The sequence below is a fragment of the Lissotriton vulgaris genome, chromosome 3_2 (assembly GCF_964263255.1).
Source record: "Lissotriton vulgaris chromosome 3_2, aLisVul1.2, whole genome shotgun sequence".
Lineage (NCBI taxonomy): Eukaryota > Metazoa > Chordata > Amphibia > Caudata > Salamandridae > Lissotriton > Lissotriton vulgaris.
In genome coordinates, this window is record NC_141690.1 from 128,665,262 (window position 1) to 128,737,350 (window position 72,089).

Sequence of the window (72,089 nt, forward strand, 5' to 3'; positions counted from 1 at the left end):
ACCAGAATCATCGAGCCCCCTCCATTTAGTGCCATCCGGATCGTATCGGTCACTGAGAGGAGGGCAGATTCGGTGCTGTGATTGGGTCTGAACCCCGATTGAGAGGAGTCCAGACTGCCTCGATGTATTTTGACAAACAGGTGTTCACATGTTTCTCGGCCATCTTGCTGAAGTATGGCAAGAGGAAGATGGGTCGGAGGTTGGAGAGATCTGTCCATGGGTGTGCCGTGTTCTTACGAATGGGGTTCACCACCGCTCTCTTCCACTCCATAGGTACCCGCCCTTCCTTGAGAGAGAGATTTAATACAAATTTTATCTCAGGTCCAATCAAAGTACTCAAGGGAGCAATCATTTTGGCGGGTAAAAAGTCATCCGGATACCCAGATTTTATATGACTGATAAGATTGGAAAAATCAGCATCATTAATTGCTGAAAAGGTGCCTCTAACCTAAGACTTTCCTAGCTATATATTTTTACAACTCCTCATCCAATCACTTCTATCCACTTTTCCTCATCCAACTACACTTCGGTTTTTGTCACTTATCCTACTCCTCTGCTTTTATTTTATTTTATTTTGAAAGTTTTATATAGCGCGAACAAGATCTTTGCAGATATCAGAGCGCTTTACAAAGCAGGGAATACCAACAAGAGAGTGAAAAGCAGGTTATTAGGGAGTAAAGTAAAACAGGTACATCAATAATGCAAGTATTACAGATAGATGTCTGCATAGATAGTCAGGTAAGTCATTAAACAGGTAAAACACATAGTCATAGGGATCGGTGCAGAGTCTTTACGGATCACGTTGATAGGTCAAGTGTATTTGGCCATGAGAATAGCTTTTACTTCTTTCTTAAAAAGTGTGATGGAGGAGATGAGCCTGGTTTCAGGAGAGAGTGAGTTCCAGATCCTGGGTGCCATTCCTGAGAAAGAGCGTTCATAAGTTTTTTCCTTCCGGAATCTTCTAGGTTTTAGCAGAAGATTGTTTGTGCCTCTAGTGTTTCTAGAGCCGCCAGAGATTGACAGCTTCTGTGTGAGGTATCCGGGAGAGCTCAGGTGTACAGCCTTGTGTGTCATGCAGGCGATTTTCAGATGTATTCTGGCTTCCAAAGGCAGCCAGTTCAAGGATTTCAAGTCAGAGGAGATATGCAAGTGTTTTTTTGACCCAGTGATGAGTCTCGCTGCAGCGTTTAGAGAAGCTCTTAGGGGTGCAGTAGTGGTTAACGGAAGACCGCAGAGGGCGATGCTGCCGTTTTCAATTCGCGGGATTACTAGTGCTTGTACTGCAGTTTGGAAGTCTTTGGCTGGCAGGAAGGGTTTAAGTTTCCTCAGAGTATTGATTTGGAAGTTCGCTCCCTTAGTAGCCTTGCTGATATGATGCTGCATGTTGAGGTTGGAGTCCAGAGTTATGCCTAGAGATTTTGCTGAATCTACTATGGTGGGTTGGACATTGAGTGCAGTTAGCTGTTTAAGCCAGGTTTGAGTGGTAGAGATCTTCGCGGGAGGTGAGATCAGAAGGAATTCTGTTTTCAGAGCATTGAGTTTGAGATGATTATCGGCAAGCCAGGATTGGGTGCTTCTGATCATTGAGTTCAGGAGTAAAATGTCATTGGGGAATTGTAATTTGAGATATAGTTGGGTGTCATCTGCGTACATGTGAAAAAGTACATTGGATGCTTGTAACAAGGTGGTGAGAGGTTCCATAACTAGGTTGAACAAAATTGGTGATAGGGAGGATCCTTGGGGGACGCCTAACGAAACAGGTATTGGCGAGGACATCAGGTTGTTACTCTTGAATTTCTGCGACCTGTTGTGTAAAAAGGAGGTGCACCCCTTGAGAACAGTCCCAGATATACCCATTCTTGTATTCAAAAGTTCGAGTAAATTCTCATGTTTAACAGTGTCGAATGCCGAAGAGAGATCAAGAAGGATGAGGAGGCAGGTATCATTTTGATCTAGGATTTGAAGGGCGTCGTCAATTATGTGAGTCATAGCAGTTTCAGTACTGTGTCCTGCTCGGAAGCCTGATTGATGAGGGTTGAGGAGATCAAACTGATCAATGTGTTTAGTCAGTTGTAGTTGCGCGCATTTTTCCAATAGTTTGGCGAGAGTGGGAATATTGGTAATGGGACGGTAGTTGTTTAGGTCGGATGGGTCGACCATAGGTTTCTATAGTAAAGGTGTGACTTGTCCAACTTTGAGGGAGTCAGGGATGGTTCCTTGTTGGAGCGAGCTGTTGATAATTTTAGTCCAGAGTGGAAGGAGCAATGGGGTGAAATCTTTGGCAGCGTTAACGGGGAGGGGATCCGTGAGGTGATTGTAGGGTTTCAAGGTGCTGAGCAGTTTGCCTATTTCTTCTTCAGAGTAGGTGTCAAAGGAAGACCATGTAGCATTGTTTTTTGGTTTGGTAGGTGTTATGCAGTTGGGTGTGGCGAAGAGGCTTGCGTCAGTGCGGAGATCACTCCTTATGTTGTCAGTTTTTTGGGTAAAGGAAGCGGTGAAGTCTTCACAGGAGGGTGCTTCGCACAAAGTACTGAGAGGTTGGGGTTGTTCCTTGGCTTGTGTTCTGATTAGCTCAAACAGTTTTCTTGGACGGTTTTTTGCTTGGTCGAGCTGGAGGCTGAAGAAGTTTGCTTTTGAGCGCTTTATTTTCCTGAAGTAGGCATTTCTCTTTTTCTTCAGGGTTTTCAGGTGCAGTGCAGAGGGAGCTGCTCTCTAGGTGCGCTCTGCCATTCGCATGGCTCGTCTAGCTTCATTGAGCTTCTGGCCTCAACTGTCCTACTGTTTTTTAAAATGATATTTCGTTCTGAGTTTCCTCACCTTTACCTGAAACTCGTCTGCAACGTACCCCAAGACCTCTCAAAAATCAGACTCTGGCATTAGGAGTATGATTGTACCCACATTTCTTGAACAAATTACAAGTGTTGCAGAATGCAGCAACTAGACTACTCAGTGGTACATCAAGAATCTCCTCGATTTCTAAGGAAATAAATAAATTGTATTGGCTCCCGGTAAGGAGTCGAGTACGTTTCAAGGCTCTGTGCATGGTTTTTAAAGCACTCCAAGGCACAGGCTAGACTACCTAAAATGGTGATTGCAATGGTATATACCAGATAGAACCCTGCGATCAATGGGGGCCAAGTTGGTCATAGTGCCACGTACAAAAAAAGCTAGATGGGGTGGCAGAAGCTTTGTTCTTTGCACTGTAAAAGCTTTCAATGAGTTGCCGTTTCGCTTGAGAAATGCCACACAACTTTTGTCCTGCAAGAAGGGCTTAGAAAAGTAGCTTTATTCTCAATAATCTGGTCCCCATAAATCTGTTCTTCCGCTATTGACCACTAGGAGATCTAGCTAGTGCCAGGACACCTCTGGGTAATTGATGCGCTTTAAAGATGTCATTAACATAAAATAACATATTATAACATTTCCAAGTGAAGCTTCTTTTAACAGTTCAGACAGCACTTCTCTTGCTGATCCGAGGGGTAAAGAGCTGTGAAATTTCTGATTATCTACAATTTCTTCAGTCACACACTATTATTTATGATTATACCATTCACAAATCCCCAGAGTTAAAATACTGCTTGCACTTCCAGCTTTGCCAAGCTTATTATGCATAGTCATGTCAGACACCACTTGAACGCTACCCCACCCAGGAAATGTTTGAACACAATTCTCCACAAGTTAATTTCACATTTAATATGATTAACCAATTCTCCTCTTTATCTAATCTTCATGCTCTTTATCTCTCTCTCATTCCTTCACCCTGACACAAACCTTTATGATGTGTGCACTGTTGTGAGGCAGCTGATGCCATACAAACCATTCAGAAAAGTAACAGATACTAGTCTCCACAGAATGAGCAGTCATCTTTCCAACAAGCTTAACGGGATCTGCAATGTCATTGATAACTATGACATCTTAAAACCTGCCTCTGTTCTGAACTCCCCTGCCTTGACCTAACCTCGCACATGGCAAGGGGCGACCAATCGGTCCCCCGAACGTATGGCAGAGTACCACGATCCCCCCGGGAAGCCATCTTGGGCGGGAGGCGAGTCTCGGCTGGTATGCCCGAAGCGGCGTAGCCGGGGCGCGCCTTTTCCGCCCTAGAGTGGGTTGGCCTAGACACTGACGCGGCTGGCCACGCCCTTGGGGCAGGCAGGGGCGGGTTTACGCCCGCCCTGAAGACGGATAAAAGGAGGAGCAAGACCAGAAAGCATCCTCTTGTTCCTGTGCTCTGAAGCTGCACCTCCTCGCTGCACGTGAGCTCGAGACGGAACGAAGAGCCATTTTTGAGCGTTGTAATCTTTCTCGTTTGTTTTACAGATACTCTGTCGGAGAATGCCGAAGAAGGCGGGAAAGCGAATGACTACCGAACAGATGCTGCGTGTTCTCATGAAGGAGATGACCGACCTAAAAAGGCGGATGGATAAAAATGAGGAAGGGGGCCCGAAACGTCCTTTGGAGGGAACGGCCCCGGGAGGAAAAGGCAAGAGGCCCAGGAGAGGAGCAGCTGGGGGAGATACCCCGGGTCCCGGTGCCCCGCTCGAAGCACCCACTCCTGTGCCGGAGGAAGGGAATCCGATTCCCGTGGTGGTCACCCCCGTGTCCGGGGAAGACATGCCGCCCGAGCTGGCAGCACAAGTAGCAGCGTGGTTGGGTAAAAGTAGCAAGGGCGCCACGGCTGTCGACGCGCAGGTGTTAATGAAGCAACTGCGGGAAACTCGTGAAGCAGCGAAGGTATCCACGCCGGCTGCGGCCGTAGAGAAGCCACAGGGGACGGTTTTGGTCGCAGAGACAGCGTCCAGTTCAGGTAAGCGGCCATTGCCGATTGCGAGGGAAGAGTCGGCTCCCTCTCGAAGGGAGAGGTTGGGTCAGCATGTTCCTTTAGCTATTAAAGAAAAGATATGGGCAGGGGAATATGTGAACATCTTCTCGTTGCTTACTGATCATTATGAGATGGAGCATGTTAAAAGTCAGAAGGATCTCATGCATCCGAGTGTTTGGCGCGCAAAGATGGCCGCCTTTAAGGTTAATGAAAACGTTGGCAATTGGGGCAAGGCATTTTCACATCGATCTTGGGAGAACGGAGGCCCGAATTGCTACCCGAGTTGCCGAGTTATCAGTCACGGATCATGGGGTACTCGGTATCACACGAGGGTAATCATTGGTTTTGCTATGATAATCTTTTCAGAAAAGCAAAAGAACATGATAAAAACTTAACTTGGGATTGTTATGATTCTGTGTCCTGGTCCAAAATGAAGGAGACTGGTATGTTGAAAGTGCCATTAGTAGGGAGTAATGTGGGCGAATCCTCCCGTCAGTATGCGGGGACGCCTTTTCGATCAGGTACGGGTACCGACAATCACTCGAGGCCTACCGGTAATACAGGTAAAAAGGGGGTTTGTTGGAATTTTAACAGGAGTAAATGTACTAGGCCCCAGGGATCGTGCAAATTTAAACACGAATGTAGTGGGTTTTGGGCAATCATCCCATCCTGAGTCCACGTGCAGAGCCAAAACGGGTGATAACGGGGGTAGAGGAGGTGCCAAACAGGTCTAACATAGTCCGAGGGGCGCCTTTACCTACCCCGATTGATACCTTGGCAATGATTCCCTGGCTCAGTGAATACCCGGATCGTGCTTCCGCTGGGGTGTTGCGGAACGGGTTTTCATATGGTTTCCGCATCCCAGTGGGGGACTTTCAGGGTGTGGAAAAATGCAAAAATCAGATATCGGTCTTGCAGCATACGACCGTGGTACAGGAAAAGATCCGGAAGGAGGTTACTCGAGGTCGAGTCGCCGGTCCGTTTAGTGTACCCCCGGTGGCTAACTTTGTCTGTTCGCCTTTAGGAGTGGTCGCCAAGAAGGACCCGGGTGAGTTTCGGCTGATACATAATTTGTCAGCCCCTCGTGGTCTTTCCGTAAACGAAGCGATAGACCCGGAAATGTGTTCGGTACGGTACGCATCTTTCGATGAGGCCGTGGCCATTTTGAATCGCCTGGGGCCCGGGGCGCTGATGGCAAAATCTGATATCGAGTCAGCGTTCCGGTTGCTCCCGGTACATCCAGACGATCAGCGTCTACTGGGTTTCATGTTTCAGGGTCAGTATTATATGGATAGATGTATGCCGATGGGATGCTCAATTTCTTGTGCCTATTTCGAGAAATTCAGTAGTTTTCTACAATGGGTCTTCACAAAGAAGACGGGTTTTCAACATGTGATGCATTATCTCGATGATTTTTTGTTCCTGGGGGCAGCCGGGGATCCGGAATGTGGGCAAGCTTTGGCTGCATTTTGTGTTTTAATGAATCAGTTTGGCGTGCCATTGGCACCAGGTAAGACGGTGGGTCCTTCGACTTGCCTCGAGTTTCTGGGGATCGAGTTAGACTCCGGAGAAGGTTGTTTCCGTTTACCAAGTGATAAAGTGTTTAAGTTCAGGGCATCCCTGCAAATGTGTCTGAGTGAAGCTAAGGTTAAGCTGCATCAGTTACAGCAGTTAGTGGGCCAGTTGAATTTTGCCCTGAGAGTTATACCTATGGCCCGCCCCTTTTCCCGTTCGATCGCTCAAGCCATGGTCGGATTGAAGGAGGGCCATCATCGCACGAGGCTCTCGGCCGAGGTCCGCCAGGACATGCGCATTTGGTTGGCATTTCTGGCAGATTTCAATGGTCGAGTCGTCTGGAATAAACCAGCCGTGTCCTCTGAGGAGCTGGGGCTGTGGACAGATTCGGCAGGGAGTGTAGGTTTTGGTGCCATTTTCGGTGCTCGATGGTCTGCACAGAAATGGCCGGCATGGTGGCATAACAGTGGACTGACAAGTAACATTGCTTTCCTGGAACTTTTCCCCATTTTCGTGGCCCTGAGAACGTGGCCCGAAGGGTTCAGAGATCACTCTGTGGTATTTTGGTCTGACAATATGACCGTGGTTGAGTGTATCAATAGTCAGGCAGCACGATGCAAATGGGTTTTGAGGCTGCTCAAGGAGATCGTATTACTGTGTATGCAACTGAATGTGTTATTCAAAGCAAGACATGTCCCTGGGGTAAAGAACCAGGCGGCTGATGCCCTTTCTCGTTTTCGTATGCAGGCCTTCTGGGGTTTCCTGCCCACAGCGGACCCGGAGCCGGCACCCTTTCCCGAAGCTCTTTGGTCTCTCGGTGCCCCGAACTTCGTAACCTCGTGGGAGAGAGTTTAGCACCCAGGACGAGGAAGGCATATGAAGGGGCGTTCCGGTCCTATTTAGCCTTTTTGGGGACTGCTAGTGAGGAGCTTTGGGGCCAGGAGGAAGGGGTTATGAACTTCCTGATGTCATTACATCTGGCAGGAAAGACAGTGGCCACGGCCCAGAGGCATCGGGCTGCCATTTCCTTTGTTGCTAGGGCTCATGGGATCCAGGACCCGACAGCGTCTTTCGTTGTGCAAAAAGCGCTACGTGGGTGGCAACGCCTTGAGGGTCGCAGAATAGATGAGAGGCGCCCGATAGGTTTGGATAGGTTGGCCCAGTTATTATCCAGACTCCCTACAACATGTTCGTCTCAGTTTGAGACAGTGTTATTCCGAGCCGCTTTTACGCTGGCATTTCATGGGGCTATGCGGGTAAGCGAATTAGTGGCAAGGAACAAGCAGGATGTGACGGGAGGACTGTGCGCAGAGCACGTTCAGATCAGAGGGGAGACGATGACTGTCTCGTTTGTGAAGTCCAAAACCGACCAGAGTGGGATGGGTGAATGCATAATTATACGCAGGATTCCCGGGTCGTCCATGTGCCCAGTGAAGTGTTTAGAGGACTATTTAACACGAAGGGTGGCATCATGGGGGGGGACCTTGTTGAGACACGCGGACGCCACCCCACTGACAAGGTTTCAGTTTCAGCGGGTCGATTACAGCTGCGGGCTTGAACCCGGGCGAATTTGGGACCCATTCCTTTCGGATAGGGGCTGCTACAGAGGCTACAGCCAGGGGTCTGAATGTGGAACAAGTTAAACGTGTGGGGCGTTGGTCCTCCAATTGTTATAAAAGGTATGTGCGTTTGCACATGTTGTGAAACCGTAATGATGTACTCACGCTTCTTGTTTTTGTTTGGTTTTCAGTTACGCAAGCCTACGAGGCGGGGCGGACTATGCAGTCGACCCAACACCGGGCCAGCGGTCAGACATCACCGGCTGTTAAAAAGGAGGTGTGGGTCGTGGGCCACTCATACGTGAGGCGTGCCGCGGACGTATTCAAGGCAGGTGACATGGTGCACGTGGCTGGGGAATACGGGTACAGTGTGTCCTTCTACGGAAAGGGCGGTCTCTGTATTGACCAGTTCCAATCATTTTTCGAGGGTTTGCTAGGGCGGACGAGGTCACCGCCGTCTGTAGTCATAGTACATCTTGGGGGCAATGATTTGGTCACCACTGGTAGACGACTTCTCCTGGAAGCGATGCTTTCCACTGTAAGTTGGTTAGCGAGGAGAGTTCCAGGGTGCACGATTGCATGGTCCCATATGATCCCACGAAAAGTGTGGCGGGGGGCTTTTTCGGTTTCTGCTCTTAATCACTCTGTGAGAAAAATTAATAACAAAGTAAGTAGGTTGTTCCGTTCCAATGCACTGCATTCTATCGCGCATGGATGTATTAATGATGACAGTATGTACTTGGGGGATGGTGTTCATTTGTCTCGGATGGGGAATGAGTTACTCATAGGAGACTTCATAGCTTGGCTGAAGACGTTAAACATGACCTTTAGGTAGGAGTGTGGTGGGGGGTCCGGATAGCCGGTCAACTATCCGGACCTGTGGCGGTAAGGTCATGATCGGTGAGCACTAATTGGAAGATCCCTATGAGTGGGCGTCACCCATTACGGATGGGGGCGCTCGGGGGAGGTGGCCATTGGCCCCTCAACGGGGAGGCGGTCCCTTCTAAGGATGGGTCGCCGAAAGGAAAGGGAAGGCGGTCAAGGCCCCTTCATGGGTAGGAGGGGTTACAGCCCCCTCCTGGGGAATTTCCCGGGGCCAGTACGTCTGCGACGGCAGATGTGGTAAGTTGTGTGGGTTTTGGGGGGGGTCTATGCTACCTTCTAGATACCTCACACGAGTCCTCGTACGACCTTTAAGTGGCGTCGAGTTTTATTGGGGCCCCCGTCAAGTCAAGGGAAATTGGTAGTTGCACTTGAGGTAAGCCTCCGTGCCGCCCCTCTCAAGTGAGGGGGATATGTCTGGGTTAGGGATCTTGACACCGGTTACGACCTTGCCGTTGGCCCTTAAACGTTAGGATGTACAATTTCAAAAGTTAAGTAAATGTTTGGTAGGATGTTAGTTCGGCTAGGAGAACCTTTGTACTAGAGGATATGTTAAGGTTAGCCAAACATCGCAATGTGGTAATGAAATTGTACATAATATGAAACTGTTTATTTTAATGTTTTAATTTTGTTTCATATTTTAATAAATACGGCCCGGGAGGGTCACTCCCTCCCGTCTCCAAAAACTTCAGAACTGTTTCCGGTTTCCCATCCTTGGGGATTGTGTTGAGAGGGGGTGGCGGGTATCTCAGCCATATGGCAAGGGGCGACATATCGGTCCCCCCGAACGTATGGCAGAGTACCACGATCCCCCCGGGAAGCCATCTTGGGCGGGAGGCGAGTCTCGGCTGGTATGCCCGAAGCGGCGTAGCCGGGGCGCGCCTTTTCCCGCCCTAGAGTGGGTTGGCCTAGACACTGACGCGGCTGGCCACGCCCTTGGGGCAGGCAGGGGAGGGTTTACGCCCGCCCTGAAGACGGATAAAAGGAGGAGCAAGACCAGAAAGCATCCTCTTGTTCCTGTGCTCTGAAGCTGCACCTCCTCGCTGCACGTGAGCTCGAGACGGAACGAAGAGCCATTTTTGACCCACCCACCAGCCCCTGAAGACAGCGTGTGGTTTTTAATAAAGTTTGATTGATAATTCTGATTTTCGTTTACAGGTTGCGGTATTATCGTGAAGATTTTGAGTATGCAATAAAGAATGATCGTTTTGTGTTATGTTTTGCAAATAAAGTAATTCTGCTTTAGTGTTCATCAGTGGGCATGCTTTGAATAAAGTTGTTGTTGCTACTGTCTGTTATATTTAGTCTTTAGTTATTTAGTTATCTTTGTCGTATTTATTTTGGTCGGGCGGTAAGGTCATGATCGGTGAGCACTAATTAGAAGATCCCTATGAGTGGGCGTCACCCATTACGGATGGGGGCGCTCGGGGGAGGTGGCCATTGGCCCCTCAACGGGGAGGCGGTCCCTTCTAAGGATGGGTCGCCGAAAGGAAAGGGAAGGCGGTCAAGGCCCCTTCATGGGTAGGAGGGGTTACAGCCCCCTCCTGGGGAATTTCCCGGGGCCAGTACGTCTGCGACGGCAGATGTGGTAAGTTGTGTGGGGTTTGGGGGGGGGTCTACGCTACCTTCTAGATACCTCACACGAGTCCTCGTACGACCTTTAAGTGGCGTCGAGTTTTATTGGGGCCCCCGTCAAGTCAAGGGAAATTGGTAGTTGCACTTGAGGTAAGCCTCCGTGCCGCCCCTCTCAAGTGAGGGGGATATGTCTGGGTTAGGGATCTTGACACCGGTTACGACCTTGCCGTTGGCCCTTAAACGTTAGGATGTACAATTTCAAAAGTTAAGTAAATGTTTGGTAGGATGTTAGTTCGGCTAGGAGAACCTTTGTACTAGAGGATATGTTAAGGTTAGCCAAACATCGCAATGTGGTAATGAAATTGTACATAATATGAAACTGTTTATTTTAATGTTTTAATTTTGTTTCATATTTTAATAAATACGGCCCGGGAGGGTCACTCCCTCCCGTCTCCAAAAACTTCAGAACTGTTTCCGGTTTCCCATCCTTGGGGATTGTGTTGAGAGGGGGTGGCGGGTATCTCAGCCATATTTGTATTCATCTATGGTCATGGACCTCTTTGTGCGACTCACCTATTAAAACACGCTGTACACAAAACTTGAATTATGATTCTGTGTGTAGGTCAAATGGAGAGCTTTCAGATTTGCACTTGAATTTTCACAACTCACATGCTCCTCCATCAGATTAAATGTGATCTGCAGCCCTTCCTGTGACAATGCAGCTTTTATAAGACAATGCATGAACCAGTTTGCAAATCAAAGAGTAGGCTAAAATTCGAGTATCTGCAAAGGTATCTTCAATCTTCCTTGGGGTAATACTAGTGACACCCCTGTGAATCTTTGTTCTTCCATCTTATAAGATCAAGAACTTTTTCAACAGTGCTCTAACCCTTACCTCATCAAAATCTAAACTCTTGATTTAATCATCTCCAAAAAACATGCTCTCACTATTAAAGACCCCGGACCTGGTAATAGGTCAGGCCATTTCCAGGTACGTTTCTTCATGGAATTCATTCATAGTAAAACGATCGGTAAGTCGAAGACAGGGATATTTTGTTTTGTGATGCCATAAATATTGATTTTAACACTTTAGCATTAAGGGACATAAACAATCTTCCTCGTATCTTCTCCACTCAGGATGGCAGCGTGACAATTATAATGCACATTGTGATGTTCTGGCGTCAGCAAAAGCAAAGGAAAGAGATGTAAACCTTTTGCTGCTTGGTTCTCTAGAAAGTTACATCATGAAAGAAAATCTTTACGAGTGATAAAGAAAGTGATGAGCTATTCACCCTCACCTGATAACCTCCAAATTGTAGAGTGTATTTATCTTAGAGATGATAAAAAGTACATTTCAAGCACATAGGCATCACACATCAAGACTATAATCAATGCTGTGAACAAAGACCTAGACAACCTTAATAAGTCATACAATTGGCCAATTATCTTCCAGCAGCATTTACATTTAAAGATGCTGAAGCCAAATGTGAAGAATTCTCTCAGTTGGGGAGATAGTTAAAGCCATTGAACTCTCTCTGCCTTAAGCTCCCAACTCACTGCAAGATCCTATTGCCATGTGCAAATGACGGATACAGAACTGCAATTTAAAGAAACCTTGAAGAGTTATTTGGTGAAAAGTAAAACCGTAACTAAGGTGATATCTAAGGTGAAACTTTCAAGCCAAAATTCAGATGTAGCCACATATAGTGCTTGTTTTGCATCAGTACTGTGTGCTCCCTGCAGCAGGTTTGTAATTGTTTCTTCTAATACTGTTGGTCTCTATATTTCTCCTACCTGTAATATTTCTACTGCCTACTTCTCACGAGTTTGGTATAGTCTCTACAATATGCATGCAATTATTACTTCTATCAGTGTCTGTTTTTTTTTCTTTTACTTGTAACATATTTCGATAGCTGCCTTCGCACAAGTTCTTCTTCACCGACATGTAACGCATCGGTTGGATCATTATTCTGCGTATTTTTCGCAAGTCCCCACCCCCTCACCGCCATTCCATCGCATGATGACTCTTTCGAAAAAAAAATTAGCCTACGTTTGTTTATTATGATTTGGCACTAGCATCGTTCTCTGTTGTCTTAGTATTGATGGGCCTCATTTATGAAAAGTGACGCATCGCTGTGTGAAAACAGCGATGCGTCACTTTTCACTGCGCACTCCTTGCGACACCAATGATGCATCATATTTAATGTATGACGCATCATGTCGCAAGGATTTACAGATACGTCAGTATTTCTGACGCATCTCTAAGCGCAAAAGTGACGCATTGCTGGAGTGTGTCACAAAAGTGACGCAACTCCAGCAATGCGTCCTTTCACATGGGGAAAGCCCCATGTGAAAGGGCTTGCGCCAGTCTTACGCCTGCTGTGAGGCAGGCGCAAGATTTTGACGCAACAGCATCCTAAAAGTGACTCAGTGAAATCTCATAGATTTCACTGCATCACTATTACGAGGCTTTTTGCGGGGGAACGCCCCCTCTGCATACATTATACCTGACGCAGGTTTAATGTGGCGCAGGGGTTTAAAAAGTGACGCGCATCTACCTAGATGCGTCACTTTTTAAATATGGAGCAACAAGGCGCATTTTGTACGCCGCTGGTGCGTCACAAAAAGTGACGCACCGGCGGCGCAAAACTGACGCAAGGCCTCATAAATAAGGGCCCATGTCTTTTGCTGTTCTTGAGTAGATTTGCTCACGCATGTGCCTTCGAAAATTGCAAGGCTAAATAACACAACTAAACAATAAATATAAAGATCAAATGGGGTATGTCTTTCTTAATCCCTGGTAGTAGAGCATAGCAAAGTATATATAAAAAAAAGGCCTTACCTACATTTCATAAATTGACCTTTTTTTTTTACAGACAATTACAATGTTGTCACATGCACAGTTAAAGGAATGTCTCAATGGAATAGTCTGTGCCCTTGTTTCAAAATTCAGATGAAATTTCTACCCTCACGTGTAGCACCCCCAGCCTTTTATGTTCTTCGTCCCTGGGAGATCTCAGCCATTAGGCCATCAAAGCAGGGGCGGCTCTAGGTCCATGGCGGCCCTGGGCAGGGAGCGCATGTAGGGGGCACTGGAAGAGGGGGTCTGGGTGGGGCAGAGCACGGAGGCCAGTGAAGAGGGGGGGGTCAGGGTGTTTGGAAGTGAAACAGAGCCGGAGTCCACCAAATCCCTGCCAGGGGCCGCCACGCAAATATGTATCCCTCCTCAGAGGATTATTATATTAAGGATATATATTGGTGTGGTGGCCCCTGGGGTTTGGTGGCCCTGTGCAGGTGCACAGCTTGCACATGCCTAAGGCCGGCCCTGATCAAAGGCAGCTGTACCGCTAACAAAGATAAGTATTGTTTGTGTTATGCATTTATGAGAAGCGTTTCATATAAGCGCCAAGTGGGATCGTGTCATTTACCGCCTATGCAGTCTATAATGCACTTCCAATCAAGAGCCATTCGCATATTTAAATATTGTACATTATGTATGCATTTCTCCCGAAGCAGTGATGTCATGATAGCAATGTGTTACAGTGATTCCTGATTCCTCTTTCTCGCAAGTGTTTTATATTGAAAGTGCCTTCCTCTAATCAGCCATACCTTAATTCAGCGAACTAGAGGCAAATGCGGGGGATGCACATGTTGGCAATGTGAAACTCTTGCATGGTGTTGGTGTTTTATTTCTTTCATGGTTTGAATGTATTTATTAAGTTTTACAATATACACAACATATGCAACAAGGTTTGCCTTTCAGAGTTACATTGTTGATATTCATACCAAGTAAAAGAAAACATTGAAGCATCATAATTAAACAGTGGCACATACAGAAGGCCTTATTTAGGAGAGCCCTGAGTCACTTTTGCCCTACGAAATGTATTACATGCATGACGCAGGGCTCTCAATCATATTTAAGAAGCCAAGCAAAGGCACCCTGCCTGGCTTTTAGTGGCCTCATCAATCTTGAGCAAGGCAACACAGTGCAAATAGCCTTACTCTGCTCCTGGGAGGCGCTCTTTGTGGATTGCGATGAGTTTTCCCACGCAACACCCATGGATTTTGATACTGTCCCAGATTTACAAAGTCTTGTAAACCTGGGGAACAGCCAAATGTGTACACCTCCAGAGGTGAGGCATAATGAGGAAAATATGTTTATTTTTTCTCGTTTTTTCCTCTTTCTATTTGTGCTGCATTTTGTAGCACACACAGTAGCGTAATGAAACTTGAGGGGACCCCTCGCAAAGTCCATGGAGGGGTCCCCCTCTGGAATCACTCAGGAGCTCCCAGGCCAGGGTACTAAGGTGAGGACCACCCCTCCCCCACACTGTGGGGGCCTTTATTACACCACTGAGCACACATAGAAATATAAAAACACCTCCTAGGATTGTTTTTGGGCAGGTAGGTGTCCTTTCCTGGACAAAAACAATCCTGCATGCAATTGTGGCCTATGTTTATTTTTTTATTTGGAGTGAGGGTGACAGAGCACTTTACAGAAACTGTACAAAGGAACATGATAGAGGATAGGAAGCAATGTCAATTCATTAGATAAGAGTACAAAATATACAGAATACAAATTCTATATTCATGTGATAATGGTAGGGCAGGAGAGAGGGGTACAATAGTACAACATAGGTCTGGGCCAAAATTATATTCTGGAGCAAATAACAAATAGGCAAATGGAAACTAACAGATGAGTCGGAACCAGGTCCAGGACCTCAGAGTGAGAGGACTATGTTGGAAAGAAAATGTTTTACTTCTTTCCTGAAGATGGATGTGGAAGGGTTGCATCTGATCTCAGTAGGGAGAGAGCTCCCAATTTTCAGGACGATTGCCGTTTTTTCATTTTTTTCTTGTTTTGGCCAAAGAAGTAAGGAACTTGTGCTTCTGGAGGAACTGTTTCCATCAGATAAGGTCAGTTTCTGGGTCAAATAGGAGGGAGTATTGGAATTCAGCAGTTTGTGGGTCATGCAAGCAATTTTGAAGTGGATCCTGACAACGAGAGGTAGTCATTTCAGTGCAAGGAGGTCTGGGGTGATATGATTACTCTTTTATGATCCGGTGATGAGCCTAGCTGCTGCATTCAGTGTAATCATCAGTGGTGCAAGTGAGGTTTTCGTGAGATCCATATCGGTAGTGCTAATATAGTCTTGAACATAAACCTCAGTTGTGTAGTTTGCTGCGGGAAGGAAAGGTTTTAGTTTCCTAAGAATGTGCAACTGATGGTTAGCTCTAAGCATGGGCGGAAAATCCGTTTCGCTCGCGGATTTTGCGGATTTTCGGTAAATTCGCAATCCGCGAGATTCGCGAATCTCCCGCAAAATCCGCAAATCCGCGAGCAGCGGATTTTGCTCGCACTGTTCGCGTAAGTTCGCGGCTTCCCAGTACAACTTCGCGCCCCGCGAATAAGTGCAAAATTGCAGAAATATGATCTTAGCAAAACTGAAACTACTTACCAGGTTCAAAAGTTCAGGCTCATCATTAGTAGCCATTTCCTGTAGTGCTTCCTGAGGGGCCCCTCCAGAGTTCAGTTGCCAGTTGCAACTATTATGTGACCCTGCTCTGAACCTCAGAATAGTTACACATATGCCACAAAGGTCCTGAATTACAGCTAAGGGAGACAAGCAGGAGCCAGGCTGGAAGTTCAAATCCATTAATCAGCCCCTAATTCATTATTGTCAGTTGGGGCAGGGCAGGTGTTGTAACTAATTTTGCAACAATGAAAGCACTTAGAAAGTGCAAAAGATCACTAATCAGGAAGCACTAAGGAAGCAGGTGCCAGCTAAAAAAATATTCTGTGACACATTAATCAGCCCCAAATTAATTCAGGTCACTTGAGGCAGGGAAGGTGTCTTTGCGTTGCCACAATAATGTACACTGACTGGACAACCAGAGGGTGCTGTGATGAAACAGAGGGTGGCATGGGTGGGCCAGAGGGTGGCATGAGTAGTCAGAGAGTGGCAGTGGTGACAGAGAGTGGCAGTGATGAAGAAGAGTGTCCCAAACAGGCTGGACACGTAGAAACAACAAGTTCGCGAAACTTGCGACCCGACAGGTAAGTTCGCAATTTGCGACATTGTACAAAACCCTCGCGAACTGGCAGAAACCCGCGCAAACACAAAAAAAAAAAATCCGCAAATTCGCGAGAATTCGCGGATTTTGCGGATTGCGAGTTCGCAAATCCGCAAAATTCGCGAACGCGAGATTCGCAAAATTCGCCCATGCTTAGTTAGCTCCTCTGGTTATGGAACTGATGTATTTTTGCATTGAAAGTTCTTTGTCCAAAGTTATTTCTAGGCATTTTTCGGAGTCAACTTTGTGTGGGGTGCAATTTAGGTCAGTGAGATGAGGGAGCCAGTCTTTGAAAATGGGATGGAGGAGAGTGAAATAATCAGTAAGAATTTAGTTAGCCATAGGCCACTGAAATGGCCCCAGCGCAAGGAGAAAGGACAGGATTTCACTGGCTGCACTGCCCTATGCCCAAATCCCATAAACGAGGGCCATAGTATACAAATCCTAACAAAAATGATGAAGTAATTATCACATCAGCAACTTCACTGCACATTAGCGTACATTACCTCCTCAGCCCCACCTAGTTGCCGCTTTATATCTAAATAGAGAGGGCGCCCCACCTTTATAGTGCACAGTTGGAGCGTGACTCCCCTTAATGAGTTAGCACTTCCCTAGACAACCGCACATTTGCACGCGCATGTTGGCAATTTAGACTTTCAATTGCACTATGAAAATAAATAGAGAGAGCGCTACATACACTTGCAAGCGAGTCTTTTTTCTATTTCCTCTACTACAGGCATCTCCTCGAGACAACAGGAAGCTGAACATGCCCCGTGACACGTGGCCAGAACACCTGACATAGCTAACAAGCAACACCTAGCGCTTTCCACAGGTATTTTAAGCGCTCTCCACACTGAAGCTCACTTCCCACGGAGCCTCTGCCCGGACAACAGGTTCATTGTGGACCCAGCGCCATCGCGCAGTAAGTACCTGAACTCGACTTTGCTAACGGTACAGACACCATTCATGCTGCCCCCGGCCGTGCTTGTGTGTGCATCCTTTTACATTTACCTTGTTGGGTGCTGACTACCCCCCTCCCCCAACAGCCTTTTTCCTTTTTTCCCCCAATTTAGAGTGCATGTGGTCCTGGCCCCCGGAAGAGCTCCATGCTGAGTTGTTCGCTATAATCAGGTGTAAGCAACTCCATTTTAATGTTTTTTATTCCTTCACCACTGTTTACGCCAACTGTGGTTACAGTACATAGGCCTAATTTCACATATAATAACGCATATTGTGAGACCAGCCACACTTTCACTACCCGCCACTGACGCCAACTCTGCCACCTTGTCTGTGGTCACTTCTAGGCAACTGGCGCGGCCTCACTAATTGCTTTTAGCCCGCTGCAAGGAGCCTTTACTTAAATGTTATGTCTGTCCTTTTTTTACCCTGACGAAAGTCAGTAGAAGAAAATGGCCTGGCTGAAACTGGTTGACCGCAAGGGACGCCGGAGGCCATAAGCCTACCGTGCACGTCCGATAGCCTTTGTTTTTATTGACTGCCGGGGCCCACCATTAAAACAGTCTTTGGGACACCCAGGACAGTACTTTAAACCTCACTCAGAGCACCCTCACGAACCTACAAAACCCCGCTCTGCAGTAATCTGGCGTCGAAGCACACCTGAGGGACACTCGGTACCTCGGGTGAGGCCCGATGATGAAGCATGCCACCAACTGGGTTGGTGGGTGAGGGCCTTCATAAAACCTAATGGTTTTCCTCCACCCACAGACATACAAACAATTTAAACCAGAGCTAGTTCTCATTGATTACTAACGTAATTATCAAATCCCCTGTCTCCTGTCAGTCAAAAGCAGATGGGGAATACACATCCAGGCAGGGCTCAAGGACACATAAGCACACAGAAATGCCCAATTCTAAAAGTGGCATTTCTGAAATAGTAATGACTAATATGCTTTCACCAATAAGCAGGACTTATTACTACTATTCCAAGCATACCAAACATGGTCACACTACCCCTCTCATCTCAGAAATTACCACTGAAGCACATATCCGAGAATCCCCAATGCAAAACTATGAAAGGCAGCCCCTAGCAGTGAGAAACCAAATAGGCTATTTGTCACAACCAGGGCGTGCCCTACCTTTTACCTACACAGCACCCTCCTCATAGGGCTAGCTAGGGCCTAACTTAGGGGTGTCTTATACGTTGTAAAAGGGGAGTTGCAGACATGGCAACCACTTTACATGCCACATTACTGAGGCAGTAAACTGCGCGCGCAGGCCCTAGACTGGCAGAGGCCCGAGACAGGTTTGAAAAGGCTACTTCAGTGAGGGGCACAAGCAATGCTGCAAGCCCACTAGTAGCATTTACGTTACAGGCGCTGGGTATATGGGATACCACTATAAATGGGATTTACAGGTAAATTAAATATGCCAAACAGATGTAGACCAATCTTACCAAGTTTACAAGAGAGATGCACTTTAGCACTGATCTGCAGTGGTAAAGTGTCCAGGGTCATAAAACCAACAACAACAGGTCAGAAGAAAGTAGAGGAGGAAGACAAAAAGTTCTGAGATGACCCTGCAAAAAGGGCCAAGTACAAAAGTAGCCCTCATTATCCAATCTCTCGATCCTTTGGACTGAACACTTAAAATACAAAAAAACACATCTTCATAGAAAAAGCCTCTTTTTTCTGAGACCAACTTGACAGCAAACCTCCTTTTCCCCCAGCACTCCATTAATGACTCTGCCTAGTGCCTCAAAGACTTCATAACAGTTTTCTCTGAAAAAGCATCTAATATCGAACTCTCTCTTAAGCCACCCACCTCACCATCCTGCACCAAGGATGCTCCCCCTTGGGAAAAGGGTCCAACTAAAGCCCTACCTTCAAATGATAGATGTATACCCTTCTCAGCAATACATGTCACCAACCTCAACCCCTTGCAATTGAAAAATTAGGCAACTTGGACTAAATTAAAACCCATCCTTGAAGAAGACATCCTCAGATTACTTCCTTTCATGAATTCAACATCGCACATCTCCGACCCCCACCCTCTGGCGCTTGTTAAAAATCTCAGTCACATCATCTCTCCTATATGGACCAAAACCATTAACTCCTCCCTATTGAGTGGGTCCATGCCAGCCCCCCTTCAACTCAGCCAATTCACCCCTCATCAAAAAAACAGACGTCAAACCTGAACGCCCCTAATAACTATAGACTTATAACCAACCTCCCTCTACTTGCCAAAAACATCGAGAAATGTGTGCTTGCACAACTCAGCAATAACATTGAAAAATATAACTTGCACAACACATTGCAATCAGGGTTCAGGAAAGACTGCAGTACAGATACTGCAATACTGAACATCATAGGCAACATACAGAGATCTCTGGATGATGTGCAGGTCTGCCTTCCGGGCCTCCTGGACCTCTTGTCTGCATTTGATACTGTCAACCATGACATCCTCCTAAACACTCTCTCACAGCATGCAGGCATCAACGTGATGGTCCTTCAATGGTTCACTTCTTTCCTGAACCAACGCTAGCTAATCAAACTAAACATTGACCTCAAAAGTAATGTCAGTCTCTCAAGTAGCCCCCCAAGGGTCAATCTAGTCTCCTGCCCAATCCAACCTCTATATAGAACCCCTTACAATGATCCTGAAACAATACAGAATTGCCTATCATGACACCCAACTCTACATGGAAATCTCATCAGTGAAAGACATCCAGCCCATAAGTAGCACTCTCTCCATGGTTCAATTCTGGATGGCCAGCAACCATCTTAAGCGCACCCCCAACAAAACTGAACTCTTTTTCATCCATTCCAAAGAGTAATAGTTTCCAGCAGATTCTGGCTCGACAATCTCAATTTATTAAACTGTAAACTATACATCTCCAACTCTGTTTAATCCCTGGGGATTACACTTGATAGACACCTGAGCATAAAAGAACATATTAATGCCTCTGCTAAAATTGCCTTCTACATGCTAAAACACCTTAAAGTGAAACACTTCATCCCCATAGAAAACAAAATACTGTGGAGCAATCCATAGCCCTCCTCAAGATAAGCTATGGCTACGTAATGATTACAGGAGCCCCAAAAACATGCCTAGTCCCTTTGAAATCCACACTCCGTACAATTGCTATACTTGTCGGGGAAGAGTCACTTCAATCACATCACTCCAACTCTCAAGAAACTCAACTGGTCACCAATCAAAGCAAGGTCTATACTCAAAACTGCTTGCATAACCCACAAAGTTCTCTACTCAGAAAATATAGTCTACATCACAAATAAATGATCAAAAACTGGTCAAAAGAGACCTCTTTGAAGCTCTAACAGTCTACTCTTGATTCCTCTAAAATGTAAGCAAGAGAAACCCTGCACCCCCTCTTTCTCTGGGAACGCTCCCAGAAACTGGAACTCACTGCCTCAGGACTTATGAACAAACAATCATTACCTCACTTCAAGAAAAAACTGAAACTTCTTTTCAACAAATATTAGAACATTCCCTCTTAAACCATCTGACTGGTCTGTTTGCTCCCATTCTGCACCCTCTAAATAAATCTGAGCATCACTACCTCATGGAAAATCGTGCCTCTACTCTCATCAAAACACACAAGACAATGGACGGAATGTTGCACAATGGCAAAACACTCACCGTCAGTCACAGATCTGGCTTTAATCCATTGTTATTTTGCTCACCAAGCCACCCCAGTTCAGACATGGCCATATGCAAATAAGTCTTGACCCTGTGCCTCATAAGAACAGTCCAGGCCAAACTGCCAAGCTATGTCTTCCCTGGACCGGAATCAAGCATCCTAGGCCCGGTTTCTGGCTATCAGCCGTCTTCAGCCAGGATAGCTTGACTGCAGTGGCTTAGTGAGCACGGGATCCACGTCTGGGCATACCCTTCCCACATAGGGTGAACAGCAAAACACACAAGATGATGGACGGAATGTTGCACAATGGAAAAACATTCATCCCCAGTCACAGATATGGGTTTAATCCATCGTTATTTTGCTCACCAAGCCACCCCAGTTCAGACATGGCCACATGCAAATCAGTCTTGACCCAGCCCGAACTGCCAAGCCATGTCTTCCCTGGACCGGAATCAAGCAACCTAGGACCGGTTTCTGGCTATCAGCCATCTTCAGCCAGGATAGCTGGACTCCAGTGGCTTAGTGAGCACAGGACTCTTACCAGCCTCACAACACCCTACCTTAGCTATCTCAGAATCTATCTCATCCATTTATATTACAGTCCAAAGGCCCCCCAAGCCCCAGGGACCATCACCCCGGGGCTTGTTTATATTGTGGGAGGGGGGCCATGTGGCCCCTCCTGGAGCAGTCGAGGGCCCTCGGGACGACGACCCCCCCAGGGCCGGCTCTTGCAGTGTCTCAGGGTGCCCACCCCGGGACACTGCTGTTTGCTATGGCGGGAGCCGAGGCTCCCGCCCTGTCAGGGCAAACTTGGTTTGGATTTTGAAAGAGAGAGCAGGGAAGCCTGCTCTCTCTTTCAAAATGCAAACCATATTGCTTTTCCACATGGGGAGCTGCATGGACCCCCACAGACCCCAGCCTTGTATATAGGCCCCCGGGGATGGGGTCCCCGGGGAGAATAGAAATTAGTGATATGTGCAATTTTTTTTTAATGGTCAAATTAGGAGTCGCGCACCCAGTGCGGCGCTCAGCGCGGCCCCCTTGTGTGCACCCGCTGGGTACGTGACTCCTATGGGCTGGGTACACGACTCCTAACGCGTTGGTTGCGCGACTCTAAGCAAAAAAAAGTAATATTTTTCAGATTATACATCAAGCTTATGTGTTTAAATATTTGGTGGCTCTAAAAAGAGCTGTTGTGTTTATTGAGAGATTTTGGCACCTATAAGTCAGTACCTATGCAGAGTCTAAAGTTGATGAGGAAGACTCTGTTACCCTCATCTGTAAAATGTACACCATCTCTCCTATAGATGCCATCCATATTAAAACGCAGATTGTTGTGTTAAATGGACCCCATCCTATAATCTCGCAGATAAGCAGAAAGAGCTTTATTGACGTTTCCTAGCTTTCTCAATCTGTGGACAAAATTGATTGGACCAATTCCATTTCTGTCTTTGGCATATGTTAGAATAGACCAAGGCAGTTTGGGGAAAAGTGACATCAATTCTCCAAAGGTGTCCTTCATAAGCATTTCCAGACCTACCCCAGTCAAAGTGCCTAGGTCATTGCCACCACAGTGCACAATTATGAGGTCAGGATGTTGGAGATGCAAACATAATTTAACCAATGGCATCAATTTTTGCCACTTTAATCCTCTCTGTCCAATCCATTTAATGTCTACATTTGGCAAAGCTGAATCTTTGTCAATATCTTTGCTTTCAGCATACCTTTTGCTCCAGAAAATATAGCTGTGTCCCACAAACCACACTCTAAGCATCTTGAAGGGACGTCTGGATACACTCAGAAGATGTCTGCATGTGACCTAGGCAGTTTGTATAATAAAATCTTTCTAAAATGGTGTAAGACCTGGATTACTGCATGATTAATTGGGTACTGACTCAATGATTAGAGTACTGAAACAAGAGTGCCTGAGTGAATTTATAAATAGTTCACTTTTGGCATAATGAATGGATTAGTAGATGGTATTGAATAAGTCACTATAGGATTACTGCATGAGTACTTGGGTCATGACTGAATGATGAAGTACTGCAAGGAGAGTACCTGGGTGAATTTATAAGTGGTTGGGGTTTGGCGCAGTGAATGAATTAGTACATGGTGCTGAATGGGTCAGTAGAAAAATATATATATCAGTAAATGGGGGTCCCGAAACGTGTTTTCCCCATTCAATTTCCCATAGGAACCCTTAGTCGCAGCTACAGCCCGAACTGCTGAACGGAATTACACCAAATTTGGCAAAAAGGTAGCCGTTGGTTCAGGGTCGTTGCTTCAGAGTCGTGCTTTCTGGTTAAATTGTGTAAATCCGTTAAGTAGTTCCTGAGAAAATCAAAAGTAAAATCACATATATATCTATGGCCGCGGAGGATACGCGCACCCTAAGCGCACCCTGCCAAGCATGAGATGTATGCTAATTGGCTGTCAACACTCCAAACCAGGAAGTGTTGGCAGCCATCTTGTGCCTCGATAGAACCAAGGCACAAGAAACCTAAAAACAAATACCAGCACAACGCAAAATGGGGGCAGGGTAGAAAAACCCTGACCCCCTAGGCCTGCTCAGGGGGTCGTACAAGGACTCCCAAGACCAAAAAAAACTTAATGCAGTGCACCTTCAGGTGGCAGAATTGTGGACATATTTCCGGATGTTGTGCGGATGGAGATGTCCCAGAAGTACTTGGTACTGCAGCTGGTGGGTTCTCATGGAGTCTTCTGCACTACTCATGCACCAGGTTTACAGTATGCAGAGTCTTTAGGTGCTTGAGCATGCTTGCTGTTTATGTGGCTCAATAATATGCCTCTGTGATGTCAACTATTTATTTTGTGACCACACTGTACCTTTGAAACTATCCACCCAACTCTAATCCTCACAAAACCACTTACCTACCCTACTATTTTCCCCTTTCCTTCGGGCACATTGTTTATACCCAATGAAGAGTTTGTGGATATATGTGCTTTGATGGGGATGTGAATAAAAAACATCTCTCACTAACTGTGTAGTTATTTTCGCCTGGAATAATACAAATCATTATTTTTGTTCTCTGTAATGTTCATACTGGAACCGTAATGTACATAGGGGCAGATTTACAAGTCCCTTGCGCCACTATTGCATCACTTTTAACATTGGAAAAGTGACGCGAAAGTGGCCCAAGGGGCTTGTAAATCTGCTACACAGTGTTCCGTCTTAGTTGGCTTTCCTCTCTGTCATGTAGAGGATCCTGGGTAAATATAACAGTTTCTGTACAGCCAGTATCTTTCATCCCTACCCCCAAACTGCTTACTGCCTGTTACCATAGTAACAGTTCATGGAACACTTAAGTGAGCACACAAGTTACAAGTTCACCACACAATGTTGCTAATCCAAACAGTTAATATGCTGGAGTTTTTATTATTTTCCATAGGAACTGTTAATCGCAGCTACAGACTCTGGTAAAGAGCTGGTAAAAAGTTAGCCTCAGTATTATACTTCTAGGTATAAAAATCATTTCTATTTTTAATTGTTTAATGTTTTCTAAGCATATGATTGTCACACTGAATAATAGTGAAATGTTGGTAGAAAAAGAAGACGTATATATTTTTTATTAACTTTTATTAAAACAACAATAAATAACTAGAAACATAACTTTAATATAACAATATAATAAATATCTAGAAACATAACTTTAAGATAACAATATAATAAACAAAATGTGAGATGGACTCCAATGTAAGGAGGGTTGGTAACCTGCAAAACAAAAATTAAAATAAGTGTTTAAAATTAGATCGATGTGACTGAATGAGGTCAAAGATCCCAAATTAAGGTAACACTTGCCAATATTTGCTTATTTGCATGTCTGCAGTGTGCCTGATACATTCGACCTCTCTTATAGGTCTGCGTTGAAGAGGTGTCTGTAGGGAAGTGCCTACTGCATCAGATTTACAGCATGGACCAACAGGTCTTTAAAATGATTCAGAGATGAGACAGAATTAGGTGAGAGATCATGTCATTATGCAGGACAATATGGTTTATTTTGAACGCATTTAATTGTAGCAATTGTGTATCTAGGCCGCTCTGCTTACCTTGTGTCAACACTGTGGTGAAGAGAGTTCGCAACTTGAATTTTGCTTTGGTTCTACACTGCAGATTGTATTAAATTCAGCCTTGATTTTTTTATCGGCAGAGTGGACAAGAGCGTCCATAACTTTAAAAGAGAAAGAGAAACAGTGTGAGAGAGAGTGAGAGAGAGAAAGAGAGAAAACAACATTAAAAGTGTGAGAGAGAGAAAGTAAGAGATGGAGCAGGAGAGGTAGACTGTTGCACTCCATTGACACCCAGGGTCCGGAGGTGAGTGCCTTTTCTTGCGCACTCAGGGTCAGATTTAAAAGCCCCTTGCGCCACTTTTGCATCACTTTTCCCATGTTAAACGTGACACAAAAGTGGAGCAAGGGCTTGTAAATCTGCCCCTCATACTGTTGCAACCTATCCATTATCACTGCCCAGAAGTAATTGTACATTGCTACGCAGTAAAGCTGCTGCACAGTACCCACTCTCTCCACACACAGATGACTTCTGGTTGCTTTGGAAACAAGCTTCTTTGCTCACTTTGTGCCGTTGGCATGATTCAAAGAGGGTACACCAAGTGTCAAGGCAGCCTTCTCAGACGTTACGATGGCCACGCATCATCTCAGTTACCCCGAATGTTGAGCTTTGGAGGTGTTGGGGGGACGCCAATTTGTGAAACACACCGTGTTGGATAAAAAGGAAGATAACATTGTGCGCCATTTCTTTATCAAAGGAGAGAGGAAGTGAGAGAGTGACTGAAAAGAATATTCACAGTTCACCTTTCTGTCACAGGTGTGTCTTTCACCACATGCCAGGACATAATCCACCCTGAAGCTCTACATCTAAAAGATAGTAAAAGAAAGATTTTGTGCTTGGTAATTGTTACTATCTTAATGTAGAGTAGAATTACATTGCCCTTTCACACACCTCCCTCCTGCATTAAAAATACAACAATTTGTACAGTTCAAACTTGTTTACTAGGATTCGATATATGAGCAATTAGTATGGTGTAATGGCAGAGTTTTTGGCTTTATTTAGAAGTGATATAGATCATTAATCTTGCTCGCATCTAGTATAGGTATTCTTAGCCTGTGTTGGCCCTTTTAAGCCCTTTTTCCAGATCTAGAAGAGGATAGCTGCTTAATATGCCTTTATTCTTGACTTTAACCTGTCTATTGCCTATTGGCTTTGACATATTAGACACATTGGTGTGGTTTATGTAGGTATTCTGACAGAGCTAAGGAGCATTTCACCCCTTTCAGGCCTACAGGCCTAGAGCTAGAGGGACTCCATCTTGATGAAGCTGAGAGGCTTTTCAGGGCAAAGGCAAAGTTTATAGTTAAGGCTGTTTTTCACTTGGAGAGAACCGGTCTGGGCCAGCCCTTATCGGTAGGCTGTATTATTCTCTGTGTAGAAGACACAACAAAAGGCCGGCCGGCTGGGTGTGTGTCCTTGATGCGAGGTGATGCAGAGACCTGGTGGGCGGCAGGCTGATGGCTGGAACTTTCCATGAGGAAACAGCATTCTATATCAGTGAAGTGCAGAGGCGGAGCCAGTCAGTCAAACAGAGGGAGTCAAGCAGAGGGAGTCAAGCAGAGGGAGTCAAGCAGAGAGGGAGTCGAGTGAAGGTGGCGGTGCCAGAGAGTCGTGTTAAGGTGGAGGAGTGGAGAGCAGTGGAGTGGAGTTGGCAGAGAGAGAGAGAGGGTTCAAGCTGGAGAAGAGCTGAGTTGAATAGTGAGCTGGAACTGAAGGAAGCAGTCAGAAGCAGTTGCTTATCAGGAGGAGGTGTGAATAGCTGGAGTCTGAAGTAATGCCTTTTAGAAGAGACCGAGGAGAGATCGTGGATTAACCTATGGGAGCAGATGGAGTTAATTGGACATTGGCGCAGAGACAGAGTGAATAAGCTAGTGGAATGAACGGTGATCAGAGCGGCAGGAACCATTAAGACTGAATCTGGAAGGTGGAGACAGTTCGTGTGGGGGAGAGGAGTCCAGAGACAGAGCGATCAGCGCAGAGGTGTACCCAAGAGTGCAGGAGAGAGAGAGAGTCTGAGATGAGCCAAGGCACAGACGAGAGAGGAACCCAGATGACAGCTAGAACAAGACTACACACTAATAAGGTGAAGGCGTTCCTGTTATATTAATTTACTTTACACTTGCATCTTAATCTTATCTTTATTCTCTGGGCTTTTGCATTGCTAATCTTTTCTCTTTCAGCGGAGTGTTCTACCTATAGTCTTTGTCAGATCTGTGTATGTATCTATATTATTGTGATTAAAGAGACCCCCAGTTTATTAATGAACTGCCATGCGCTTCATATTTTTGGTCAATATAGGTAAATGTAGCTCCTAGGTGATTACTAGGCACGTGAATGGATGAGTAATCCCAATCAGGTAAGTGGTGATCACATAAATAGGGAGTGAGTGGACCTATGATGCCAAGAATAGGGGACGCATGATATTAATTGGCTAACTCCTAATATTGTAGTAGCAGACCCTTAGTGAAGAGACTTCCCAATATATATATATATATATGTATAGGTGTTCATAGGAATGTGGTCGTCGTTGATATGCGGCGTTAGTGAGAACACTGGGTGGGAGACCAGTGTAGATACCCACTAGATTGTGGCTTGAATAAGTGAGGGCGTTAGGGGGTCGAACTAGCGTGTAGATCGACAGGATTGTTGGTCGTTTGGAAACGGGAGCATTGGGTTCTGCAGGCCCATGTGTAGTCGCACCGGATTGTGCGCAATATCTGCCCTAGGGTAGACCGGTCTGGGTCTGAGTGGCCGCGAGACCAACTGATGTGAATAAGTGTGGTGTAGGGTATGGATATCCCTAGTAATCCGTGAGTATTCTTAGTATCCCTATAGATTTAGTGGTGTTCTTAATAATATGAGCTTGTATATTGCGAGTTCCCCATCCTCAGGTAGGTACCAGGTGCCTGGATAGGTGGTCCTGAGGAGGGAAGGTGAGTACGTTCTGGCTGGGTTGGAGGGGCCCCTGGGGGCTGATCCCACCTACTCAGAAAATCCAGCCATTACATATGGTAACAATGTTTTTTATCCGGTTGTGAAAGTAAGTGGTGCGCAGTGATATACGTGGTTTAAATCATCACGAGCGATGGACATTTGACTGATTATAAAAACGTTCCTGCTATTGGAAATAAAAATACAAATGCAATAAGATACGGTATATAGGACTGCGTGCGCCTAAATCGGTGCGTCGCCTTTTGGTATGCAGTCTGCTGCACCCCATCTACTCCCTTCGCTGTGCACCTAGGCCCCACTGCTCACCTTTTCGTGGACAGGGCACCTTCTACATCATGCAGTCCCACTCTGCCACCAAGAAGTTTCACATATGGTGCTGAGTCTTGATATCGCTATGGCTAAGGACATATTGGTCCTCCCATCATCATCGCAGGTTGCTCACATGCTGAGTCCTTGTGGTACCACTAACTCAGTGACCAAAGAGGCCATGCACATAGGAGTGGGCCCCCCTGCACGGTGGTTCGGGCCTACATGAGGCGTCCGAACCACTAGGACGGGCCATCACAGCGCTTGCGATGGGATCAACTCTAAAATGGCGTGGAGCACATGCGCCCCGTCTTTTTTATTGGTATGGTCACCTGTGTAGTGACGCATATGCTAGATGGGTGTGGTGTGGGTGTATACCAGCCATGAAGGAGTGTGTGTGTGCCTTTCTTACAACTAGACCTGGAAGTAAGAAGTCACTACAATGGAAATCTGGGCCATGTACCATTCTTGTGTTTTCCTGGAAGCGTAAGTGGAGTGGGCCGGACTGACGTATGCCAGTGCTGTGCGAGGCTGTGAACAATGACTCCGGAGCAATGGGCATGGTTCCGTCACGAGCTATATGAAAAATCAACTGATTCGGGTATCCGTGTTATAGTGCTGTTATCACCCGGGTCTTACATGCAAATGTGTCATTATGTCTGTAAAGTCCCACAATATGGCTAACATGGTAGGTACGGGGTATCATTGACCTTATATTCATCCATAGTTGCACACATAAAAGATGGTGGACATGAGGCATTTCTGCGAATATGAATGTTTGTTGTACATTCAGTGGAGTGTTGTAGCTGTAGTAATACAGGGCTGTGAAAGGTTTAGGTTGCAGTTTTTGGCACATGAAGCGTAGATAATATATATAAGTATGTGGTCATTCAGTATACTGTTGAACTTGGTGCTGGAAATCAGTGTTCGAGGCTCGGAGTCGCGTCCACATGCTGTTATTGCAGAGTAATTACATAATCTACGCATGCCTGAAAATGTACTGTAAATACGGCGCTCATGTAAATTGTTGAAATAGTTTTGGGTCGACTTTGTGCTATAAGAATATGCTAAAAAAAAAAAGAAAAAAACAAGAAATAGCACACACTTATAAATTGACTATAGAGTTTCTTTACAGTATTGTAATGATCCACTTTGTACGTTCGTATTTGTAGAATGAGCGAGAGAAAGTTATATAATCAAAGTTTTTGTTACTGGCAGAGGTAAGATGGTTGCATACGCTGTTTACAGAACAATGTAATGTGGTAGGGCGCACAAGCAGCATTTTACAAACATAATAACTACACAGACAAATATAGATAGTTGAAGTGGGTACAGGCATGTGTGCTCGACTCCATTTTATTACGTTGCTGTGGTAACAAGTAGAAAAGTAATCATGATATCACACACAGATATTCAATCATAAATGGCTCATGACTTCTGCTGTACAAAGGTAGGAGCACTGCATGTGAAATAATACACAGAAGATTCTATCGTAAAGGGTTCATGAGTTGTGGTGAACTAAGGTAGGATCGGTTTGTGTGGAGCCTGCAATGATGCGTGGTTCAGGCAGACCGCACTGGTACAAATGTCTTTTGGCAACTGAATTTTGCCTTAATAAGGCAACATGGCAATTATTTATGATGCAACATGAGTTAGCAGTACATATGGTGCTCAGCGTGTTGCCTACTGGACTGCATCATTTGTAATCATGATTGAAATAAAAGATGAAACATGTATGGAATACATTGTCGAAATATGTATGTTTCATGGACATTATAGTTCATTTTGTGACCTGTGGTGTCTGCAGTGTAGACTACCATTGAGTGTGTCTTGCACTTGCAGCCTGAATTTTGTTTTTCAACTAAACCTAGGACTGATATAAAAGAAGTTTTTGAAGGAAGGTTACTAAAAGGATATTGTGTAGGTTTGAGGGACGTTCTACTTTGTTTGGTACTGCACTCTATAAATAATGAATGAAGAGTCAGTTGAATTCTGCTTGAATGTCATGTGGCGATGAATTATGGTGCACTGAGTTACTAGTACCTTTGGGACTGAGTGTGTACATAACCTGTGATGATGCGTTGTCCGGGCAGGCCGCACTGGGGGTAATGTTTTTTGTTTACTGAATTTTGCCTTAATAAAGCCTTGTGGGTACCATCAATGGTTATCAATTCTTCAGCAACTAAATGATCAGAATCAGATGATTCTTCCAGTGGTGTTTTTGTCTCCAAAAAAGAAATTCCGTTTTCCAATGAAGAAAAAGTGATGTTCAAATTGTGGCCTGTGCTGTCAGCAGTGTAGATTGCCATTGAGTGTGCCTTTGTTATGTTATGTTATGTTATGTTATTTATTCTTTTGTATAGCGCTCGGCTACTCAAAAAGAGTGTCCCGGTGCTTTATTGGAAAAGGAAAACTGCGACAGAATAACATAACACAGATAAAAGAAAGAACAGAGTGCCAAACAAAAACTCACAAACAAAACAGGCTACTGAGTAAACAACCAAGTTTTAAGGCCTTTTCTAAAAGCCAACAGGCTAGTAGCTCCCCGCAGAGCAAGCGGCAAAGAGTTCCACAACTGTGGTGCCAGCAATCCAAAAGAGCGGCCTCCGAGGCGCGCTCTCTTTACACGCGGAACAACTGCCAAGTACAGGGATTCCGACCTCAGAGACCTGGTCGGTTGATAAAAGACCAGTCTCTTTTGAAGGTACTTTGCTCCCCCCTTGTGGAGAGCTTTATAGGCCAGAGTCAGAGCCTTAAAGGCGATCCGTTTCCGGATGGGAAGCCAGTGCAAGGTTTTCAACAGGCCCGAAGCACTGGAGCGTCTATTTAGATTGCCCTTGCAGCGGCGTTCTGCACCACTTGAAGCCGCTGCAGCAAGTACTCTGGGAGGCCCAGGTAGAGAATGTTGGAATAATCCAACCTGGACCCAATCAGAGCCTGCACTGTCAGTTTCCTGTGCTCCTCGGACAGCAGGGGAAGAAACCTCCGCAGCATCCTAAGGATGCCGAAGCAGGTGCCCGACACCCCCAGGATCTGGGATTTCAAAGTTAGCCTATTATCCATCTTGACCCCCAGATTCTTGGCAACCTGGGAAGAGCAAGACGGAGGGAACATATTAATCGGCCACCAGGCCTGCCAGTCTGGCTCTGTGTCACACCCAAAGAAAAGTACCTCGGACTTATCGGAATTGCACTTGAGGCTGTTCAGATGGAACCATTGAAAAACAGCCCCAAGGCAATCCCGGATACTCTCCCCATCAAAGTCACCTCCTCTCTTACATGAGAAGAGGAGCTGGGTGTAGTCAGCGTAGGATACGATCTGGGCGCCATGCGACTCCACCAACGCCGCCAACGGGGTCATAATGATGTTAAATAGGGTCGGGCTCAAGATAGAGCCCTGTGGGACCCCGACCCCCAGAGGCGGCATCACGGCGGAATCAGGCGGAGCCCAGATCGTTTGCCGGCGGCCGGCTAGAAAGGAGGAAAACCAGTCGAACACCGTCCCCCGTAGACCTATCTCAAAGAGTCTTGCGAGAAGACCATCATGGGGAACGGTGTCGAACGCCGCCGACAAGTCTAACATCATCAGCATGGCTTTGCCCCCAGAGTCCAGAACCCCTTTAATGGTTTCTGCGACCTCAAGGAGCGCAGTCTCTGTGCTTAGATGGGGACGAAAACCTGATTGGGTGGCATGCAGGATCTCGTTGGTTTCAAGAAAATTGGAAAGCACACCCTGAACGTGTTTTTCCTCAATCTTCGTGAGAGCCGGCAGCAGAGAGATGGGCCTATAATTAACCGGGGCCTTCGGATCTAGGCCTGGTTTTTTGAGCAAAGGAATCACCATCGCCTGTTTCCAGGCTTGTGGGACCACTCCCTGACTCAGCGAGAGATTTAACAGCGGGTTAGCCAGTGGATTGATCACCTCCGCAACTTTCGCTAGAAATTTAGCAGGGCATGGGTCGAGGGGTGAACCCGATTTTAAATTGCCCATTAGAGCTAAGGAGTCAGGAGCAGAGATCGGTGGAAACACGCTCAGCGTCACACCTGGCCAGGTCTGCGGCGATATGGTGGTCTCAGGTTCAGTCTGGACCATGGGCCCTGGTGAAGGGAATGAATCCTGAATGCGTTGGATCTTGCTCGTAAAGAAATCAGCAAGGTCCGTAGCCCAGGTACCTGATGGCTTTTCGTCCGAGGTGTTAGACCATGGGGAAGTGAATTCTCTCACAATGGAGAAAATCTCCTTGCAGCAGTTAGAAGCAGCTTCTATTCTCCTGGCTAGATATGCTTTTTTTTCCAGGCGAATGTCCCGGTGATAGGCCTTAACCACCGTCTTGTAGGTCAGCTTGGCAACAGTATCATATTGTGCCCGCCAGGCTCTTTCGGCTACCTTGCACTGCTGCCGCGTAGCCGACAGTGCAGCGGTGAACCAAGGCGCAGAGACCCGTTTCGGTGTCAGGCGAGATGTCAATTCCGGGGCAAGATCATTTAGCCTGTCAAAAAGCCAGTCCTGCAGGGTCTGCAGATCCCTGTCCAGATCGCCAGAGAGGGGGCAAGGGTGGGCCACTGCTGCCTGGGCCAGCATCTCTGGGGTTACTCGATGATATGCCCTATGGACACGGCCCTGTTGCTGTTCCAGGATAGGCACCGGTTTAGCTATGCCTTTGATCACAAATTTGGCAAGAAAGTGGTCTGACCGTAGGACAGGAGTAATCTCTATCTCCTCAAGAGGGGAGGACGAGAATACCTCGTCAAGAGTGTGCCCCTTCTCGTGCGTAGGCTCCTGTAAATAAGGGATCAGTCCCAGCGGGGTCAAAGCCTCGGAAAGTTTGATGGCAGCAGGGTCGGACGGATCATCCATCCGAAAGTTGAAGTCCCCTGCCACGATACAATGTTCAGCTTTCAGGGCCAGCCCCAACAGCACAGAATCCAGATCTTCAAAGAAAGTGCCGGGTGCGCCAGGTGGCCTATACACGAGTAGTCCCTTAAAGGATTGATGTGGCGACAGAGTAATAGAAAAGGCTAGGGTCTCCGAGCCTCGGATGTCCATTGCTGGCAGGATCGCACACGGGGTACCTTTCTTGACCACCAATGCCACTCCACCGCCCCTTCCCTTAGCTCTATCCTTCCTGAAGATGTTGTAGTCAGGCGGGATTGCCGTAACAACATCAGGGTTGGAGAAATCACCCCACCACGTCTCAGTGGGCATAAGACATAGTGGCTTCACTGTATCTAGGAGCTCAAAAATGTCTTGCGCATGTTTACATGCTGACCTGGTGTTTAATAGCATGCAACAGAAGCCCACACTAAGGGTGTTATTGCTCAGCCGAGGAAAGAGCGAGCGGTTAGGGCGCCAGCCACAACCCGGGCAACAGGATTTCCCATGATGACGTCCGGGAAAGACAGTGCGACAGCCTGAGACCCGAGGGTTGAGAGAACGAAGTTCCAAAGGGGAATAATGCTGGACAGGAGTCCCAGGGGGACACTTGCAGCGTGAATTGTATTATTCAACTAAATCTATAACTGATATAAAAGAAGTTTTTGAAGGAAGCATACTAAGGGGATATTGTATCGATTTGAAAGGTTTTATATTTAGATTTGTATTGTACTCTGCAGAAAAATGAATCAATATTCTATTTAATTATGAGTTCTGATGACCGAAGTGTAGGCAGAAGGCAGCAGTTAGCAAGAGGCCATGTCGCATTGTGTAGAGCTGCACAGTATTGGTAATTTAGCATGTGTCCAACCAGCAATGATAAGTGGTACACAGAGTTAGTGGCACCTGAAGCAACTATGTTAATAAAACCAAGTTTTCTTATAAATAATTTTGTCCTTTTACGGGACTAATTTGCAGTAGATCTCCAAAAACTATGATATGTTTTTCTTTAAATAAGACATCTGAGTCAATATGGCTATAGTATAAATTCAAAGCTGAATTCAAGTTGTGAACCCTGCTGTCCGCACTGTAGATCGAAGGCAGTAGTTGACTCAGACATCGAGGAATGCTTTTTGTCACATCCTTTAACAGAATCTGAAGACATATATCGTACAATTGTCTCTGCATTAAACAAAGAAAGGCTTAATTCAATGCTGTCCGTAGTGTAGATGCAAAGCTGAATTCAAGTTGTGATCCCTGCTTACCGCAGTGTAGATTGAAGGCAGTAGTCAGCACAGTTACAGACGAATGATTTTTGTCACATTCTTTTACAAAATTGGAAGATATAGAGTACAATTGTCTCTACCTTCTCCATAGTGTAGATCCAAAGCTGAATTCAAGTTGTGAACCCTGCTGTCCGCAGTGTGGATCGAAGGCGGTAGTTGACACAGACATCGAGGAATGCTTTTTTGTGACATACTTTAACAAAATCTGAGGACATAATACAATTGTCTCTGCCTTAAATAAATCGAGACTGAATTTAATGTTGTCTGTAGGGCTGATGCGCCACTGGTATCAAGTTGTAAACTCTACTGACAGCACTGTAGAATTTTTATCACTTATTTTAACAAAGTCTGGGGATATAAAGTAGAATTGTCTCTGCCTTACATAAATCAAGAATAACTTCAATGCTTTGCGTAGTTTAGATCCAAAGCTGAATTTAATTTGTGAACCCTGCTGTCCGCAGTGTAGATCAAAGGAAATAGTTAATACAGACATAAGTCTGCAGTGCTGTGGTGCTGAGTTTGCAATGGGCCTGTATCGAGGAGGCACGTGGTCTTGGCGGCAGTCACGTGGCAGGGTGAGGACCTACGCTGTGGCGGAGTCTCTTTTCTTTGCAGAAGTGAACCACGCCCAAAGCATAGGCTAATTATTTATAGCCTTACGGTGACGTTGCGTTTGTTGAACCAGCCTACTCCACTTCTGCTTCAAGGGGGGAGAGACAACACAGCTACATGACCAAAATATTCCCCAGTGTCTGAGATAATATGGTTGCGTCCACATGCAGTACACTACATGTATCAATAGCATAGCTACACACTGAAAAGATTTTGGTTTGTGTAGGGAGTTGTGTATAGCATAACACCGGTAGTGTTAGCATTATCTACATTATTGTTGATGTGCAAGTTCCTTTCCTTATACATAGTTGGTTGCCACATTTCTGAACATTGAGCTAGTGTGCTGTTGAGGGGACATATTATTTTGGGAAGGTCCGTTGTCCTGTTTTGCGCTGCCTCTTAGGTAGTAGATCGCGGCACTCCTGAGGCACAGCCGGGAGTTAGTGTGTGTGTTTACTTTTAATCTGTTTGTTTAAAAAGCGTGTCACTCGATACTTTTAAAATTTCTTGTTGCCTACCTGACTAGTGCTCACCTGAGCTGATCCTTTCTCCCTTGGACCCCCGCGCAGCCGAGTAAAACGATGCCGCGGGCAAACGGTAATTGCAGCTGGGGCCACCACCCAGCCTGCTTGAAGGCAACGCCCACTCGCACTAGGCCACGCCCCCCTGACTACATAAAGCGACTGTTCAAGAGCCCGCCTGTAGATCGCGGCACTCCAGAGGCACAGCTGGGAGTTAGTGTGTGGGTTTACTTTTAATCTGTTTGTTTAAAAAGCGTGTCACACAATACTTTTAAAATTTCTTGTTTGCCTACCTGACTAGTGCTCACCTGAGCTGATCCTTTCTCCCTTGGACCCCCACCCAGCCGAGTAAAACACTGCCGCGGGCAAAAGGTAATTGCAGCTGGCGCCACCACCCAGCCTGATTGAAGGCAACGCCCACTTGCACTAGGCCACGCCCCCCTGACTACATAAAGCGACTGATCAAGAGCCCGCCTGTAGATCGCGGCACTCCAAAGGCACAGCCGGGAGTTAGTGTGTGGGTTTACTTTTAATCTGTTTGTTTAAAAAGCTTGTCACTCGATACTTTTAAAATTTCTTGTTTGCCTACCTGACTAGTGCTCACCTGAGCTGATCCTTTCTCCCTTGGACCCCCGCGCAGCCGAGTAAAACGCTGTCGCGGGGGAACGGTAATTGCAGCTGGCGCCACCACCCAGCCTGATTGAAGGCAACGCCCACTCGCACTAGGCCACGCCCCCCTGACTACATAAAGCGGACTGATCAAGAGCCCGCCTGTAGATCACGGCACTCCTGAGGCACAGCCGGGAATTAGTGTTTGTGTTTACTTTTAATCTGTTTGTTTAAAAAGCGTGTCACTCGATACTTTTAAAATTTCTTGTTTGCCTACCTGACTAGTGCTCACCTGAGCTGATCCTTTATCCCTTGGACCCCCGCGTAGCCGAGTAAAACGCTGCCGCGGGCGAACGGTAATTGCTGCTGGCGCCACCACCCAGCCTGATTGAAGGCAACGCCCACTCGCACTAGGCCACGCCCCGTGACTACATAAAGTGGACTGATCAAGAGCCCACCTGTAGACCGCGGCACTCCTGAGGCACAGCCGGGAGTTAGTGTGTGTGTTTACTTTTAATCTATTTGTTTAAAAAGCGTGTCACTCGATACTTTTAAAATTTCTTGTTTGCCTACCTGACTAGTGCTCACCTGAGCTGATCATTTCTCCCTTGAACCCCCGCGCAGCCGAGTAAAACGCTGCCGCGGGCGAACGATAATTGCAGCTGGCGCCACCACCCAGCCTGATTGAAGGCAACGCCCACTCGCAGTAGGCCACGCCCCCCTGACTACATAAAGCGGAATGATCAAGAGCCCGCCTGTAGATCGCGGCACTCCTGAGGCACAGCTGGGAGTTAGTGTGTGTGTTTACTTTTAATCTGTTTGTTTAAAAAGCGTGTCACACAATACTTTTAAAATTTCTTGTTTGCCTACCTGACTAGTGCTCACCTGAGCTGATCCTTTCTCCGTTGGACCCCCGCGCAGCCGAGTAAAACACTGCCGCGGGCGAACGGTAATTGCAGCTGGCGCCACCACCCAGCCTGATTGAAGGCAACGCCCACTCGCTCTAGGCCACGCCCCCCTGACTACATAAAGCGACTGATCAAGAGCCCGCCTGTAGATCGCGGCACTCCAGAGGCACAGCCGGGAGTTAGTGTGTGTGTTTACTTTTAATCTTTTTGTTTAAAAAACGTGTCACTCGATACTTTTAAAATTTCTTGTTTGCCTACCTGACTAGGGCTCACCTGAGCTGATCCTTTCTCCCTTGGACCCCCGCGCAGCCGAGTAAAACGCTGCCGCGGGCGAACGGTAATTGCTGCTGGCGCCACCACTCAGCCTGATTGAAGGCAATGCCCACTCGCACTAGGCCACGCCCCCCTGACTACATAAAGCGACTGATCAAGAGCCCGCCTGTAGATCGCGGCACTCCAGAGGCACAGCCGGGAGTTAGTGTGTGGGTTTACTTTTAATCTGTTTGTTTAAAAAGCTTGTCACTCGATACTTTTAAAATTTCTTGTTTGCCTACCTGACTAGTGCTCACCTGAGCTGATCCTTTCTCCCTTGGACCCCCGCGCAGCCGAGTAAAACGCTGCCGCGGGGGAACGGTAATTGCAGCTGGCGCCACCACCCAGCCTGATTGAAGGCAATGCCCACTCGCACTAGGTCACGCCCCCCTGACTACATAAAGCGGACTGATCAAGAGCCCGCCTGTAGATCACGGCACTCCTGAGGCACAGCCGGGAATTAGTGTTTGTGTTTACTTTTAATCTGTTTGTTTAAAAAGCGTGTCACTCGATACTTTTAAAATTTCTTGTTTGCCTACCTGACTAGTGCTCACCTGAGCTGATCCTTTATCCCTTGGACCCCCGCGCAGCCGAGTAAAACGCTGCCGCGGGCGAACGGTAATTGCTGCTGGCGCCACCACCCAGCCGGATTGAAGGCAACGCCCACTCGCACTAGGCCACGCCCCGTGACTACATAAAGTGGACTGATCAAGAGCCCACCTGTAGACCGCGGCACTCCTGAGGCACAGCCGGGAGTTAGTGTGTGTGTTTACTTTTAATCTGTTTGTTTAAAAAGCGTGTCACTCGATACTTTTAAAATTTCTTGTTTGCCTACCTGACTAGTGCTCAACTGAGCTGATCCTTTATCCCTTGGACCCCCGCGCAGCCGAGTAAAACGCTGCCGCGGGCGAACGGTAATTGCTGCTGGCGCCACCACCCAGCCTGATTGAAGGCAACGCCCACTCGCACTAGGCCACGCCCCGTGACTACATAAAGTGGACTGATCAAGAGCCCACCTGTAGATCGCGGCACTCCTGAGGCACAGCTGGGAGTTAGTGTGTGTGTTTACTTTTAATCTGTTTGTTTAAAAAGCGTGTCACACAAAACTTTTAAAATTTCTTGTTTGCCTACCTGACTAGTGCTCACCTGAGCTGATCCTTTCTCCCTTGGACCCCCGCGCAGCCGAGTAAAACACTGCCGCGGGCAAACGGTAATTGCAGCTGGCGCCACCACCCAGCCTGATTGAAGGCAACGCCCACTCGCACTAGGCCACGCCCCCCTGACTACATAAAGCGACTGATCAAGAGCCCGCCTGTAGATCGCGGCACTCCAGAGGCACAGCCGGGAGTTAGTGTGTGGGTTTACTTTTAATCTGTTTGTTTAAAAAGCTTGTCACTCGATACTTTTAAAATTTCTTGTTTGCCTACCTGACTAGTGCTCACCTGAGCTGATCCTTTCTCCCTTGGACCCCCGCGCAGCCGAGTAAAACGCTGCCGCGGGGGAACGGTAATTGCAGCTGGCGCCACCACCCAGCCTGATTGAAGGCAACGCCCACTCGCACTAGGCCACGCCCCCCTGACTACATAAAGCGGACTGATCAAGAGCCCGCCTGTAGATCACGGCACTCCTGAGGCACAGCCGGGAATTAGTGTTTGTGTTTACTTTTAATCTGTTTGTTTAAAAAGCGTGTCACTCGATACTTTTAAAATTTCTTGTTTGCCTACCTGACTAGTGCTCACCTGAGCTGATCCTTTATCCCTTGGACCCCCGCGCAGCCGAGTAAAACGCTGCCGCGGGCGAACGGTAATTGCTGCTGGCGCCACCACCCAGCCTGATTGAAGGCAACGCCCACTCGCACTAGGCCACGCCCCGTGACTACATAAAGTGGACTGATCAAGAGCCCACCTGTAGACCGCGGCACTCCTGAGGCACAACCGGGAGTTAGTGTGTGTGTTTACTTTTAATCTGTTTGTTTAAAAAGCGTGTCACTCGATACTTTTAAAATTTCTTGTTTGCCTACCTGACTAGTGCTCACCTGAGCTGATCATTTCTCCCTTGAACCCCCGCGCAGCCGAGTAAAACGCTGCCGCGGGCGAACGATAATTGCAGCTGGCGCCACCACCCAGCCTGATTGAAGGCAACGCCCACTCGCAGTAGGCCACGCCCTCCTGACTACATAAAGCGGAATGATCAAGAGCCCGCCTGTAGATCGCGGCACTCCTGAGGCACAGCTGGGAGTTAGTGTGTGTGTTTACTTTTAATCTGTTTGTTTAAAAAGCGTGTCACACAATACTTTTAAAATTTCTTGTTTGCCTACCTGACTAGTGCTCACCTGAGCTGATCCTTTCTCCGTTGGACCCCAGCGCAGCCGAGTAAAACACTGCCGCGGGCGAACGGTAATTGCAGCTGGCGCCACCACCCAGCCTGATTGAAGGCAACGCCCACTCGCTCTAGGCCACGCCCCCCTGACTACATAAAGCGACTGATCAAGAGCCCGCCTGTAGATCGCGGCACTCCAGAGGCACAGCCGGGAGTTAGTGTGTGTGTTTACTTTTAATCTTTTTGTTTAAAAAGCGTGTCACTCGATACTTTTAAAATTTCTTGTTTGCCTACCTGACTAGTGCTCACCTGAGCTGATCCTTTCTCCGTTGGACCCCCACGCAGCCGAGTAAAACGCTGCCGCGGGCGAACGGTAATTGCAGCTGGCCCCACCACCCAGCCTGATTGAAGGCAACGCCCACTCGCACTAGGCCACGCCCCCCTGACTACATAAAGCGACTGATCAAGAGCCCGCCTGTAGATCGCGGCACTCCAGAGGCACAGCCAGGAGTTAGTGTGTGGGTTTACTTTTAATCTTTTTGTTTAAAAAGCGTGTCACTCGATACTTTTAAAATTTCTTGTTTGCCTACCTGACTAGTGCTCACCTGAGCTGATCCTTTCTCCCTTGGATCCCAGCGCAGCCGAGTAAAACGCTGCCGCGGGCGAACGGTAATTGCAGCTGGCGCCACCACCCAGCCTGATTGAAGGCAACGCCCACTCGCACTAGGCCACGCGCCCCTGACTACATAAAACGGACTGATCAAGAGCCCGCCTGTAGATCGCGGCATTCCTGAGGCACAGCCGGGAGTTAGTGTGTGTGTTTACTTTTAATCTGTTTGTTTAAAAAGCGTGTCACTCGATACTTTTAAAAATTTCTTGTTTGCCTACCTGACTAGTGCTCACCTGAGCTGATCCTTTCTCCCTTGGAACCCCGCGCGGCCAAGTAAAATGCTACCGCGGGCGAACGGTAATTGCAGCTGGTGCCACCACCCAGCCTGATTGAAGGCAACGCCCACTCGCACTAGGCCACGCCCCCTGACTACATAAAGCGGACTGATCAAGAGCCCGCCTGTAGATGGCGGCACTCCTGAGGCACACCCGGGAGTTAGTGTGTGTGTTTACTTTTAATCTGTTTGTTTAAAAAGCGTGTCACTCGATACTTTTAAAATTTCTTGTTTGCGGACCTGACTAGTGCTCACCTGAGCTGATCCTTTTCTCCCTTGGACCTCCGCGCAGCCGAGTAAAACGCTGCCGCGGGCGAACGGTAATTGCAGCTTGCGCCACCACCCAGCCTGATTGAAGGCAACGCCCACTCGCACTAGGCCACGCCCCCGACTACATAAAGCGGACTGATCAAGAGCCCGCCTGTAGATCGCGGCACTCCTGAGGCACAGCCGGGAGTTAGTGTGTGTGTTTACTTTTAATCTGTTTGTTTAAAAAACGTGTCACTCGATACTTTTAAAATTTCTTGTTTGCCTACCTGACTAGTGCTCACCTGAGCTGATCCTTTCTCCCTTGGACCCCCGCGCAGCCGAATAAAACGCTGCCGTGGGCGAACGATAATTGCAGCTGGCGCCACCACCCAGCCTGATTGAAGGCAACGCCCACGCGCACTAGGCCACGCCCCCCTGACTACATAAAGCGGACTGATCAAGAGCCCGCCTGTAGATCGCGGCACTCCTGAGGCACAGCCGGGAGTTAGTGTGTGTGTTTACTTTTAATCTGTTTGTTTAAAATGCGTGTCACTAGATACTTTTAAAATTTCTTGTTTGCCTACCTGACTAGTGCTCACCTGAGCTGATCCTTTCTCCCTTGGACCTCCGCGCAGCCGAGTGAAACGCTGCCGCGGGAGAACGGTAATTGCTGCCGGCGCCACCACCCAGCCTGATTGAAGGCAACGCCCACTCGCACTAGGCCACGCCCCCCTGACTACATAAAGTGGACTGATCAAGAGCCCGCCTGTAGACCGCGGCACTCCTGAGGCACAGCCAGGAGTTAGTGTGTGTGTTTACTTTTAATCTGTTTGTTTAAAAAGCGTGTCACTCGATACTTTTAAAATTTCTTGTTTGCCTACCTGACTAGTGCTCACCTGAGCTGATCCTTTCTCCCTTGGACCCCCGCGCAGCCGAGTAAAACGCTGCCGCGGGCGAACGGTAATTGCAGCTGGTGCCACCACCCAGCCTGATTGAAGGCAACGCCCACTCGCACTAGGCCACGCCCCCCTGACTACATAAAGCGGACTCATCAAGAGCCCGCCTGTAGATCGCGGCACTCCTGAGGCACAGCCGGGAGTTAGTGTGTGTTTACTTTTAATCTGTTTGTTTAAAAAGCGTGTCACTCGATACTTTTAAAATTTCTTGTTTGCCTACCTGACTAGTGCTCACCTGAGCGGATCCTTTCTCCCTTGGACCCCCGCGCAGCCGAGTAAAACGCTGCCGCGGGCGAACGGTAATTGCAGATGGCGCCACCACCCAGCCTGATTGAAGGCAACGCCCACTCGCACTAGGCCACGCCCCCATGACTACTTAAAGCGGACTGATCAAGAGCCCGCCTGTAGACCGCGGCACTCCAGAGGCACAGCCGGGAGTTAGTGTGTGTGTTTACTTTTAATCTGTTTGTTTACAAAGCGTGTCATTCGATACTTTTAAAATTTCTTGTTTGCCTACCTGACTAGTGCTCACCTGAGCTGATCCTTTCTCCCTTGGACCCCCGCGCAGCCGAGTAAAACGCTGCCGCGGGCGAACGGTAATTGCAGCTGGCGCCACCACCCAGCCTGATTGAAGGCAACGCCCACTCGCACTAGGCCACGCCCCCCTGACTACATAAAGTGGACTGATCAAGAGCCCACCTGTAGACCGCGGCACTCCAGAGGCACAGCCGGGAGTTAGTGTGTGTGTTTACTTTTAATCTGTTTGTTTACAAAGCGTGTCACTCGATACTTTTAAAATTTCTTGTTTGCCTACCTGACTAGTGCTCACCTGAGCTGATCCTTTCTCCCTTGGACCCCCGCGCAGCCGAGTAAAACGCTGCCGCGGGCGAACGGTAATTGCAGCTGGCGCCACCACCCAGCCTGATTGAAGGCAACGCCCACTCGCACTAGGCCACGCCCCCCTGACTACATAAAGTGGACTGATCAAGAGCCCGCCTGTAGACCGCGGCACTCCAGAGGCACAGCCGGTAGTTAGTGTGTGTGTTTACTTTTAATCTGTTTGTTTACAAAGCGTGTCACTCGATACTTTTAAAATTTCTTGTTTGCCTACCTGACTAGTGCTCACCTGAGCTGATCCTTTCTCCCTTGGACCCCCGCGCAGCCGAGTAAAACGCTGCCGCGGGCGAACGGTAATTGCAGCTGGCGCCACCACCCAGCCTGATTGAAGGCAACGCCCACTCGCACTAGGCCACACCCCTAACATCGCCTATAAATTATGTGCCTCCCACGTATTCGCAGCGGACGCGCCGTCTGCGCACCGAAGGCGCGCCTAAGGCAAGCCCGTCTGGGCCCGTCCGGGCCAAGCCGGCCCCAGGCCCAGTCCCTATGCCCAACTCTCCTGCTGGTCGAATAATCTACACCAGAGACAGGCTCCTTGCACTCAACCCCTCGAAAAACTCTAAGTGTAAGTACACCTACGCAGGAGAAATACCTTATATTAACTGTGACCTCTGCAATCCGGCGCCTTCTGTCTCACATTGCCACGGCCTACAGCTTGGCCTTCTCAATTGTAGGTCTCTACCTAAACACTCCCACGAAATCAACCTCCTGGTACAGGATCACGCCATCGACATCCTCTTCCTCACGGAAACGTGGCTCACCCCCTGCTCTGACTCTGACATTGTCAATGCTCTACCACCTGGTTACCAAATCCACTCTCAAAATAGACCCCTCGGCCTGGCACTAATCTGCAGAGAGCAATTCTCCTGTCGAATCAACGATGGCAATGTCGACGACTGCGAAAGTTGCCACTTTGCCTTACAGATATCTCCTGCTACCTCACTCTCTGTTCTACTGATATACCGTCCGCCGGGAACCCCAGCCAAATTCCCGGGTGCTCTTGCTGATGCAGTCACCCAGACGGCATCTACCACTCCCAATTTTCTAATCCTGGGGGACTTGAACCTCCATCTACTAGACCCCAAAGACACAACTGCCTCCGAACTCCTCCTTGACCTTATGTCATTTGGTATCCGACTAGTTAATTTAGAGCCCACCCATGACAAAGGACACCTTCTGGATCCAGTCCTCACTAACATCTCTGACCTCAAAACTCTCACTCCTCTTCCCCTACCCTGCACAGATCACTTTTTTATACCCATTCACTGGCCCCTTTCTGTCCCACCTACCCTTCCGTCTAAAACCCGGGTTACCGAACGACGCTGGCACAGACTCTCGCCAGAAGAATGGGCTGCCACAATCAGGATCACTACCCCCCCTTAGCTTTCGACCCAGTCACCGCAGATAGTCAGTTTAACTCCTGGCTCACCCGCTCATTGGACAATCTTCTCCCTAGTACCACCACCTTGAAAAGAGTCAAAAGAGTGAACCCGGCTCCCTGGTACACTCCTGATCTTAACCTCTTGCGGAAGGAATGCAAAAGAACAGAGCGCACATGGAGAAAGTACAAATCCACAGATAAAAAAATCGCCTTCTGCACCGCCTTGAAAAACTACAAATTAGCCTTACGCAACGCCAAAAGCACATTCTTTGAGGAAAGGATAAAAAACTCATCCAGCTCCACCAGGGAAACCTTTACCATTTTAAAGGAATTACTCAAAGTTCCAGGTCCAAGATCAGAGAAACCTCCAGACTCCAACATCTCGGAAGAGAAATGTATCAATCTAGCCAAATTCTTTGATGAGAAAATCCAGAAAATGCTCACCTCCCTACCCCCTGTCGACCCCAGTCTTACTGAGGAGGGTTGCACCAACTCGGCCCCAACTACCACCCACCTAAACTCTCTCGGCCCGGTTACCTCTGAAGAGGTCCTAACTACGCTAGCGACAATCAAAAGCGGCTCCCCTAGCGACCCGGTGCCCTTACGCATTCTAAAAAAAGTGGCCCCCACAATCGCCCCCCCACTAACTGACCTCATCAACTCATCACTGCTCCAGGGAAAAGTCCCCCCCAGCTGGAAAGCGGCCGTTGTCAAGGCGCTCCTTAAAAAACCTTCACTCGACCCCATGGACAAGGCCAACTATAGGCCAATCTCCCTCCTCCCCGGAACCAGTAAAATTACCGAAAAACGAGTCAACAAAAAGCTCTCGCAGTTTCTAGAGACTAACAACCTGCTCAGAAACTCGCAAACAGGTTTTCGCCCGGGACAGGGCACGGACATCGCCCTGCTTGCGGCAGTGGAGGAGGCCAGAATCATTTTGGACGCAGGAGGATCAGTGGCAGTGATCCTCCTGGACCTCAGTGCAGCCTTCGACACTGTCAACCACCGGGTCTTAATCCAGCGACTCAAAAACATCGGGGTGGACGGCACCGCCTTGGCCTGGTTCGCATCATTTTTGGACCAGCGCTCCTTCCAGGTTTGGGAGAACGACACCCGCTCCCCCGCAACCCCCCTTCAATGTGGAGTGCCTCAGGGCTCATCATTAAGCCCGACATTATTTAATGTCTACATGTCCCCATTGGAGGAGGTGGTCATCCCATTCATAGTGAAAATTATCAGTTACGCCGATGATACCCAATTAGGTGGTGTCTCTATCTCATCCCAACCAGGAACCATCCAACCTCCGTAGCTGCCTCTCAGAAATTCAAGGATGGATGAATAGTTCGTCGTTGAAACTCAACGGATCGAAGACAGACATTCTACTCCAGGGCCAAAAGGGACTTTCCCTCCCTCCTAACATCTGGCCCCCCTGTTTAGGCAAACCCCCAGCCCCCAAGACCAAGATCAAGAGTCTTGGAATATGGCTCGAAAAAGATCTGTCCTTCAAGACCCAAACCAAAAAGATCGCTCGGACCTGCTTCGGGCTTCTTAAATCTATCAGGAAGATTTTGCCCCTACTCCCACCTGTCTCCCAGAAATTGCTCATCCAAGGCCTCATCCTGTCAAGGCTGGACTATAGCAATGCCATCTACCTGGGTGCCCCCGAAGATATCTTTAACAAACTGCAAAGGATCCAGAACGCCGCAGCTCGGATCCTAACAAACACTCCGGCCAGATCCTCGGCCAAACCAGCGCTGAAACATCTTCACTGGCTCCCAGTGAGAGAGCGAGTCAAATTTAAGGCCCTCTGCCTGTCCCACAAACTCCTGCAGGACAAAGGCCCTCCCATCCTTAGCAAATTTATCATGCCCTACAAAGCCACAAGATCCCTTCGCTCTGACCACGAACACCTTATCACCACTGTTAGAGTGAAGAGGGCACGCACTGGCGGACGGCGTTTTTCTGTGAACGCATCCCGCCTGTGGAACACTCTCCCCCGCACTCTAAGGATGGACCCAGACTACCTTCGCTTCAGAAAACTTCTGAAAACCCACCTGTTCCCCTGATTTCCTCCCTACGTCACCCTCTTGACTGTCCTGATCTTAGCGCTGGGATGCTTACGGGTTACTACGCGCTTTACAAAACCCACATAATAATAATAATAATAATAGTAGAAGGGGAGGGTTCAGGAGGGGTGGTTGTACTGGTGATGGTGCTGGATATTGTGATTTTGTTGGATGTCTTAAGTGTATAATTAGTACCTGTATCACATATTCCTCTTTAAATATGGGTGTGAGTTGGATGTAATTCACGCAGTACATAGTCAACATCCTTACACTAGTTAAATGTTGATGTTAATTTGTTAGTGGTAAGTGGATCTATTGCCTGTTTTTTAGGTAGCTTTGCAGATTTGATTTCTTGTTGAAAATATGGAGAAATGGTGAACATTGTAATTAGGAATTATCATTTAAAAGACCTTTGAAATTCACTGACAAAACCATGGGTTTCAAGCTGGTTATAGTTAGGAATTGTCATTTAAAAAACCTTAGAAATTCATTGAAAAAAACATAGGTTTCAGGGGTGTTATAGTTAGCTGGACATTTCACTCATACAGAACCATTGAAATTCCTCTGTTGTAGTTAGTTTTACTAACTGTAACTCTCGCGCCCGCAATCTACTGATGATGATGTTACATATTACATCATTCATGACATGGTCAGTGACATCACTGATGACATCTCTGATGACATCTCAAATGACATCACTGATGATATCACTGATGACACCACCTACGTGACAATCAGATACACCTCATCATACAGTAGTATAACCTTTTATCATTCACTATAAAATACAGAGTAATATATTGGAATCCATTGACACAGCAATACGAGTATCTAAAAACCCTCTCAGTGATTCCTAGATCTACACACACACATCTAAACAATTAACTACAGATTTACTCATACATGTTGTCAATGATCAATAGAACATTATAGTGACATTACACACCAGCACACATCCTATTCACTTATGCAGTCTTGCTACTCACTTTTGCAAACAATCAATCATATTTACATTTACTCAGCTACACACTTATACAAATAGCACTTTATTTATTCATATAGATAGTAACTCATACTCAGTGTGTTATGAAATCCCTATTACAAGTATACAGTTATCTATATAGTCACTCATGCAATTAATGAGTTTTCTGTATACTTATTTATATACAACAACTGTCAAATACACTGCTTTTTATTTTTTCCACTTTGTTGGACATGTAACATTGAGAAACATATTTGCTCATCACCACACCCATAAAGATATTCACTCACCCAAACAAATATTATAACATGTAGTCTTAACGTCAAATACCTACTGAATTAACTATTCACATATCTTTGGGCAGTCACACATTCCCCACCGAAACACTCACACATTCACTCTCCCATACAAATAGTCAATTAACTAATCAATAACTAATATAGACTCTGGTGCAGCAGTTTACACAACAACTAACCAAGTAATACAGATATTCACACAGTTTAGTCACTATCCAATATATTTAGTGAGATACTATATATTACTCAAGTAAACAATCAATAACAGTGTTACTAAATCCTCTATTCAGATATTTATATATTCATAGATTCTTCAATGAAGATTGGTGTATATACAATCCATATTTTTAAATAACAAACCAAACCACATTCACTGGATGATGTTATCAGTGATGTCATTTGAGATGTCATCAGTGATGTCACTTACCATGTCATGAATGATGTAATATCTGACATCATCACCAGTGGATTGCGGGCGCAAGAATTACAGTTAGTACAACTACTATAACGGAGGAATTTCAATGGTTTAGTATGCGTGAAATGTCCAGCTAACTATAACACCCCTGAAACCTATGGTTAGTTCAATTATATATATATACATATATATATATATATATATATATATATATATTACCTACTGGGGGTCGCCAGTAGGTAGTTATAATTAGGATCTACTTTCCATAGGAAATCCGCAACATTCTATTGGGAATAACTTTGGCGCTGGTGGACGAATCTTCGCGAATTTGTCAAAGTAGGTGGCCCGCTCCTTCCCTGAAAATGTGGGGGGGATTCGTCAGGCGGGGGCCGAGATAAAAGGGGGTTTCCAAAACGTGTTTTCTCCATGTTAATTTCCATAGGGCGGTCAAACTCACTTTTAGCCCGAACGGCTGAAGGGATTTCCACCAAACTTGGCAAAATTGTAGGGACTGGTAGCCCGATGTGCCTTTGCTATGTCTCAAGATATGTGCTCCAGTGGATTTTGAGTAATTTAGGTTCAAAAAAATATATATATCTATAGGCGCGCCCCGGTACACGCACAGGGCGTGCTACGTGACTTGCGCACGGAAAGCTGATTGGCTCTCGGGTGTCTGTAAACATACAAAACAGTCCGGAGCGGCCGCCATCTTGTGTCTCTGTAGGATCGAGACACAAGAGATGGCAAAAACAAAGAGGGAAATGACCATAAGGGGGCAGAGTAGACCCCCCTGACCCCCTAGGTTTGATGTGGGGGCTATAAAAGGGCCCTGCGGGGCAAAAAAACTGGAAAAAAAATTCGATTTGCGCGGGGGGAGCGCCCGGTACGCGCACCGGGGAGCGGACCGGGGAGCGTAGCATGGGGAAAACCCAGTTTATTCATTGCGTCATCTCTACGACCCTTTCTTGCGTCAATACGCCCCTTTTGCATACATTACACCTGACGTAGGTATAATGTGGTGCAGGGGTTTACAAAGTGAAGCATCTACCTAGATGCGTCACTTTGTAAATATAACTCAATAAGGTGCATGTTTTATGCTGCTGATGCGTCACAAAAAGTGACGTACCGGTGGCGTAAAAGTGACGCATGGCCTTATAAATGAGGCCTTCAGTCTTCTACTCATGCGTCATATTAAATATATGACGTATTATGTCGCAAGTACTTACAGATACGTCAGTATTTCAGACGTACCTGTAAGCGCAAAAGTGATGCATTGCTGGAGTGTGTGACAAAAATGATGCTACTCCAGCAATGCATCCTTTCACATGGGGCCAGGCCCCATGTGAAAGGGCCTGCACGCCTGCTGTGAAACAGGCGTAAGATTTGGACGCAACAGCGTCATAAAAGTGACGCAGTGATATCTCATAGATTTCACTGCGTCACCTCTACGACCCTTTCTTGCGTCAATACGTCCCTTTTGCATACATTACACCTGACGTAGGTATAATATGGCGCAGGGGCTTACAAAGTGATGCATCTACCTAGATGCGTCACTTTGTAAATATGACCGAATAAGGTGCATTTTTTACAGCACTGGTGCGTCACAAAAAGTGATGCACCGGTGGCGTTAAAGTGACGCATGGCCTCATAAATGAGGCCTCCAGTTTTCTAATCTTGCGTCAAATTAAATATATGACGCATTATGTCGTAAGTACTTACAGATACATCAGTATTTCAGACATATCTGTAAGCGCAAAAGTGATGCATTGCTGAAGTGTGTCACAAAAATGATGCAACTCCAGCAATGCATCCTTTCACATGGGGCCAGGCCCCATGTGAAAGGGCCTGCATCAGTCTTATGCCTGCTGTGATACAGGCGCAAGATTTGGACGCAACAGCGTCATAAAAGTGACGCAGTGATATCTCATAGATTTCACTGCGTCACCTCTACGACCCTTTTTTTGCGTCAATACGCCCCTTTTGCATACATTACACCTGACGTAGGTATAATGTGGCGCAGGGGCTTACAAAGTGATGCATCTACCTAAATGTGTCACTTTGTAAATATGACTGAATAAGGTGCATTTTTTACAGCACTGGTGCGTCACAAAAAGTGACGCACCGGTGGCGTTAAAGTGACGCATGGCTTCATAAATGAGGCCTTCAGTCTTCTAGTCCTGCGTCATATTAAATATATGACGTATTATGTCAGAAGTACTTACAGATATGTCAGTATTTCAGACATATCTGTAAGCGCAAAAGTGATGCATTGCTGGAGTGTGTCACAAAAATGATGCAACTCCAGCAATGCATCTTTTCTTACCCTTCCACACCCCCGTTCCTTTTCAACATTTTCTTTGAATATCCACATTCCCCATGTACACTCTCCTTCTCCTTACTTTCCTTCCCAACACTCACCTTCTTTCAGTCCCCCTACTTCACTTCCTTTCTCCTCTCATACCTTTCTGTTCTTTCTTACTCATTTTCCTTTCCATTATCAATGCACTCCACTTCACTTACTCTTTTTCATTTTTTTAAGACTATAGCTCTTTGATGAGAATTGGAGCTAGTTCTGAAAAGAACTTTTTTTTTCTTCTTTTTTCTTTTTTTAGAACAAAAACAAAAACAGGGAATGGAAACTGCTCAACAGGAGCAAAAAAAACCAAAAAAATTAGGGCTGGGAACGGCAGCGATGGTTCTCCAATGCTCGAACCATGAGCAGAACACTTTGCTCACCAAAGGTAAGTAGCTGATCGCAGTATCTGCATTTAAGGACGCCTTTGTTGAATGCAGGCTGAATGTTTGGAACCAGTTCTTGCGATCGCCCCCTCACTGAAGTAGTTGCTCCTCCAGTGGATGTAGAGGCCCCATCACTGGGAACCTCTTGTGCCAGAGCCCTGACACTTTCCCGGCCAAAATTCTGGGGGTGCCTCCTCTCCACATGGCGAAGCACTGTGGAGTTCCCAAAAGAATATTTCTTAGTGGGGTCACCCTGTGACAGGACTGTGTGGCAGATCCTGTACTCCACTTTTGGAGCATTGACCTTTTTCTGGTAATCTGGTATGGAAAAAAAATTCCAGATGAAATGCTCTTTGACCTTCGGCTGAGGAGGCTCTTCATCAATGAATTCAGGCTCATCTTCACTGCTGGATGGTCTGGCAGCCATGATTATCCAAGAAAGATCCAAGAGCAAAAAGGCAGGTCTTTCAGTCACAAAAGTGAAAGAAGAAGTGAAGGAAATGGGTGGGGATTTCATTATTTGTAAAAAAAAACTGTTAGCAACCAATGAAAAGTGTTATTTTAAGGTCACATGACTTGACGCGCTGACGCTGCGTGCACCGGAGCGCTTCCGGGGGCGCATACACGGCGCGAAAGTAGGCGCTTCCGGGGGTGCATACGAGGTGCGAACATAGGCGCTTACGGGGGCGCTTACGTGGTGTGCCGAAGCGATGTTTTGATAGTTTCATGGAAATGCAAAATTATTTTCATTTCCTTATTCAAAAAAACAGCTTTTATATGTATGGTACTAAATGTCTTGCGTTATTATTTACTTTTCATTTAGATTTTTTTACACGAACGCAAGTGTTTCAAGGGTTACATTACACTGAAAGGAGGTCTGTCACTCTGTCACAAGGATGGTGTCATCAGTGATGTCATGAGTGATGTCACTGACCATGTCATGAGTGATGTAATATGTGACATCATCAGCAGTGCAATGCAGACGCGCAAGTTATAGTGAGTCCAACTAACTATAACGTGGGAATTTCAATGGTTTTATGTCAGTAAAATTTCCAGGTAACTATAACTGGTGTGAAACCTATGGTTTTTTCAGTGAATTTAATAGGTTTTTTGAATGCTAATTCCTAATTATAACTGGTGTGAAACCTATGTTTTTTCCAGTGAATATATATATAGATCTCTGCGCCTGTTGCCCTTATTTGAAAACATTGAGAATAAAGAGGATCACTGTTGGAATCCAGGTTGGCTGTGCGACCCGTTATTTTCCTTGGTTGGAAAAGTTTGGCAAATATATATATATATATATATATATATATATATATATATATATATATATATACGTGTGTACATATATTATATATATGATTTTTATAGAAGTGAATTAAAACAATTTATCCCAACTAATTCCACAAATGTAATATGATTTAAAATATATATTTTTAATAAGAGTTACATTATACATTTATATAAGTATATATTTAAATATAGTATTAAAAAGCCTCACAGAAACAGTTGTATCATGCACCCATGACTAACCCCGGGCCTACTGGATACTGTGGCTACCCACAATATATATTTTTTTTAAGTCTTGAAAAAGTTTATAAATTATAGTTGCAGCAACTGCAATGCCCCAAACAAACAACACCAACTTACCAATCTCAAATTCAAAAATGATCCAAACAAAAAGTTCTCAAATACTAATATCCAGCAGCAGCCACAAAGAGTAATCCTTCCAGATCCAGATCCAAATCCAAATGAAAAGTGACAAGGACATGGACAAAGCACTGGGAGGAACATGCTGGACAGGTACAGGAAGTTGGAGACTCTGGGGCACGTCCTTCCTCCCACGCCCCCAAAAAATAGACTCCTTGCACAAAACCGTGCATCCAAATGGTAATCTGAGGAGTTATTCTGATCCAAATCATAATTTCCAGAAGGTTTATGCTGTCAGCGATAGATTTCTTGTGCAGAATTGAAATTTTTGCAACTTCGGAAAAGCGAGCTGTTCAAATCTCACGCCGGATGTCAGCTGCGCGTCGCATCTACGTATTCACTATTGTTTACTCTTGTGATATGTGATTGCGGGCCCTTATGTCGTATTCGCGTTCTCAAAGTCTTGCAGTGCAAGATGGTGGAACTCAATGACATACTCGAAAAGTCTCGCGCGATCATGCATCCAGATCCAAAATGGCGCTGTGTACGCAAACCGGGAGGAAAACAACTCGGCAAAGTCAGAATCACGGTAAGTCAACAGCGCGCGTGAGAGATTGTTTTTTTGAAGCCCGAACAAGCAAAGAAAAATCTTCAACTCGAGAATTGAGCATTTTTGGCAATTTCGCGCGATTCGCAGATTGCAAAATTGCAAAAAATTTGCAAATTCCGCGAGCGGAATGAATTTTCAGCCCATGCTTAGCACTGAGCAAGATCCAGCCAGGAAGGTAAATATCTTTTAAAAAATAGTTTTCCCATGGTCAAATGGGTATAATGTGCCGTTTGTATGGTCACACAGAAGATTACAAACTGAGCTTTGGTGTTAGGAACTGCAGTAAATGTTTGGATGGACTACTTCTATATCCAAAATAAGGGCTTCCTAATATCCTTAGTGCAGTTTCCAAAGAGCAAAATGCCAACGGTATGCACCATTTATGGGCAGTAAAGATGAGACCACATCGCAATATGCCACAGATTGTTTCACTGGCTTCCAGTCCAAAGCTACATCAAATGCAGGACCTTAGCACTGAGGGTCATTTCTAGAAGAAGCTACTGATGTAATATTTAGGCACTTGATGATGCCAGTGAAATTCTCAAATGGATGGCAAATATCTAAATGTATCAAATACATTCTGTAGCCTGCCACAGTAAATTACATGTTATAACATCTCTGAACTGGAGAGATCAGACACTATGAGGCCCATTAGGATGGAGGACAGACATCAGTCCGCCCCCCATCCTCACGGTGCTTGGACCACCCGCCATATGTGAGGCGGTGCCGCACCGCTGATTAGGATGTGACCGCCACCCTGGCAGTCGCAGTCTGCATATTTGACATTGCCGTGGGTGCTGCTTACAGCAGCACCCGACGCAATGCCAAATTGACATGTTGTGCATTCCAATGCACAACGTGGCAGGCACCGCACGGTGCCTGCCACCTTGTGCATGGGAATCCAAGTTCACCCCCCACTCCCCTGGGAGGCCGCAACTGGTCCCCAAAGCACATCCCGGCCGCCTTTCGATGGAGGCATCGCCGCCATAGAAAGGCCTTTTCAACCAGGCATCATAATATGGATGGCAGTGGCACTGCCACCATATTATGCCCCAGCTCCAGCCGGCCAGCAATCGTAACGATTGCCAACCAGCGGAAAAGCAGCAGACAGACTTTCCGTCCGCCGCAGAACCCCAGCATTAATAATATGGCGGGGGTAATCCAAGTTGGGATCGCAGGTGGACAGCCACCGCCAGCCCAGCGGAGTGGATCCTCTCACCATTATAATCACCCCCTTAGGGTCAGATTTACTTAACTTTTACTCAATACAGCAAAGAAAGCTGCTGTGCTGCATTGCAACTAAGAGAAAGAGTAGAAATTGGCCATATCAACTAAAATATGGTGCATTTCTGCTCTCTCATAGCACCAGGCACACTGCTGGCTGCCTAGTACCAATGCAGGTCCCCTTGCGCCATAACGGAAGGATGCCTGCATTGTGGTCAGGAAGGGATACTGTTGTTTGCAAAAAATATTCTTAGAAGCATAGTCCTCTTTTTATGTGTGCTGCAGAATGGTAGGTAAGAGGTAGTAATGGGGAGAAATAATTCAATTTCTCCTTGTTACGCCAGTCTCAGGCAAGCACACCATTCTGGTGCAAACTGTTGTTTACTAACTCTGGTAAATATTTGTTTATGTCAAAATACGTGGGTGGATGCATGACCCATGCTCCACCCATGTAACGCCTCCCAGATGCAAGCTAACACAAGTACTTTGAGATAAAATCCCATGCAAAGCCATGCAAATCTTGGTTTATGTGGCTTAGCAAAACCATGGGTTTTGCATTGTGGCAAAACCTCGACACAAAAACGTTGTAAATCTGGCCTGTCAAACCATGTATCCTTGACATACCCACAAGGATTATTTAGTGGAACCTATTACCTTATATGCTAAGCTGCAACCTTGCATAACACATCACTTTTCAGAACAAGACTGTAAAGAGGACTTTACCTGAAAAATATGATTCCCTGCCTATCCTACTAGACTAAACACAAGCATACTTTCCTGAACTCCTATTTTGAATCTTTTGCTCCAAGGCCTTTCTCCCTAGCTGTGGAAGAAAGCCTTCTGAACGAACACAGAGTGTGAGTAAATGGATTTTTAATTAGGGTGGATGGTAGTCCACCTCAAGTAATGAGGTCTCTATTCTTGTTAGGTCTAGTGAAGGTTTCAGTAATTTAAACCTAAGTTCAACCCCCGGGTAGCTTTATCTCAGACAGACAAGCCGAACTTAAAAAAAAGAGCAAAGCATTCAGAAGTACCAAAACAGTTACAAAATCAAAAATATAAAATGAAAATCTCAAAAGGGTACTAAGACAACAAAATTCCAATAAGGGGAATCAGAGATATTAATTCCTAAAGATGTTACTGAAAATAGTGCCAAAAAGCGTCAAGCACCAATTGCAGTCATCTGGTTGTGCGTGACAGCTCCCTAAGTATGATTTGAGTTTGACCGCGATGATGGGTGGGTCGGCTACAGAAACCAGGAGCAACCCAGTCAGAGGGTGTACCTTCTACTTTAGGGGCTAATTTAGACTACGGTTATTATTCCATCACTCTGATGAAGGAACTGCACTCTGAATTTAGAGATGCCCGCCACCACAGCGGAAATCTCTTACAATGGCAGCAATATGAATCTTTTGTCCAGTGGCAACACACCTTTGTGGGATTGACTTGGTAGGAGCATTTTAAGAAGTGTTATAGTTCCATGTTCTGGGAGATTGTTAATAAACCTATATTTAAGCCTGCAGCTGACCCGGCTCTACTTCTGTACTATTTCTCCTCAGCTTTGGGTCAAACATTTTGAGCATATTTATGCTGGGTCTCCTGTAATTTCCCTCCTTCATCTGTTCCTAGTACCTCTGTTACATCTGTTCCTAGTGCTTCTGCTCCCTTCTTTCTTTCCTTCCTTCCTTCCTTCCTTCCTTCCTTCCTTGAGTCCCTATAGTTGTTTTTAAAGCCAATTTAGCACTTTAGTCACCGTTGATCACTCTATCCTAATACTGCTGCCAAACACTCTATACCCTCTGAACGTTCCATTTTATTGGACATTTTAGTGGTCTGATGGGCCCCTGGCACAGTGAAAACAGGAAAGATAGCTGAGGTGTTAATATACCTTAATAGCTATGATGTAAGTGGAGTAGGGTCAAAATGTTTCATGCCTCCACAGCCAGGAGGGTCGATTGGCATTTCATCAGGACCCAAAATGTGCCATCCCTATATAATATTAATGTGGGGCCCGCAAAATTGATATTGGATACCTGTTGCGATGCAGTGAGGCTGATTCCACCCAAAAGTCAAGGGAGATACACAGCTTAGGTGAAGCTGAGGTTCGCGACTAGTACAGACAAAGAAAATGCGGTCCTGGCTGTATATTCCCCCGAGACCTATCCTCCTCTGCTGGGTTGTACATTACAACCTGAGGGCGCTTTCCTGTTTTTACTGTGTCAAGGGACTATCACTCCCAAAAAATTCCCTTGGTTCACTTAGACTCTTTTATATCACTTTCCCACCTCCCTATGCCACCCCCTCATCTGCACTCATCATACAGCTTTTTGATCAAAAGATTTCCGCCAAAGTGCCCCCAGATCTATCAGGAATTGCAGCACCAACTTGATGAGGAGCACCCAATGATGAAGCATGACACCCTACCAGGTGTGTGAGGGCACTTAGATCTTATCACTCGGATCCCTTGTGATCCGTCTTGTCGGACCTTCGATTCCATCTAGGCCCGTTCTGTCCTTACCTAAGGAACTGCTCCTTCTGAGTTTATCGTGTGTTACACTAAAACCAGTTTTACTAAACTTGGGCAGTGTGAAATATATAGCAACCCCACTTAATTGCCAAATGTGACATTGTGTGGACCACAAAAGCCTGCAAGGCTTAAAAAAAAGAGCTAGCGAGTGTGGCACTGTATGAAGGATCTGTAAAAACCTACATCTCATTGGAAACTACTGTTTTCTTTTAGCTCTACCTTTCTCGAAACACCCCAGGTTTTTATTGACCCATTTGAGACTGAATCTTAGCCACCATCTGTTGACCATTCTTCATGCTAGTGCCTTTGAATCTGTTTTGCAATAGTAGGCCAACAGTTATATCTGCATTGTCATTGTAGAGGGTGGAACAAGTGGTGCTTCAAGTCCCCTAGTAAAATGGAACTTATATGCTCTTGGCGCATTTTCCTCCTTATAGTAGGGACTTAAAGATAATTTAACTATGCCAATTAGAGGTGTAACCACTCTCAACATGTCTTATGGGTCAGAGCACATACACAGGGGCCTAGTTACCAGAGTCCCAGAGCACAGAGAAAACAAAAGTAGCAGTATCAGTTCAAAGTAAGTGCAGGTGATCGTGCAGAAAGATGTATTTTCTTAGACAAGGGTTCTGTGCTCGACTGTAAAAATCATGGATTTTTTTGGGGGGAAAACAAACACTTCTTGTTTCATAATTATGTTACGAATCTGTTTTTGGTATTTGTTCATACTATTACAAATATGATAGGTGGAGGATTGCAACCCACAATCTTAATTTAGAATATGCAAAAATCTGTTTGACGCAGAACAACCACACACTCTTAGCATATTCTGCATGTTAGTCAGTATTCCTAAAATTACTGTATCGTGTTTTTCAATTATTTTGCAATTTCTAGATTTTTAATTCAATTTATCTTTCATGGTCCATTAAATATCATTCTTTGTAATCCAATTATCTTGAGAAACAATACACTTCCCAAGAAATTCGATACCTTATATATTCTAACAAAGTATACTTCCCCTTAAAAAAAACTGTAGATCAGTACACTATGTAAATGACTATAACTTCAACATCATTTTAACTCAATCCATTATATATCGACCTGTTAAGTAGAAAGTTTTTTGCTATACAATACCTGTCAGTTTTAAGTCTTTAATGGCAGCTCGATTAGCTGTGTGCTCTGCTCATCACAATCACGGTTCTTTGCAGAAGTTCCTAACAGCATTTCCTTTGCATTTTAAAAATGAATTAAGTTCAATTTCTCTCTTCACGCTTTATAAAAAAACAGGCTAAGTACTAATATTATCTCTTCATTGTCCTTGGATATAAACTATTCAATTATATATCCAATAGCTTTAAAACAATTGTTTTCTTCTTGTCGCCTTTTCTAGGCTATTCTAAAATTTCTTCTAATATTTACACTTTTAGTGGACTGATATTATGTAATTTCTCTTTACAATGTGTGCAGACTGGACCATTCATATTGTTCTTCTGGATGTTGCAACTATGTTCTGATAATTGTATTTTTAGCTTTTCAGTCCGTAAAGCCCAGATCCCAGGAAGTGTAAATTGTCAAGTTACAATACTTACAAAAGAATGTTCCCTTTCTTGTAATCTGGAATGTATTTTCATCTTATTTATGTGATTGTCTTTCTGATCTCATGGCCAAATCTGGGATATTACTGTATCTTCTATAGTCTTAAAACTGTTCCTCTTGAAATATTTTCCAATAATTTCACTGTTTACTTGCGCCTTACATTGTAACAAATGTTTTGGTGCAAGAACTAACCTACAATTGTCTTATCTTTCTTTTTGTGTTAACTGTCAGTGTTGTGGTATATGTTTTCGTTTTGTCTGCTTTTACTCGAGTTCTAGTTATAGAACCACATGCAACTAATCTGATTTCATCCAATTATTTACCTTGGGGTACTGTTAATTTCAATTTCCTCATATGACTACTTCCCTTAAATGCCAATGTCTAAAACAGTGTGATGAATTGAATTAATTTCGTCAGTTTAACAAGTGTTGCAATTTTTGTTTTTGATCCTTTGTAAACTTACATCCAAGTAGTTAACCTAGGTTAGAGACACTGGAACTGTGACGTTAGTTCTTGGGTGCAATCTCGTAATTTATTTGATATTACATCAGTAATGTCCTCAATGATGTAATTTAACATGACATAAGTGATGTCATATGTAAGGTTATAAACAGTGTAGACAAAGGCACGAGTTATGGTTGGTAAACGTTACCATAACTGGCAAAGTTCAGTTTTTTTAGGTTTCATTATGTAACCATAAATACAATTTAACTGTAATATTTCACTGAATATTTGTTTTTTTTCAAATGTATGTTCAGGTTTTATAAGCAAAACAAACTCTAATTTAATTTTAATTGTCAGTTTTTACACTGAATCTTGGTGTTGTTTTGATCATGCAGAGCAATCAGCTCTTTGATTGTGTCTAACTCCTCTTTTTCTTCACAACTACCCCCTCTACTCTTAGCCTTCAGCAGTGCACAGTGGTGGATGGTTGCAGGCCTTGCATCCAACATTTAGTGGGAGGCCAGCACTATCTCTGCATGGCTTGCGGCCAGTCTCTGCACCCAGCACACCTCAGGGAGGCCATGTGTTGCAGGGTTGGCTGCAATGCATGAACTCCACTTACTCTATGTGCTCCACCCACTGCATACTGCCATACATGTGTGTTGTCACTGAACACGCACAGCTGTAGGTCACTCAATTCTTTCTTTTTTCCATTTCAGGATTTTCAAAGCCTATGTTGGATTAACGAATCATGTGTTAAACATGGTTTTTAAAATATTTACTTTTAGTGCTGCAGCGGTCACTCTGAGGGGCAACCAGACATGGGCTTGTGGTCAGGGTAAGTTGATCTGCTTCCCACATGCCTCTTATCTTTTAAGGTTTCACAGCACCATGCTCGTTGCACAATGTTGTGTAGCTGCAGCCACAAATAAACTGCTTCTCTGACTGACTGCCAATCAGAGAATGGCAGAGTCACAAATCCACAGCCTGGTTTGTGAATCTGCAATGGATGCTAGGAGAAAAAAGTTCCCCAGTCCATTGGTGTGCCTTTATGTTTTTTAACTGAATATATGCAAATCCTCAGTGTCTTCATCAATATAAGGAGGATCCACAAATTCAGGTATAACCTCTTTCTGCCCATCCCAAAACTCCTTTTTAAAATCTGTTGTCTAGAAAATTAATGAATGGATTTATACCAAAAAATCAAAGTGGGAAAGGATCACTTGTTCTGAGTAACCAGGGTTTTTTTGTTCTTCGCTCTGATACCAATAAAAAAAACTCATTCACGTACTAAGGCTCGAATGGCGGTATATCTTGGTTCTCCGCCTTTCTAGTTTTTTAGCTATGTGACAGCATCATCATCGGATTAATTTGTATGCTTCCTCCACCCGGAGGTGACCCACTGGTTAGTACAGTAGGGATTAGTGATGAAAAAAAGTGAGTGAGAAAAGTTCTTGATAAAAAAGCTTGGATAACCAGATAGAACAAAATGTTATTAGGTCTGGTGTCAAGCTTGTTAAAAAAGTTGTTTCGTGCGTAGCAAGGGAGGTTATGGGGCTTCCGCACTGTTTATAGTCCATAAAAAGGTTGACATGTTTCAGCCTTTGTCTGCCCTGGGGGGGGTCAAGTAGGCTTTCTTCAGGACCTAAAAACTGATAGTGAAGATAAAGGATCACCTATTTGTTCTTAAGGTGTGTCTAGGTATATTATCCTGACCTATATCAAGGTCTTCAAGTACCTGTAAGTAGAAGAGGAAACATGACAAACAGACAGACATAGATAGCAGCAGTTTGTGCTTTAACTCATGATGGTTGCTGTTTTAGTACCATTGAGCGGAAGGAAAATCAAGGAACTAAAAAATGGCAATTCTTAGCGTAAAATGGCAAAATTCACCCATTCCTACTAGGCAAAACATCTCTCATTGTTCACTGTTCGTATCTGAGGTCAATCATTTCCAAGGTAACCCCATTCTTTCATTAGTGGAGTAACGGTTCTTTTCATTATATATGGTAACATTTAGCTAGTTCAAGTGAGGATCTGATGTGTTGTTTGTCAAAAGGATTTAATTTACGGTTGCGGTGGTTTCAACATGTATGGATCAAGTAAGGACATTGTGTTCTTAAGTGAATGACGGGCACCTTATGTTTGGCAGTGGCCACAGTACATTAATGAGTGGCGTGTTGTTCCCGGTTATGGGTGTGGCTGTTCGGATTCTGCCGGATCATAAAATAAAGTAGCGGTTGATACCGCTGAAGGCAGATAGCGTGACTTGAGTCAAAGTATCGTGGGGTGAAATAAAGCATTTTACTCGACAGATATGTATATTACATTGTGTAAGTATCAGATAACACAACCTTCGATTCCCCCTCTTAGTATCTGTATCACGTACCTTGTCAGAGTTTATTTGTAAACTTCGTCGGGCGTCCAGAGAAGGGAAACCTCCTGGGGAAATAACATGCATATGGTACGCGTTAGGGAAGTCACAGCAGTAATACATTACGGTTTTGTTGCGGTGATCCTCATCGGCGCTGACACTACCTGTTGCCCAGGGGTGCACGACTTGTGCTTACTCTGCCTCCCGGGACCCGAATTCAGGAGGCAGACCTTTTCCGGTGTAAATATGTGGATATTGAATGAGAAGAGAAAAAAGACTATGCCACATGTGAGGCAAATAATAAAGTTGTTTTCAAAAAAAGGTTTTCTTCTGTTAAAAAAAAATGGGGATGAATATAGTGAATCTTACATTTTCTCATTTAATACTCCTTTCTTAAATCAACACTAGTGTTAATGTATTGACGTGCTCGCAGGAAGACATTAGGTAAGGCTGTCTATTTTAGATCCCAGTTGCGGTATGGATTTAAGGTTGTGACGGTTGGGTTCTACCCCCAATTAAGTGTGGGCTGAAAATCCGTTCCGCTCGCTGAAATTGCAAATTTTGGGGAATTTCGCTTTCGGCGAATCACGCAAAATTGTCAAAGAATTCGCAATACGCGAGTTGGCGTATTTTTTGCTTGGTCGCGCTTCAAAAATACAATCTCACGCGCGGCATTTACTTACCATGATTCTGAGTTCGTCAAGTTGTTTTCCTCCCGGTTTGCGTGCGCTGCGCTATTTTTTGATCTTGCTGCCCGATTTTGCGAGACTTTTTGAACACGAGTACATCATAGCGGCCCGCCATCTTGAACTGCAAGAGTTGCTGAACGCGAATACAGCATAAGGGCCCGTGATCACGCACCGTACTTGAAAACTATTGCGAACACGTAGATGCGCCGCTCAGCTGACATCCGGCGGGAGATTTGAACAGCTAGCTTTTCTGAACTTGCAAAAATTGCAATTCTGCACAAGAAATTTACCGCAGGCCGCATAAACCTTCTAAAAATGATGATTTGGATCAGAATAAGTCCTCAAATTGACATTTGGCTGCACTTTTTTGGGGGGGGGTGGGAAAGGAAGGAAGTGCTCTAGAGTCTCCAACTTCCTGTTCCTGTCCAGCAGGCTCCTCCCAGTGCTTTGTCCATGTCCTGGTCACTTTTCATTTGGATCTGGAGCTGGAAGGATTACTTTTTGTGGCTGCTGCTGGATATTTGGATTTGAGGACTTTTTGTTTGGATCACTTTTGGATTTGAGATTTTACAAATAAGTTGGTGTTGTTTGTTTGGGGCATTGCACTTGCTGCAAATACAATTTTTAAACGTTTTCACAACTTTAAAAAAAATATATTCTGGGTAGGCACAGTATCCAGTAGGCCCAGGGTTACTCATGGGTGCATGATAGAACTGTTTCTGTGAGTTTTGTGGAACTTAAATATCATTTATGTCATAGAATTGATTAGCTCACTGTTATATGTGGATTTTTTTTTAAATTGTGGGGTGCTTGTAAAGCCCAGTAGGCACAGGGATAGTCAGTGGTGCATGGACCAAGTCTTTCTGTGGGCTGTCTTGAATTTAAACATCATTTAGGGCATGGATGGCATTGGATTGGGGTGATTTTTTGTGTGCTTTTTGCTTTTTTGGGGAGTTGTCGGGGCCTGGCCATGTGGGTTTGGCCCATTTTGAGGCCTGGTCCAGGCAGGGCCTAGCCATGTGGGTGGGGGTCAAGGGGCCATTTTGAAGCCAGGCAGTGTGCTTTGTGCCATAGGCCTGCTGTACCCAGTATGCCTTGTTCTCTTCCAGGGGATCCTCATCAAAGTCATAAGCATTAGAATATTCCCGACCAATGCGCGGGACCCCGGAAACACTATATTATATGTGCCCCACATATATATTCTCATATATATATATAAAACATATATATATATATATAAAAACATGCAATAGCAGCCAAATAACATCAGAGCTGAAATATGCTGTGAAGAATTTCCACTATACATGAATAATATGCAATAAAAACATGAGAAACAACACCAAAGATTGTTTAGAAACTGTTTTAATGCTTAGAAATCAGCAAAAATTCGCATAACTCACTGAAAGCCTAGACAGCTTCCAGGCTGCATTGCAAACACACAGTCTAAAAAGACTGAAAAGCTAACCTGTAGCTGCATAGCAATAAACTGACACCGTGCCTTTAAGGCACCCATGACCCCCTGTATCCCATCATGCCTCAGGGGTGACAGTTAGGCCTGTTGCCCTTTGAAATGAGCAAAATAAAAAGGATTGCTGTTTAAAATCCGAAGTTGGCTGTGCGACCCGTTTTTCCCAGTAGGGAGAAAGTTTTGAGGATAATAGCGGCTTGGTTCTGCCGCAGGATACCGCACATGCGTGAGCGCTGCAGAATCTCCCGCAAAGGAACTGCTTTGGAGGTATATATATATATATATATATATATATGTTTTATATATATATATATATATATATGAGTATATATATGTGGGGCAGATATAATATAGTGTTTCCGGGGTCCCGCGCATGGGCGGGAATATTCTAATGCTTATGACTTTGATGAGGATACCCCTAGAAGAGAACTAGGATTACAGGTAAGTAACTAATCCTTTTCATCCATTATGCCCAGGTGTAGTCAGTGGTGCATGGACCAAGTCTTTCTGTCGGGTTTTTTGAATTTAAACAACATTTATGGCATAGATGGCAATGGATTGTGGTGATTTTTGTGTGTTTTTTGCTTTTTTGGGGTGTTGTTGGGGCCTGGCCATGTGGGTTGGGGTCAAGGGGCCATTTTGAAGCCAGGCAGTGTGCTTTGTGTTATATGCCTGTTGTACCCAGTATGCCTTGTTTTCATCCATTATGCCCAGGTGTAGTCAGTGGTGCATGGACCAAGTCTTTCTGTCCGGTGTCTTGAATTTATACATCATTTATGGCAAGGATGGCATTGGATTGTGGTGATTTTTGTGTGTTTTTCGCTTTTTTGGGGTGTTGTTGGGGCTATTTTGAGGCCTGGTCCAGGCAGGGCCTGGCCATGTGGGTGGGGGTCAAGGGCCATTTTGAAACCAGGCAGTGTGCGTTGTGCCATAGGCCTGCTGCACCCAGTATGCCTTACTTTCATCCATTATGCCCAGGTTGTCAGACTCTACTAAACTTTAGTAATACTACACAGGACCAGAGATGCTAGATCCCGAATCCACCTAGACAGCAACCCAGAGCTTGGTATTCACAAGTCTCCAGATATGCTACCTTGGGGGGAAGGGGGGGAAAGTGGATAAAATAACACAAAATAAGAGAAGAGACTGTTCTGGTCGGTTCCTCCTGAAGTCTTTTCTGCAGAACTCTGACGGTTGGTGATACCCTGGAGACAATGAATAATATTAGTAACCAATTCTATCCTAATTCTGTATTTTTATCTTTTTTCTTTTAAATCTGAATACCTTACCCTTTTATACTCAGAACTCGGCTCCTCTTCTATTTTTCGCACTAGTTTCTTCTTCTAGTTTTAGTGCTATCTGGCTCTGATAGAGTCTTTTCCCCATAATTCAGAAAATAACCCTAAGTCACTGTTATTCCCGTCTCTTATAAATCTCTCTATTTATTCGTACTCACTTCTCTGTCTTGCGCCCTCGTTTATCCTCACTTCTGGGATTTTCAACTGCTCCGCTGTGTCATTCTTTTGCCTGTCTTTTATTCTTGCTTTCCTATAACACTGCTTTACTATAACACGTATAGTTTTATTAGTTTCTCTCTCGCTAAACTCTTTTTAACCTTACTAAGTTACTTGTAGATTATTTCTTAACTTACTTTATTTTAATCCTTTTTTTTTCTTCTGTATTCTTCCTTTTCTCATTAAAAACTCCTCTTTTCTTTTTGTTTGTTCACAGGTTTAACCTTGAATGCGCACAAGAAAATGCTGACTGCTTCTCTTGACGCTGGTTCTCTGGTAAGTATACGCTATATCCTTCAAATCTGTTTTACAACTATTTACATTGGCTTAACAGCTATTTATCTATAAATCACTTAGCTTTTGTCTTCTCTTTTCTTTAGGTGCATCTATGCCTTTGTCGCAGTTGTTTCTGGAACTTTAGTAAGTATTCACTTCAGCTGCGCTGATCTGGTCTCTCACACTCAAAACCTCGTTATTTCCTTTCCTCTGGTATGCCAAAATCGTCGTTCTTTGAACTTTCGGAATACTATAACTGTTTCAGAATGATTTACTCTCTTTCGGTAACTACAACACTAAACTCGGGGCTCCTGACACAAAACGTTCCTCTAGCGGTGAAAATCCTAGTGAAGTGAACAGTTCTGACCTAGCGCGAGCCTCACCTGGATTCCGCTGTGATTGCGGCTGGCAACTAGACCGTTGACCTCAACTCAGCACTGGCGACCATTTTAAGGTGCCATTTCCGAGTTGACTCCGTCCAGGTATCTCTCTTCACTCAAGTAGTGCTGCAACTTTCTCTTCTCTGCGCTATTACTCCGATTTGGAGTCTTGGAGTCCTGACACAGGTGTAGTCAGTGGTGCATGGACTAAGTCTTTCTATGGGATGTCTTGAATTTAAACATCATTTACGGCATGGATGGCATTGGATTGGGGTGATTTTTGGACTTTCCGTTTTTGAGTGAGTTGTATTAACAATAAATGCCTAGTTGCAAATATTAATTGAAGCACGACATATGCAACATTTTTATTTAACTGATGTTCCTCTGACTTCCTTTGCTTTTAGGTGCACAAAGAGAACCACAAATCAGCCTCATAGTTCATCATCAGTGCCAGGAAGAAGTCCTGCTGCGGTGTGTGCAGCACAACGTCACGTGTGGCCAAAGACAACTCAGCATCTCGTGCAACTGCGGCCTGCTGTTCTGACATCTGAAGAAGATGGGCACAAAGAAAGGTGGCCGTAGCTCCTCTACCAAGAACGTTGCCAGTGCCACTTATGGGTGATGACGACGAACAAGAAGTGGTGTATTCTGCTACTGATGAACAGTCTGACGACGACCCAGTCATCACAGTCGTCACTCCAGCCCCAGCGGGCATGCAGCAGACTGACATTTTTACCCTATCCCGAATTGCTGCTGAGCGGGATGAGGCTGGCGTGGCACTGGTACCACCACCAACACAGGTAACTATTACACCAACACGACCTACTACAGCTGCCATATATTCTCTTCAGAAGGGCCGGCAAGGACCTCCATCCAGCTCGACCTCCATTACCTCAAGTAGTGGTGCTGTAACTGTAAGGGGACACCAGAGTCAAATTTGGCCACGCCCATCCTCCACTTCATCTGGCATTGAAAGTAGCACCTCCACCACCCCCACCAGAAATCTCAACTTCCCAGGTTGGGACTTCTTTAGTATTAGCCAAAAGGCAGAAAATCTAGTAATTTGTTTGATTTGTAAAGCAGTAGTTAGTCGGGGTAAGCTTGGTACCAAGGCGAGAGAGGTCATCTCCAAAAACACCACATCATCCAGTGGGAGGCGCACCTAAGTAACATCCGGAATGCCAAAAGTACAAATCCTAATGTATCCATTGATATTGCATCTGATTCTGATGATGATGAGCAGATCGTGCAGGGGGTAGGTAAAGATTCAGAAGCGAGCAACATTTTTTCTGGTACACACAGTACCCCTGGCAGCAGCACTGCAGTGGTAGCGCCCACACCCTCTGCCCGAGCAACATCTATGAGGCACACTAAGAGTCTGGGAGAGACACCAATGTGACAAAGTACATTAATGAGCCTAACTGGGTTGAAGAAGTCTGGATCATCATCATCATGTAAAACGGTCCAGGCCACCATTAAAAGCATGTTTTGGTCGGAGACGCCATTTGAACGCAACCACCCAACGGCACATCTTTATAATGCAATGCTGGCTAAAATGTTAGCGCTGAACCTTCTCCCTTTTACTTTCGTGGAAGGGGTGTGTTTTCGAGAATTTGTGGCAACAGTCTGCCCTAAATAGAAGGTTCCTAGCCGGTCCTATTTTGCCAGAGTTGCAGTTCCCGCACTACATCAAGATGTGCTGGGGGTGATGGGGGCAGCTTTGCAGAAGAGTGCTGTTCACACTATCCACCTGACAACAGACATGTGGACCAGTTGCCATGCCCATTAATTACATGTGCATCACTGCACACTGGGTATCTTTTGCAGGGGTTAGAAACAAGATGTATGCAGATGTTGACAGTGACACAATTTTTCAAGCTAGTCGGAAACATGCAACAATAGCCATGTTTGCCATGGAGAAATCTCATACTGCAGTAAACATTTTGGATGAGTTTAAGAGTAAGGTTGATCAATTGCTGCATCCAAGAAAGCGCATGATTGGTTATGTTTCCACGGATAATGGCAGTAATATAGTTAAAGCCATGCAGGATGGTTTATATTTCAGAGTGCCATGTTTGGCGTACAGTAACAACATAGTAGTTCAAGACTTCTTGAAAAAAGAAAACAAAGTCAGCAACTTACTGACCACCTGCCGAAGAATCTGCACACATTTCAACCATTCTTTTAAGGCCCAGAAGCAGCTGAGGATCATGCAACGTGAGCGTAGAGTGCCAGTAAGAGGACTCATCCAGGAGGTGGCAACATGTTGGAACTCAACCTTCTACATGCTTGAGCGTCTGTTTGAGCAGTGCTTGGTAATCAATGAGTATGTCTTTGCACGTGGTTCTTCTATGAAAGACGTGAGGCTAGAGTTGGAGGAATGGAACCTAGCTAAAAGCCTGACAGACATGCTTCGTCCTTTTGAGGTCTTCACACGTGAAGTCAGCAGGGAGGACTGAATTTTGGGCAAAGCTATCCCATTGTTGCGCATGCTAGAGCACCAACTGAAGGCAGTGTCTTCAACGTTCAAAAATGAAAGTGAGAAGCAAGACACATATCAGTTGGTGGAGAGCTTATTAACCCGCCTAGTTGACAATGAAAGGCTTAAAAAAATACATACAGAACAACATTACATTTGTGCCACTATTCTGGATCCACGGTACAAAAAGGCAGTGTCCAGCAATGCATTCATTCCTTTTAATGAAGAAGATGTTTCAAAGTACAAACATTGGCTAGCTCGGTCAGCCACTCGGTTCGATCAAGAGCGGCAGGAAATTGAAGGAACCGGCAGAAGCACTACTGAATCAGCACGCCATCTGTGTCAAGGTCCACTTCTGTGGCCATAATATTGTCGGAAGTGGATTGGATAACTCATCAAGGGTTTGCTCGTTCCAGTGTTGGTGCAAATGCCTCAGGTGGTAGGTAAAGTTCAACACCCCTGGATGACCTTGAGTTGATGGTGTAGGCTTGTTTGGATGACCCAACGGAGGTCTACATTGATAAGAACCCATTGTCATGTTCTAATCTAGGACCCCGATGAAAATTGTGACCTTATGTCCCTATACGGCTATAATCCATTCATACCCCTATAATGGCATAAACGATCAGAGCCATATTTCAGCCATATTTCAGAAACTCGCCTCTGCAGCTCATTACAGTACATGACACAGCAGAAGCCACTATCTTAGATTCCTAGATTACACTCTGAGTTCTTCAACAAGATAAAACCCCAAGCAACCTGGGAAAACCCCGCTTGCTATGTTTTGATTAGTAATAGAACTCTAATGAGCACTGTAAGAACGACCGGTTCTTGTGACATCTTTATTGACGTCTTATGTCCAAAAACTTACGTCAAACAAGGCACCTTTCAGGTATAAATATTACCAACGTTGCCTTAAGCAAGAGCGATGGTGTGGTGAATACAGGAGCAGAACAGCTGTCCCTTTCAGAGCCCAGCAGATGCAAGCAGCCAACGGACGCTGCCCCTCCTCCTCCTTGACGCCCCGAGAAAGACACTGTCTTTTCTCCTGCCGAGAAAATCCAGCTCCGGCGTTTCCAGCCTACCCTTGCGGGTGACTGGAATATCGAGTCCTGAAAGGAAATACAAGACCTCCAACATTCTATTCCAGAGGTATGGTGTTGACTAAACCCTTAGAGAGAATTCTTGAAGCAAATCCTTGGCAAAACCAACTTAACTAAACTGCTACTTACTTACTCCATTCCAAGTATTAGGCTTAGGTCAGGTACACTGGGGTAGGCATAGTTAGAAGCACCAGTTGAGTATGTTAGCTAAATGTATATATGAATGTATATATTTTATTAATTTTAACCATTGTAAGGCTAAGAAACCATATCAATGCTTTTACAGTATTATTTCGCAATCCTCCTTTTACTGTACACACTTTTTACAATAACAAGTCTTGCATTTGTGGCAATTCATTTCTCTTGCATGAGAAGAAAGACTGTTCAATAAATAATACCTTTTATTGAAAACGCCCGTCTCTCTATTCTCTGCATCTTGGTGAAAGTAATCTGCACAACTGACTGAGTGAAATAACTGTCTATTGTTTCACACAACTCTAGAGATTGACTCTTATTCTAAGGAGCAAAGTTGTCATGTTTATGCGGTTGTTGGAAAACTGAATCCCTTCTTGTCTGTGCCTGGGAAGCAGATCACTTCCTATTCAGTCAAGAAAGTTTCCAGTGACCTCTGAGCTAGATGGTAACAAACCCAATTAAGTTTAGCATAGTCAGTAGAGACCTGGAAGACCGCACTTCTACGTCTAAACTGCTGTTTATGTTATTCCAATGCGCAGGGCCTATAGGGAAAATAGGAACTACACTACACCATTGCTGTATTGGTATGGGAAAAGGGGTCAATGGCTACTGATCTCCTAGCTGGCTCTAAATTATTTGTCTTGCCCACTTCCAAGTGTGTCTTCTGAACATGTTTTCAGTGCTGCTGGTGCCATTGTAACTTCAAAAAGGACCCGACTCTCGCCCAAAAATGTGGAGAGGTTAACAATGATCAAGATGAATCAGCACTGATGGTTTGCCCTGTTCCCATCATGCACTGGGACAGGAACAGACTAATTTGCATGTAGCCAGGTTCTGAGCTGGGATGGTGCAGTGAGCTAAAAAACGGTGATGGATCAAGCCCTGATCTTTGGACTGGGTAAGAGTGGTCTGCTTAATTCAGACACTCTGTTCATCACCACCCCCTTTTCTGAATCATTTTGTCCACCATAAGCATGGAAGGGTATACTCAGATGTGAGTCCCTTGCTCATTGCACCATCGGGATTCAAGCAAGCCGGGCCGAAGATGGCTGAAATGCCAGAAACCGGTCCCCGGAAGCTTGTTTCCTTCCCAGTATATGAATTGGCTTGGTAGTTTGGTTTGCCCTATTCCCATCATGCACTGGGACAGGAACAGACTAATTTGCATGTAGCCAGGTTCTGAGCTGGGATGGTGCAGTGAGCTAAAAAACAGTGATGGATCAAGCCCTGATCTTTGGACTGGGTAAGAGTGGTCTGCTTAATTCAGACACTCTGTTCATCACCACCCCCTTTTCTGAATCTGCATGTAATACCGTCGCCACTGAAACTGAAAGTGTTATTTTTGCACTAGACAGCGTACCTTATATTTTTTTCTCCGTGGTGTTTTAATATCACTTCATGTTTTTCCATCAACAATTACATGCCAGCTTTTACCCTGGTCAATGGGAAAAACGATTAACTCAGGCTTACCTTTATCGATCAGCAAATCCGCATCCGCCAGGCAGGCAGTGGACAGTGTGTCTGGTCACAAAGATTGATCGATGGAGCGTCAGATGGAATGGAGGAGTACAGCGAATAAGAGGAATGGCTGGATGCATGCAACTTCCCAAACTGAACAGGACAACTTCAACATACAGTTACAGTATCCTCTTAACTTCTCTTTATCTTTTAAATATTGCTATTGTTGTGAAATCTGTGCATTTGTTTGCTCTCTGCTTCAAATTCATCCCTCCAGCCATTGTATACGTTTTTCTTTGCTATTTTTAAAAGTAATTTAATGTACTAAGTGTTTATTCTCTCTGAGGGCAGATAGGCAAGTGAAATTGCGTAATTACTGCAGCCCTGTACTGTCACATCGTTTCTTCTTAGTTAGTAAGTTATAGAAAGTACTACTTAGTTTTCAGTAACCTAACCATTCTTTTAGCAAACAACTTCATACATGCAGTAGTGCATGCACTTCCTTTATGTCCCTTAAAAGATTTATGGATATCTTCGTATCCAAAGATTTGTTTATCTTCATTTGTTGTTTGTCCATGCTGTGTTTTTTTGCTCTCTCCATAAAACTTTCCCAAAGACCCCCATTCCCATACAATTTTCAAACCCTAACCCTCTACCCCCGGGCTGTGTGGTTTTCATTGAGGTGTGACTAAATGACAAAAATAATTCCACACACTTGCTGGGGAGGATAAGGTCAAAGCAACAGAAAAATCATTCACATCAGAATTTCATGTGTGCCATCGTGGATTGATCATCAACAACATCCTCCTCCTACACGTGATGAATCGAATGCTTACCCTGCTGTGTCCTTCATCTTCAATACTATTTCTTATAGTAGCCATACTCCACGCAACTAGTACTTATATTTTTTTAATAATTTAGCACTGCTTAGGGTACAATTTATGGCGCTGTTCTTTAACGTACTATCTATCGTACTGTTCTAATGCTATGCTCAGGCCACTGCAGCACTACTACTACCAGCACAACAACGACATTTCATCTGTCCAGGATTCCATACCCAACCTTAATCGCCATTTGCCATGCATTCAGCCTTGTGCCTAGCCCTATTCTCAAACACGAATCACAGGTAAGATAAGCATTTTGGAGAGGTAGAATAATGGGCTAGGACTCGGAGGAGAGGAGAGACTGACAGTAGTACTAGTAAAGTACTAGTAGGGCAATTGAATTCACTAACACTGTTAGTGGCACTTTTGTACATTTTTGGATGTTTAGATAATTCATACTGGTAAGTTTGAGGAAACCAAACGTACAGTAACCCTCGCCCACCACGACACAAAACAA